The sequence below is a fragment of the Martes martes genome (genome assembly GCF_963455335.1).
Source record: "Martes martes genome assembly, chromosome: 17".
Classification (NCBI taxonomy): domain Eukaryota; kingdom Metazoa; phylum Chordata; class Mammalia; order Carnivora; family Mustelidae; genus Martes; species Martes martes.
The window spans coordinates 59,113,376-59,185,186 of NC_137905.1; the positions used below are offsets into that span (position 1 = coordinate 59,113,376).

The following is a 71,811-nucleotide window of genomic DNA, read 5'->3' on the forward strand; positions in this document are numbered from 1 at the left end:
TGTCGTGGGGAGCCCTCCCAGGGTGCTGCAACCGCTCTGACTCCGTGTTAATCGTGCTTTGTTCCTGTGTCTATTATAGCCCCCACCTGGCTCCTGTAGGTCTTCCCGCCAGTGACTCCTACCTACTGAATTCTGAACTCAGACTTCTTGCCAGGTACCAGAGGCCAGACTCCTCTTAATAGTGCCTGGGGATATGAAACATTCCATGGGGACAAGGGACCAAACTCACTCTGCTCTCAGATGCACTGGAGGTTGTCACAACCCCCTTCCTACAGTTACTTAGGGACTCACGAATTAAAGGCTGCCATGACAGGTCTCCCAAAGCTCCTAAAGCTTTCCTAGAAGACTTTGGGTGGCAACACAAATTAGGCCAAACCTGGCGTGACAGCTTTTCTCTGCCATCATCATGTCCCGAGACATGGAAAACTGGGGCCTCCCATAAACTTTATCCTTTCATGTTGGTAGAACACAGGTGTGTCCTCAACACACTCCACACAATGAGCAGAACCCTCCAGATTAAAAGCAGCTCAAAGGGGGGCACCTGGACGGCTCAGTCAGTTAAGTGTCTGCCTTCAGCTCAAGTCATGATCCCAGGATCCTGGGATCGAGCCCCATGTTGGGCTCCCTGCTCGGCAGGAAGCCTGCTTCTCCCTCTCGCTCTGCCCCCCACCACCCCACTCAGACTCTCTCCTCTAATAAATAAATAAACTCTTGAAAAAAATAAAAGTAGCTCAAGAATAAGCCCTTTATTATTGCACTCACACACGAGTGATGTGAGGTATGTGCTTCCGGGGCTGAAGGCCGTGAGACCGCACACATCCACAGCGAGCATCACACGAGATGAGAAAGTCCATGAGGATAAATCTTTGCAAGCTACCTGGAAAACCCATCTTGTGTGCTGATTTTTTCCATGCCTAACCCAGACAAAAGTAAGGAAATGAGCCCCCCCATGGACCATGGAGGCCAATCGTGACTCCTTCTAGGGACTGTGGAGACAGCGCAGTCCGCCTGCCTAAGCATGCTGGAGTGACCGACACGCACCACAGGACTCGGGCAGATGGTAGTAGTGAGATGGCTTTTAGCACTGACAAAGGACCTTGGCAATTTACAATGCGTGCACACTGGTCCTGATATCACTGATGTACCAGGCACTCACGAGGAGCCTCCCCAGCGCAGGGGTTCATACGTGTGAGGTACCACTTCTGAACGATGGCTCCCTCACAAAGCCTACTCTCGCAGCTCCTCTCTGGTGAGAGCTGTTACACTGAGCAAGGAGATGGCACATTCCCTGTACCGCTGAGGCCTTTGTCTGGTGTGGATTCTCCAGGGCTGCATAAAGTTTGGTCCTTGGTAAAGGCTGTCCGAGGTCTGCTGCCAGGAATTCGCAAATGGATAATAAGTTGGGGTAATGACTAAAGGATTTCCCACAATTGCTGTGGTATTAAGGCTCTTCTCCAGTATGAATCTTCTGATGGAGAACAAGTGTGTGTTTGCGGTTAAACTCTTTCCCGCATTTGCTGCACACGTAGGGCCGTTCTCCGGTATGAACTTTCCAGTGCCGAATGAGATTTGGCCTTTGGGTAAAGGCTTTCCCACATCTGCTGCATTCGTAAGGATTCTCTCCAGAGTGAACCTTCTGGTGCTGAATGAGTTTAGAGATGCAGCTAAAGGCTTTCCCACATCGGCTGCACTCATAATCACTGCTGTGAATTCTCCAGTGTACATTAAGGTGGGAACTTTGGCTAAAGGCCTTCCCACATTCGCTGCACTCATAAGGCCTTTCTCCAGTGTGAGTCCTCTGGTGCAGAACAAGTGTGTGTTTGCGGCTGAACTCTTTCCCACATGTACTGCATACATAAGGCCTTGCCCCTGTGTGCACTTCTTGGTGTCTAATGAGGTTGGACTTACTACTAAAGAATTTTCCGCAATTACTGCACTGGTCGAGCCTTTCACCAGTGTGAACTCGCCTGTGTTCAATCAGGCCAGAGACCTGTCTAAAGAATTTCCCACATTCGCTGCACTCATAAGGCCTTTCTCCAGTGTGTATGGTCTCATGTTTAAAAAGGTCACAGCTTTGGCTAAAGAATTTCCCACATTTGCTGCACTCATAAGGTCTTTCTCCAGTATGGATTCTCTGGTGCCGAGTAAGCGTGTCTTTGCGGGTGAACAATTTCCCACATTCGAAGCACCTGTGATGCTGCTGTCCAGGGTGAAGGGCTCCCCCAGACCTCGTCCTCTTGTGGGGCCTCGTTCTAATATGGGAGACCTGGTGCTGAAGAAGGTCTGAGGAGGCTGGAAAGTCCCTTCTACCCTCACTGTGTGTACAGGTCTTCTCTGGCACATAGAATCTGCAGCTTTTCGCAGAGGCACTGGCCTCGTCTCTTCTGAAGGGTTTCTCTGCAGTGTGGTGCTGATGGACGTTTGCCCTGAGCCCAAGAGGCTTCCAACAGGCCCCACCACTGTGTGGTTCCAGCCTGGCTTCCTCCCCCTCGTATTCAGTCAGGTGTAAGATTTTTTTCAATATTGAGCCAGATACGTCCCAGGGCTGGAGCTTCAGACCTGCCACCGAAGTCCTGACCGGTGACACTCCTTCTAAAGAAACACTCTGCTCAGAGGACGTGGCCTCACCCTCCACCGCAGACCAACCATCTGGAAGCAGAGAAGTACCGCTGACATGCATGTCACACTTACCGGGAGGGGCGACCCCATTGTTAATGTGTGTGCGACACACCCGGGAGTACCTCAGTGGGACTGTTTACAGGACAAGAGAGGTGGGGAAGGTTGAGGAAGGGGTTGCAATGCAGAACTGGGTCTCCAAAGGTCACTGAATGAAGGGAGCCTTCTGAGGGCAAGGATATGTGGACAGAGAACAGCAAGTGGCTTCCAGTAGGTCTCTGGCTGTGGAGACGGGGAGTGCTACGCAGAAGGGCACGTGCAAGCCCAGAAGACCCACTAACAAGTGTGTAGCTGGGGCTCAAGGGTTATTTAAGGGGGTGTGCACATCTCATGACATGTGGAGTGCTGGACAATGTTGCAGAACAATGCAGACCCAGGGTGGGTGGGGGTGGCCTGGATGCCGGGCAGATGGAACACGGCAGGGGCCTAGAAGCAGACAGGAGACAAGCTGCAGTGTCAAGAATGGGGAAGGGTGGGTAGAAATACGGTGTGGCCAGCAGCCTTGAAGCCAAACGCTGGTATGGAAAGTTAGTACTGCTAGTTTTTGGTTTTTTTTTTTTAAAGATTTTATTTATTCATTTGACAGAGATCACAAGTAGGCAGAGAGGGAGGTGGAGAGAGAGGAGGTAGCAGACTCCCCGCCAAGCAGAGAGCCCGATGCGGGGCTCGATCCCAGGACCCCGGGATCATGACCTGAGCCGAAGGCAGAGGCTTAACCCACTGAGCCACCCAGGCGTCCCAGTACTGCTAGTTTTGAACCCAACCTTGATATCATGCCCTTCCCTCGCATCCACTCACCAGGTCCAGGTCCCTTCCGAGTCTTCCTTTCTGTGGCTGGAGCCATATCCACCTGGTCTGCTATCCGGGGATCTGCCCTTTGCTCCACTGGGGTGACTAAGTGAGATCTGGAGGATGTAATTCCTAAGAGAGACAAATGACAGGTGAGCAGCCACTACTGGCCAGAGCAAGGCATCCTATGACACTCTGTAAGTTAAAAAAAATTATTACCAAAACAAAACAAAACACAACCTTGGCAGTGGGGCGGGGGAAGGCGCCTGGGTGGCTCAGTTGGTTGAGTGTCTGACTCGGTTTCAGCTCAGGTCATTATCTCGGGGTCATGGTATCAAGCCCCATGTTGGGCTCCACACTCAGCGTGGAGTCTGCTTGGGATTCTCTCCCTTTCCTTCTGCCCCTTGCCCCACTCATGCTCTCTCTGTCTAAAATGAATAAATAAAATCTTTACAAAAGATTTTTAAACCTCTTTAAACCTTGAAGGAGGTTTTGGAGGAACTGCACAAAGATACCCATAAGTAGTGACTACGTGAGTGCCTGTAACTCCTGGTACAATTAAGCTCCAGAAAATGTCCCCTAGAGAAAGGGAGCAGAACCTTAGGCATAGCAGTGCCATCAATCTGGACAGATTCACCAAGCCCCAAAAGGAGCACGACTATGGGATCCATTGAACAAACCACACCTCATGCCTTTCAACCCTTCACTGCAAGGCTTCAGGACTGGCTCGCTAGAAGATGAGAACACTCCATACAGCACAAACCGGGCACCCACAGCCGCTACTCCAGGAAACCTGGCAAGGAAGAAGCGCCTATGACCTGCCCATGGGAAGGACAGAGCAGACCCTGGAGAAAAAGAAAAAGCAGATGGGACTGGCATGCAGACCTTACCCAGCGAGGCTAAAAGTGCAAAGTTCTCCAGCATCACATCCTGATATAAAAGTCTCTGAGAATCATCAAGGAGCATCCATTCTTCCCGGGAGAAGGACACAAAAACGTCCTCAGAGATCACACAGACCTGCAATGACATGGCCAGCACGGTCCAGGAAGTCTCTTGACTGAGTATCCCCACTCTGTCTACCCACAACAACGTCATGCTCACCCTCTTCCCCACGTGCCAGCCAATCCCCCGGGGGGGACCCTAAATCATGCAGGACATAAGCCCGGCTCCCTGTTCTCACGGAAGCCCCCGGGAACGGGGCTGCAGGACCATCAGTTCCCACTCACTCCTATCGTGTACATCACTTCGCAGACCACACCTCTCACGCAGCTTCTGTTACCCACCACAATTCTTCTCCCCCATACCACAGACAGCACACCAGACTCCTCACACGTCGCTCTGCACACAGCGTGGAGAGAATGCTTGGCAATACCAAGCATTTAACTGGGATTCCATCCTGCCCCAAACCTCCAGTGGTCCCAACTGCCAAAGTAAAGCCCCCAGTCCTGCTTGAAGACCTCCTGATCTGGACCTTCTCTTCAGTCTCAGGCACCCATATACACGCATATTTCAGGCACCCTCAGCCTTCTTCCAGTTCTCCATTGCACACTGTTATAGTTTCTTGTAGCTGCTGTGACAAATCATTACCAGCTCTGCAGCTTACGTCAACACAAATTTTTCTTCTTACAGTTGTAAAGATTATAAATCCAAAATGGGCATAACCAGGATAAGATCAAGATGTCATCAGGATCGTGTTCCTTCTGGCAGTTCTACAAAAAAATCTTTCTTTATCTTTCCCAATTTCTCAAGACCTTCTGCATTCCTTGACCTCCTGCCCCTTCTTCGACTTCAAAGCCAGCAATTACTATCACTCTGACCTGTTTACTTCCTGAAACCTTCTCTGACTCTATCCTCCTGCGAATACACTGGGCCCAGTGGTAATCTCTCCATGTTAATATACTTAATTTAATTACACACATAAAATCCCTTTTGCCACATGAGGTAACACAGCCAGAGGTTCAAGGGATTAGACCATGGATGGCTGGGGCGCCTGGGTGGCTCAGTGGGTTAAAGCCTCTGCCTTCCGCCCAGGTCATGATATCAGGGTCCTGAGATCGAGTCCCACATTGGGCTCTCTGCTCAGCAGGGAGCCTGCTTCCCCCCTCCCTCTGTCTGACTCTCTGCCTACTTGTGATCTCTCTTTCTCTGTCAAATACATAAATAAAATCTTTAAAAAAGATGTAGACTAATGTTAAAAAAAAAAAACACCATGGATGGTGTGGGAAGCCATTATTTTATCTATTATACACATGCTGTGCCCTCACAGTCTGACCTTTCTATCCCCACCTAATCCTCTGAACATCCATTTGACAACTGATGTCACCCGTTCAGTTGACAGCCGCGGCATGTTCACAACTTTGAGTCTTCTCTGCCTCCCCCCACCTGCCACAACGCACTTTGGTAAACAAAACAGGACCGAGTAAAGTAACAGAAAACACAACCTGTTCTGCTCCCTTCGTAGCAATCACTCTGACACAGCTCATCAATACTCACTGGAACTACATGCCTAGTCTCCTCATTGGATCTCCTGTGGTGTGACCACATATAAATATAGCATTCTTCCAGTTATAAAATAAGCCATTGTGATCTGTCACTTTTTAAAAAATTCTACATATGACTGAAATTATATGGTATTTGTTTCTCTGATCAGTATCACTTAGCAGTGGACCTAACCACATTATCCCATGTGGCAAAGTTTCATTCTTTTTTATAGCTGAATAATGTATCCTTTGGGGATATATATATCACCTTCCAGCTTGCATTCCCACCAACAGTGCAGAAGGGATCCTTTTCTTCCAGAGCCTTACCAACAGCCGTTGTGTTTTTGAATTTGGCCATTCTGACAGGTGTAATAGCTCACTGTGGTTTTGATTTTCATTTCCCTGACAATTAGTGATCTTGAGATGGGTCTGTTGGCCATCTGGATGTCTTTGGAGAAATGTCTGTTCATGTCTTCTGCCCATTTTTTAACTAAATTATCTGGGTTTTGGTGTTGAGTTGTGCAACTTCTTTATATATTTTAGGTATTAACCCTTTACTGGACATATCATTTTAAAATATTTTCTTCCATTCAGTAGGTGTTCTTTTTGTTTGGTTCATTGTTTTCTTTGCTCTGCAAAGACATTTTATTTGGATGTAGTCCCAGTATTTTATTTTTGTTTGTCTCCCTTGCATTAGGAGACATATCTAGAAAAATGTTGCTATGGTCGGTCAGAGAAATTACTACCTGCGCTCTCTTTCAGGATTTTTATGGCTTTAGGTCTTCCATTTAGGCCTTTCAACCATTTTGAGTTTATTTCTGTGTATGGTGTAAGAAAGTGATCCAGTTTCATTGTTTTCCATACTGCTGTCCAGTTTTCCCAACACCATTTATTGAAGAGACTCGCTTTGGGTATTTGTGCTTCCTTTGCTGAAGGCTAATTGACCAGATAATGGTGGGTTTATTTCTGAGCTCTCTGTTCTGTTCTACTGACCTATGTGTCTATTTTTCTGCCAGTACCATGTTTTGATTACTAGAGCTTTGTAATAGATCTTGAAATCTGGGATTGTGATACCTCTAGTTCTTTTCTTCTTTTTCAAGATTGCTTTGGCTACTCAGGTCTTTTGTAGTTCCACACAAATTTTAGGATTATTTGTTCTAGTTCTGTCAAAATGCTGTTTTTAATTTTAATAGGGATTGCATTAAATGCGTAGACTGCTTTGGCAACAGGGACATTTTAACAATATTTGCTCTCCCAATTCATGAGCACAGAGTATCTATTTGTTTTGTCATCTTCACTTTCTTTCATCAGTGTTTTATACTTTTCATAGTGCAGGTCTTTCACCTCCTCGGGTAAGTATATCCCTAGTAATTTTGTTATTTTTGGTGCAATTATAATTGGGAATGTTTTCCTAATTTCTCTTTATGCCACTTCATTATTATTGTATAAAAGTTTAATGGATATGTATCCTGTCACCTTACTGAATTCATTTATCAATTCTAGCAGTTCTTTGGAGGAGTCTTTTGGGTTTTCTATATAAAGTGTCATGTCCTCTGCAAATAGGGCACGTTTTACTTCTTCCTTAAGCAATTCGGCTGCCTTTTATTTTTGTTGTCTGATTGCTTTGGGTAGGACTTCCAGTACAATGGTGAATAAAAGTGGCGACACTGGATATCCCTGTCTTGCTCCTGATCTTAGGGGGAAGGCTCCCAGTTTTTCACCACTGAGTATTAGCTGTGGGTTTTCCATATATGGCCTTTTATCATGTTGAGGTATATTTCCTCTAAAACTACTCTGTTGAGGATTTTTATCAAGAGTGGATGTTTATTTTGTCAAGTACTTTTTCTACATCTATTCAAAGGATTGTGTGGTTTTTATCCTATTTCTTGTTGATATGATGTATCATACTGATTGATTTGTGAATAAAGAACCACCTTGCATCCCAGGAATAAATTCCATTTGATCACAGTGAATGATACTTCTAATGTTTGGTTGGATTCAGTTTGCTAGCATTTTCTTGAGAATTTTTGCATCTATGTTCAGAAATATTGGCCTGTAGTTCTCTTTTTCTGTAGTGTCTTTATCTGGTCTGAGTACCAGAGTAATACCAGCCTTGTAAAATGAATGTGGAAGCTTTCCTTTCTCTCCTATTTTTTTTTAATAGTTTAAGAAGAGTAAGTATTAACTCTTCTTTTAGTGTTTGGTAGAACTCACCTGAGAAGCCATCTGGCCCTAGACTTATGTTTGTTGAGAGGTGCTTTATTTTTTCTTTTTAAAGATTTTATTTATTTATTTGACAGAGAAAGAGCACAAGCAGGGGGAGCGGCTGGCAGAGGAAGAGGGAGAAGCAGGCTTCCCAGCTGAGCAAGGAACTTGACATGGGGCCTGATCCTGGGACCTGGGAACATGACCAGAGCCACCCAGGCGCCCCGTTGCGAGATTTGTGATTAATGATTCAATTTCATTGCTGGTAATCAGTGTGTTCAAATTTTCTATTTCTTCCTGGTTCAGTTTTGGGAGGTTATATGGTTCTAGTAATTTATCCATATCCTCTAGATTGTCCAATTTGTTGATATATGTTTCATAATATTCCTACAATTCTTTGTATTTCTGTGGTGTTGGTTGTTATTTCTCCTTTTCCAATTTTGATTCTGTTTGAGTCCTCTTTTTAATTTTATTAATTTTTTTAAAGATTTATTTATTTATTTATTTATTTGACAGACAGAGATCACAAGTAGGCAGAGAGGCAGGCAGAGAGAGAGAGAGGAGAAAGCAGGCTCCCCGCTGAGCAGAGAGCCCGACTCGGGGCTCGATCCCAGGACCCTAAGATCTTTTCCTGAGCCAAAGGCAGAGGCTTTAACCCACTGAGCCACCCAGGCGCCCCTTAATTTTATTTTTGATGAGGGTGGCTAAAGGTTTGTCAGTTCTGTTTATCTTTTCGAAGTAGCTGCTCCTGGTTTCATTGATTGTTCTGTTCTTAATTTCTATTGTATTCCTGCTCTAATTGTTATCGTTTCTTTCTTTCTGCTGGTTTGGGGTTCCTTTTGCTCTTTTCCTAGCTCCTTTAGGTGTTAAGGTTAGGTTTGAGATTTTTCATGCTGCTTGAGGTAGGCCTGTATTGCTATAAAATTCCCAATTAGGACAGATTTGCCGCATCTCAAAGATTTGAGACTGTTGTGTTTTCATTTTCATTTGTCTCAACGTATTTTGTTATTTCTTCTTTGATTTCTTGGTTGACTGATTCATTGTTTAGTAGGATGTTCTTTAACCTTCATGTATTCATGTTCTTTTTTTTTTTAAGATTTTATTTATTCATCTGACAGAGACAGAGCACAAGCAGGGGGAGAAGCAGAGGGAGAGGGAGAAGCCGACTCCCTGCTGAGCTGGGAGCCCATCATGTGGCTCCATCCCAGGATCTTGAGATCATGACCTTAGCTGAAGGCAGACACTCAACCATCTGAGCCACCCATTTCTGGCTTTACAGCCTTTTTCTGTATTTGTGTTCCTGTATTTGTGATCTTTACAGGTTCTTTCTTGTGGTTTATTTCTAGTTTAATAGCATTGTGGTCAGAAAAGATGCATGGTATGACTTTAATCTTTTGGAATTTGTTGAGACTTGTTTGGTGGCCCACCTTGATCTATTCTGGATGACATTCCACATGCAATTGAGAAGAATGTATATTCTGTTGTTTCAGGATGAAATGTTCTGAATATATGTTAGTTACATCTGGTCCAAAGCATCATTCAATGTCACTGTTTCCTTGACTTTGTTCAGGTTATCTGTCCATTGATGTAATTAGGGTGTTAAAGTCCCCTACTGTTATTGTATTACGATTAGTTACTCCTTTATGTTTAACTGCTTTATGTATTTGGGTGTTCACAAGTTGGGTTCATAAATAATTAAAATTACTATATCTTGTTGTTGGATTGTTCTAATTATACAGTTCCCTGCTTTGTCTCATTACAATCTTTGTTTTAAAGCCTATTTTTTCTGACGCAAGTATTGGTACCTTAGTTTTCTTTTCATTTCCATTTATATGATGAATGCATTCCCGTCCCTTCCCTTTCAACCTGCATGTATTTGGAGTCATAACTGAGCCTCTTGCAGGCAGTGTATACATGGGTCTTACTTTTCAATTAGCAATAATCGCGCCTCGGATAAACCTCATTGGCTACGATACTGCCACTGCGCAAAGCTTGGGTCTTACTTTTTTACCCAATCCATCACCTTATTTCTTTTGAAGCATTTGGTCCATTTACATTCACAGTAATTGTTGATAGTTACTGCCATTTTGTTACTTATTTTGAAATTATTTTTGCAGTCCTTCTCTGTTCCTTTCTTCCCTTGCTTTCCACTCTCATTGTTTTCTGGCTTTTAGTGATACACTCAGATTTCTCTCCCTTCCCTTTTTTGCATATCTATTACTGTTTTGTTTTTTTTTTTAAGATTTTATTTATTTATTTGACAGAGATCACAAGTAGGCAGAGAGGCAGGCAGAGGGGGAGGAGGAAACAGGCTCTCTGCTGAGCAGAGAGCCCCATGCGGGGCTCGATCCCAGGACCCTGGGATCATGACCTGAGCCGAAGGCAAAGGCTCAACCCACTGAGCCACCCAGGCGCCCCTATTACTGGTTTTTGATTTGTGGTTTCCATTAGGTTTGTATATAATATTTTATCCATATAACACTATATTAAGCTGATAGTCACAAGTCTGAACCCATTCTTTTTTTTTTTTTTTAAGATTTATTTATTTATTTGACAGAGAGAGAGAGCGAGCGAGCGAGCAAGCTAGAGAGGGAACAAAAGCAGGGGGAGTAGGAGAGGGAGAAGCTGGCTTCCCACAGAGCAGGGAGCCTGATGTGGGGCTTGATCCCAGAACCCTGGGATCATGACCTGAGCCAAGGGCAGATGCTTAACAACTGAGCCACCCAGGCGCCCCTTCCTCCACCCCACATTTTAAGTCTATGGTGCTGTACTTTATATCCTATTGTGAATCTCTTTACTGATTTTTATAGCTATATTTAATTGTACTGCTGTTGATCTTCCTACTTTTCTTACTCCTTTTCATAGTTTTTCCTTTCCACTTAGAGTCCCCTTCAACATTTTTTCTAGGGCTGTTTTACCGCTCGTGTATTCCTTATGAAGAAAAGTTTCTGTCGTGCCCTGCAGTGCGATGTCACCTTTTCACCAGAACCTGGTGCTTCGGTAGCATCCCCTACGTGTAGTTATGTGCACCCTACTGTTGTGGCTGAGCCACTTTTGCCTTCAATTCAGCCACCTGCAATGGCTCTCTCCCCGCTGCGGGCAGGGTTTGGTCCCTGTACTGTTAAAAGGGCAGTGTGGGGCCACCCTGGGTTTGAGTTGAGTCAGACCAGGCATCTGAGTCAGATTCAGGCACTAAACGGCAGGACACTCTGTGTTGTCCTGAGAGGCTTTCACTGGTGGGTGTAGCCTGCAATCAGCCCAAATGCCTGCCCCCAACTGCTGGGGCCGCAGTCAAACTCTTGTGTGCTTATCTTCCCTTCTCCCCGGGACAGAAGTCACTTTGCAGTGGTACTGGCCCCTGTCCAGACCACCTGCACACTGCCACGCTTGATGCACCTCTTCTGATAGAGTCCTGCAGAAAGCGTGTTGGAGGGGAAGGGATGGGACTGCTGGAGAATGCAAGCATGTTAGCAAGGTCTGTGCTGTTCCGCTTGTGGGAGAGGACCCAAAGTCACTTTGAAGAACTGCAGAGCAGGGTCCACAGGAGAACCTGGCACACATGGTACTAGCAGGGTTTTCACTGGTCTGCTGTGGCAGGGGACCTGCAGCCACTCTGGATGGACTCCGTAAGGCTGGATTACAGAAGGTGGGGCATGCCAATGCCAAGCGAGGTGAAGAGGGTTCATTCTGCAGTGGTCCTGCAAGTGTCATGTATCTAGACTAGCGGTGGAGGTGAAGGAAATGGCACCTGACAACTCTTATTCTTTGAGAAGTCTCCCAAAAATCCCTGCCCCTCCAGCACGTGTTCTGAAACCAGAAAATAAATCTCCTTTCAGTATACATCCGGCATTTTTCCAACTGCTACGTCTATGCTGTATCTCAGTGGAGCTGTTTTTATGCATTTCTTCAAGGGCAGGGACTCCATTTCCTATCACCCTCCAAAGCCACCAATTTTTTAAAGGCCCAGGTGTTAAGCACCCTGATTTTAAGAACTCAAGAAGTTAAGCCCTTCTGGTTTTCAAAGCCGAATATGATGGGTATTAAGTCTCCCAGTGTGTCTCTGCCTACTTGTGATCTCTATCTGTCAAATAAACAAATAAATAAATAAATAAAAAGTTTCCCAGTGTGAGTTCCTGGTGCCCTGGGTACCTGGTGTGGGGTCTGCTCCTCTCCCTTCTCTGTGCCTGCAGTGTCCCTCCCGTCCACAGATAGGCTTGTGGGTCAGTTTGGTTCCCTGCCCTTCCTACCCTTTTTGATGTGGCCTCTTCTCTACATTTACCTGTGGGGAGTCTGTTCTCCCAGTCTTTGGGTTGTTTTCTGGTTTATTTACACTAAGGTATATATTACCTAGGTATCCACGGGACAAGGTGAACTCAGGATCCTCCTACTCTGCCATCCTCCCCAGAAGAAAAACCTCTTTCAGTCTCTCTTAACTCTAAATTTTGGCTGTCATGAGCTTTATGAAATAGAAGTCTTCAATTCTAATAGCAATGTTTATCCATTTTCCATATGTTTTATCTTTTTAGCTCTATATTCAAATCACCCTTGCCTATTTTACAAAACTATGCTCCCAGTTTATTCTCTACTGCTTTCCCTTATGTCTTTACTTTTTGGTAACTTAAGTGTTCTGTAAAATTTCAACATCTGTGGTTTTGCTGTTACAGAGAATATATTCTGTATAATTCAATTTTAAACTTACTGAAATTTATTTTATGCCCAGCATTTAGTTTATCCTTGTGAATATTCCATGTGTAGGTGAGAAGAATGTGCATTCTGCTGCAATATGGAGCAATGTTTTATGCATATCTATTGAATCAAGTTAGCTGATGATATTGGTGGTGTCTTCTATATCCTTACTGTTTTGGGGTCTATTCTATTAATTATTAAAATAATTTGGGGGACTGCTGGCTGGCTCCATTGGTAGACCATGCACCCCTTGATCTCGGGGTTTTGAGTTCAAGCCCCACTTTGGGCATGGAGATTACTTAAAAAAAATAATAAAATTAAGGGGCACCTGGGTGGCTCAGTCAGTTAAGCCTCTGACTCTTGGTTTCCACTCAGGTCGTGATCTCAGGATCAAGGAATCAAGCCCCAAGTCAGGCTCTGAGCTCAGCCGAGGCTACCGGAGATTCTCTCTCCCTTTCCCTCTGCCCCTCCCACTCGTGTGTGCTTTCTGTCTCCTTTAGGAAAAAATAAAAATGGAAAAAAATATTTTAAAAGAATTTTTGAAGGCTTATTCTTATGTACAAATACATTTAGCATTCTTACATTTTCTTGATTAAATTTTATCTAATATTTTAAATGTCCTTATGATATCTTTGGTAATATTACTTTCCCTAAAGTTAACAATTTCTTATATTAATATAATCACTCCAACCCTCTTAGTATTTGTGTCTTACTTCATTCCATTCCTTTTAGCTTTTCTCTATTTTTGTAATGAAGGATCATTTATTACAGACTGCATAGAGTTTGCCTATGCATTTAATACAGTATAACAATCTCTTTATAATTCAAATATATAAAATATTTAAAGCAAAAAACTGAAAAGAATTGTGGGTACAAATGTATAAGTTACTTGCTCTTGCCTATTCTCTCAGAGAGAAATTGGAGAATAACCCTATAGGTGATATTAAGGATATAATACTCAGGGGCACCTGGGTGGCTCAGTGGGTTAAAGCCTCTGCCTTCGGCTCAGGTCATGATCCCAGGGTCCTGAGATCGAGCCCCGCGTTGGGCTCTCTGTTCAGCAGGGGAGCCTGCTTCCTCCACTCCCTCTCTCCGCCTCCTTGTGATCTCTGTCAAATAAATAAATAAACATTTATTTAAAAAAAAAAGAATATAATATTCAGGGGCACCTGGGTGGCTCAGTGGGTTAAGTTTCTGCTTTCGGCTCAGGTCATGATCTCAAGGTCCTGGGATCAAGCCCTGCATCGGGCTCTCCACTGAGTGAGGAACCTGCTTCCCCCTCTCCCTCTGCCTCCCTGCTTGTGATTTCTCTCTCCGTCAAATAAATAAAAAGTTAAAAAAAAAATAGAATATAAGTGACGCCTGGGTGGCTCATTTTGTTAAGTAGCTGCCTTCGGCTCAAGTCATGATCTCAGGGTGCTGGGATCGAGTCCCACATCTGGCTCCTGGCTCCGCAGAGAGCTTGCTTCTCCCCCCAACTCTGCCTGCTGCTCTCCCTGCTTCTACTCTCCCTCTCTGTTAAATGAATAAATAAAACCTTTAAAAAAAATTATTTAAAAAAAAATAGAATATAATGTTCAAAAAAAGAATGTAACATTCACAAGATAATCATCTTGGTTTTTCATCACTGAGCATTTAAACACATTCACTAAGGCAAAAATAAAGCCACAATACAGATTAAAAGTTTTCTGAATTCTCTATGAACATAGGTGTATTTACCAGGTCAGTGTGATACTGTGATTCACAAGAAATATATATTTGATCTTTGTCCCTATTTCTGGCACAGAGCTTCTAAAACCATTGGAATTTCCTAAATGATGAGAGAAAAGATGTCTTTTCTTTTGTTCATGAGGTGACTTTTGGAAAGCATCTAAGTAAGGATGAGGGTTGGTTGCCAAGAGAACCAACCATATGATTGGAGTTGGAAGTTTTAGTCCTACCCCTGACCTCTGGAGCTCTGAATGATTGGAGACTGAGTTCAATCAATCATTAACTGCTGAGGATTTAATCAATCACGCCCATATAATGAAACCTCCATAAAACCTCAAAAAGACAGGGTTCGGAGAGTTTCCGGGTTGGTGAACAAGTGGAGATTCAGGGAGAGCAGTGTATCAGGAAAGAGCACAGACGCTCTGTGCCTTTCCACATACCTTGCCCTTCATATGGCTATTTCTGAATTATATCCTTTTATAATAAATCATTAATCTATTAAGTAAAATGCTTCCCTGAGTTCTGTGAGCCACTCTAGTAAATTAATCAGACCCGAGAAGGCTGGGGGTCATTGGAACCTCCAGACTATAGCCAGTTGGTCAGAAACAAGAGGTGAGAACATGGATGTGTGACTGGTGCCTGAAGGGGGAAGTGCAGACAGTCTTAGAGGGCTAAACCCTTAACCTGCGAGATCTGACAGTATTTCCTGGTAAATAGTGTCAGATTTCAATTGAACTGTAGGATACCAAGGTGGGTCAGAGAATTGGGACTTGGTTTGGGTAAACCCACCCCAACACACTAGAATTGGTGTGGTCATAACCTTTTTATTTTTTTTAAGATTGTATTTATTTATTTGATAGGGAGAGCACACTAGCAGGGGGAACAGCAGAACGAGGGGAGAAGCAGGTTCTCCGTTGAGCAGGGAGCCTGATGTGACACTCAATCTGAGGACCCTGGGATCATGACCTGAGCCCAAGGCAGATGCTTAACCAACTGAGCCACCCAGGTGCTCCTGGTGTGGCCATAATCTTAAGCAGACTTTCACAAATAGGGTTCCATAAGAGAACTGATTTTGGTGAATATTGTCTTAAAAACCCCATGGAAGGGGGACGCATGAATAGCTCAGTCAGTTAAGCGTCTGCCTTGGGCTCAGGTAATGATGGACTGAGTCCCACACTGGGCTGCCCTTGGAAGTCTAACATTACTTTTCTTCCTGTCATTTCTCAACAGATTTATTGTTCTTTGTTGAAAATGCTACATCAGGGGCACCTGGGTGGCTCAGTGGGTTAAGCCTCTCTGCTCGGTGGGGAGCCTGCTTCCCACCCCCTGCCTCTGCCTACTTGTGATATCTCTCTCTCTCTCTGTCAAATAAATAAATAAATAAATCTTTTAAAGAAAAAAAAAAAAAAAAAAAAAGAAAATGCTACAGCAACTGGAATCCTGAGCCACCATTCTGAGTTACTTTTGATTTAGGTTTCTCCCATCTGTTTTGCATACATCAATAAATTATTTTTCTGTTGTTAATGTGCTTCTTGAGTCCCAGCCAATAATGTATAAACCTGACTTGTATGCTGAAACTAACGCAATTCTGTGTCAACTATATTTCAATTTTTTAAAAAGGGGGGGGCACCTGGGTGGCTCAGTGGCTTTGGCCTCTGCCTTCGGCTTGGGTGGTGATCTCAGGGTCTGGGATCGAGTCCCACATCGGGCTCTCTGCTCAGCGGGGAGCCTGCTTCCTCCTCTCTCTCTCTCTCTGCCTGCCGCTCTGCCTACTTGTGATCTCTCTCTGTCAAGTAAATAAATAAAATCTTTAAAAGAAAGAAAAAAAAGAGTCCAAGCTAAGATGGTTTCAGGTGGAGTTGTGCCTCCACTACACTCAAAAATCACATCTAGGGCATGTGAACAGAAACATCTCGGGTTGGAACAACTTGTATTAGAGGAACGCTTTGGGGTTTTTTTGGTTTTAATTTTTTTATTGTGTTACATTGGTCACCACACAGTACATCATTAGTTTGATGCAGTGTTCCATGATTCATTGTTTGCATATAACATCTAGTGCTCCATGCAATACCTGCCCTCCTTAATATCCCCAGCAAGAGGCTAACCCATTCCCCCGCCCCCCTCCCCTCTAAAACCCTCGGTTTGTTTCCCAGTGTCCATAGTCTCTCATGATTCGTCTCCCCCTCTTACTGCCCCCCCCCTTAGAGGAATGCTTTGGTAGGACTCTCCTGTGAGGCAAGATCCCCCCAATGATGTTTGTCCATGGAAAATTTTAGTGAAAAACATAAAGAGGCTAAGACAATCTATCATACGGTATTTGAGGTATTTTAAGTCCTTGGCAAGACTGAGTGAAGTAGAATCACTGCTAGCACTGGAGGAACTTTTCAATGTGTGTTTCTCTTAGGACAGGTTGTTCAAAAGTAAAGGTGAGGTCATCAGACTGTAGCGATTTTGCAGCACCCCAGCCTTGGTGGGTCACTATCCCATGCCAGGATCTGAGCGCCCCACAGCCTTCTCTTCACACAGCCCACAGAACCCTCTCAAATGCCAGGACTCCTCCTTTCTGGTGGAAAGTGTCAGGAATGCGCGTGCTTCTTCCCCTACTCCCCGTCGCCCCAAGGGACAGTTCCTCCGTTTCACACCAGGGACCATTTAAAATAACATACTAAACGGGCACCAGGCTAGCTCAGTTGGTGGAGCTCAGGACTCTTGATCCTGAGGTCCAGGCTTGATCCAAGCTCCAGCCCTATGCTGGGTGTACAGATTACTTAAAAATCTTTAAAAACAAAAACAAAAATAAATAAAATAACATACCTAAGACTGCTACCCCTAAATCTGATCTCCAGGCCCTGGCCTAGTCCAGACCACTATTCTCACCCTGTGGCTATCTCCAACCCAGCCGGTTCTCCAGGAACCCTACACCTTCCATCCCAGGTCTAGGACACGTCTACCCCAAGACATCTCAGAATCAACCAGGTCCAAAATTCAACTTATGATCCCTCTGAAACCTCCCTACCTTGCCCTCCTGATTTCCATTTTCAAGACGTTCATGAAAAACAACAGAACAGCAGAAATTAAAGACTTGGTTTTTCACTCCTCACTATCAATCACACCCACATCTGATGCAGTAACTGCCGTTGGTTCTATCTTTAAAATCTATCCGGATTCTGACCACTTCCTCCCTCTCTTCTGGCACTACTCTGGTTCACCCACCCTCAGAACATTCGTGGGAGTTCGCTGCACCAGCCCACTCACCGGTCTCCAAGAATCCACATTCACGGCCCAACCTAATCTGCTTTGCTCTGCGGGAAAACGTGGCTACTTTTTTAGTCCCCACTGACATCAAGTCCTTCTTCTACTCACAACCCCTACAGCTACCTCACAATGAGAATACAACTTCTCATGAAAGGCGTGCCGCCGCCTCACGCTCCGTCCCCTGAGGGCAGAATCCTCCCGCCTCAGGCCTCCTGCAGCCCCCGCCCCGGCGGCCCCTCAGCCCGGAGCCCGCTCCCGCACGCAGCCCGCCGGCGCTCCCACCCGCGCCCCCGCCCACCCCCGACTCCCTGTCCCGGACACCGGGGCCGGGGCCGCAGGGCCGCGAGCAGGCGCCCCGCGCTCGGGCCTTCGGGGTCTGGGTCGGGGGGGCGGCGGGGAGGGCCCGGGGGACGAGCGTTTACCTCAGCCGAGTCCCTGGGCGCGGCTGCCGCCATCGGACCCGGTGGACGAAGCGGAGCCCGGAGCGGCCCGGGTCTAGGTCGGGGACGCAAACAAGTCTCGCCCCAGCCGCGGGGCCACGGTGGGTGGACGTCGCCAACCCCGAGCCTCCGACTAGTCTCTGTGAAACGGCGACGACCGTTCCACCTCCGGCCTGAACAAGAAATCAAAACCCCCGGCTTGAGTAGATCCTGACAAAAAGCGGCCAAACGTCCAAGGCGGGGAGGATGCCGGAAGTCCCGCCCAGCCGCCTTTCGCACTTCCAGAAACGCCCCTCTCCGGGGCCATCATTGGACTGCGGCGCTTAGGCTTTTGGGTAATGTAGTTCTCTATGAGCCAAAGCTCCAGGTTCGTGGCTCTGGGAGGAGGTTCCTGGGAAAGGCGAGGGACCACTGCGAAGGGCGTGGTCAGTGGTATGCCCTACTGCTCCAGGATGTGGTGGGACTTCTCTGCTCGGCCGGGACCCGCATCCGCATTTCGTGAAGTATGCTCTGGACCAATAACAGACATGCTTGTAGACACATTATTTCACGTGTTCCCCAGAGCCACAAAATCAAACGGACACACACCACCACTAAGTCTCTCTCTGTCCAGTCATATCTGAGGGCTATTAACTATTACCTTGCTGGTTTTTAAATACATACAGAACGGAGCTTTAAGATCAGTTTTGCGAAATTTAGTTTTGGTTAGGGACGCCTAATTCAAGAGCCCAGCAGCGCCAGAGGACACTGGGAAACAGATGTTCTAGGTCCCAAGGGGGACTTAGCTCCTTCCGAAAGAGGCTGCACTTAGGTTTCTGGAGGGTCTGGCTGCAACTGAGCACCTATTTGGAGACATGTTTTTCTAGAGTCCAGGAAGCTCAGCGTGCTCTCAGAAGCTAAACATATTCTTTCGGATGCTCCCAAAGGCTACAGATCCAAATGCACAAAGTTTTCCAATTAGTCACAAAATGTGTCCACTGATAGAGGACATGAATAAAAATTACCGTATTGTAATTCAAATGCATGCGCTCTGAAGAATTAGAGCCGGTACTAGGAAACGACCCGTGTATGTACAGCGACAAGAGGGAAAGTACTCCAGGTAGAGGCATGACAAGGAAGATGGAGGAAGATGTGTTACGCTGAAGCAAGAGTACAAATATGGATCGGTGTAACCTACGATGTCCAGTGTGGTGAGCTTTTATCCACATCTCTTATTCACTGTCCTTACATTCACTTCCTTTAAGATCTGACATTGATCTCAAAGGCAGAACAATGAAAGAAACACTATTTTGATACGGACAATGTCTGCAGTGTTCCCGGGTGGAGTGTGCATGTGAAGTGTGCTCTGAATCCCAAAATGTAGGGGTATCGTAAACCCATGATCTCATCTCATTCCCGAAAAGTGGTTATCATTTCTTCTGTGATTACAGGCAGTATTCTGCATGAGGCACTGATATCTCAGAAAAAGTTGTAAAATGCAAATTATAGAAAGCTATTAACTTTTGTAACTGTGTAAGGTGATGGATATTAACTAGAGTTGTACTCACTTCACATTGTATACAAATATGGAATCATTTTGATGTACACCTGAAACTAATATAATGTTTTATGTCAGTTATACCTCAATTTATAAAAAGATTTTATATATTTGTCAGAGAGAGAAAGAGAACACAAGCAGAGGGAGCTGCAGGCGGGGGAAGAAATTCAGCAGGGCTCCCGCTGCGCAACAAGCCCAGTGAAGAACTGGATCTTGATCCAAGTCAAAGGCAGATGCCCAACAGGCTGAGCCACCCAGGGGCCCCTGCTGTCCCCTGGGCCACCTGCCCCACACATAACTCCTTCCTGGCTGTGCCACCAAAGCCGGTGCAAACTGTTGGCTGAATGATTCTTTGGACCATCCCAGTTCCTAATATATAGGGCACTATTCCTTTGTCATGTTGTCTATTACAATTTTTGTTGTTATAATTTTTTTATTTTATGAAAGATGGAAACTGAAAGGAAGAGTCAGGAAGCCTGGGTCTGGCTTCAGTTCACCCTCAAACTAAACAAAATCTTTTTTTTTTAACAGTTTGTTTGAGATCTATTTCACATACCACAACATTTACTCTTTTAAAGAGTACAATCCAAGTGTGGTGTTTTGTTGTTGTTGTTGTTTTTTAGTATATTCACCAGGTTGTACAACCATCACAACTATCTAATTTTTAAACATTTTCCTTACCCCAAAAAGAAACCCCACACCCGGGGCGCCTGGGTGGCTCAGTGGGTTAAAGCCTCTGCCTTCGGCTCAGGTCATGATCCCGGGGTCCTGGGATCGAGCCCCACATTGGGCTCTCTGCTCAGTGAGGAGCCTGCTTCCTCCTCTCTCTCTGCCTGCCTCTCTGCCTACTTGTGATCTCTGTCAAATAAATAAATAAAATCTTAAAAAAAAAAAAAAGAAACCCCACACCCATCAGCAGTCCTTCCCTTTTCTCCCCTCACCCAGTTCCTGGAACCACTTATCTACTTTCTGCCTCTATGGATTTGATTATTTTGGGCATTTTGGATAAATGAAATCAGAAAATGTGTGACCTCTGTGTCTAACATACTTCATTTAGCATAATGTTTTCAAGGTTTTTCTATGTTGTAGATGTATTGGTATTTCTATCTTTCCTATAGCTGAAAAATATTCTGTTATATGGATAGACCCCCCACTTTGTCTTTTCATCAGTTGATAGATTTCTGGGTTGTTTCCACCTTTTTGCTCTCATGAGTAACGCGGCTGTGAACATTTGTGCGCAGGTTTTTCCGCGTATATGTGTTTTCGGTTCTCTCGGACCTAACCCTGAGAGTGGAACTGCTGGGTCATGTCGAGCCTCTCTGCTTCACTTTCTGAGGAACCATCAGACTGTTTCCAAAGCACTGACCTGTTTGGATTCAGTCTTGACTCCTGTATTCCCACAGCTCTCAGCAGCTCCCGGATGACAGCGCCCACCACAACTGGCCGCGCTTGACACCTCCTTACCTGCAGCCCCTTTTTCCTCACCGGATCCCAGGTCCTTAAAAACAGGGATGATGTTAATCCGTTAGCTGCATGCTAGTCTAGTGTCAAGTCTATTTGGATATTCTCAGCTTCCCTGTGAGGAGAATGGGCACAAGGAACTGCAATCGACAGATAATATCCCTGGAAAAGTTGTGTATCGTGAAAGTAGTTCCTTGGCTTGACCTGAGAGACTGCCCAAAGAAATTGTTCGTGTTTCTGGTTAGGAGCAAGAAAAGAAAATCCTAAAAAACATACATAATTTTGAAACAAAGGGAAAAAAATCCTGACAGTCTCTCTTTTGTACTCAGAAGTTGGATTTTCTCTTTTCCAATTATGTTATAATTATTAATGGACTATGAGAGCTAAGAAGCAAGACTCACTGCATATATGGATTTATTTTTGGTTATATACTTTTAGTTTTCTTCTTTAGAGTGCTCTGGACAGAGCTCTCGAGGAGTAAGTCCTGCTCAGGTCCCCAGTCGCGGGTCGTCCCTGCAGCTGTGGGCTCCACGCTGGCTAGCATGTCCTGCATCGCTTTTGTTTGCTCTCATAGATCCTCTGAGAATATACCGGGCATAGAATTCCCCATTTTTGTTCCCGTTAGTAAATTTTGCTCTTTCCTCAATCTCTTGTTTTCCATATGCTTTCTTCTTTTGGATCTAATAACTAAAATACAGATATAATGTTATTGAGGTATTAGTAAATGAGGAATAGACAAACGGTGAAGGGAGAAGTATGGAAAAATAAAGGTACAAAGAGTAGAATTTTCAAGATAAAATGAATGTTTTTCATCTGAAAAGGATGATGAAAACTGAATTTAAAATTATTTAACCCCCAATATAAAGTTATTTTCCCACATCTTATAAATGCTTTATAAATGCTCAGTTAAAAAAAAAGTCAGCTGATGAATGGATAAAGACGTGATGTATATACACAAAGGAATATTACTCAGCTATAAAAAAATGAAATCTTGTCATTTGTAATGACATGGATGGAGCTAGAGAGTGTTATGCTAAGTGAATTAAGTCCGTCAGAGAAAGACAAATATCATATGATTTTACTCATATGTGGAATTCAAGAAACAAATGAGCAAGGGGGGAAAAGAGAGAGGGAGAGAGAAGCAATCCGAGAGAGCATACCGTAGAGAGCAAACCATAGAGAGCAAACCGATGGCTACCAGGAGGAGGTGGGGGGGGCGGTTAAGGAGCGCACTTGCTGTGACGAGCATTAGGTGTCGTATGGAAGTGCCGAATCACTATATGGTACATTTGAAACTAAGAGTGCCCTGTATGTTAACTAACTGGATTTTAAATAAAAACTTAAAAAAAAATACAGAAAAGCTATACTTCAATGTAAGGAAAAGACATTAAAAAAGTATTTCCTAAGGGTAAACAAGGGCATTGGCGTCGGTAAGCATCACTGATCACCGCACTCCTGGCCTTCCGGCCCGTCTCTGACTCCTGTGTCTGGGGTCGTGAGAGAGGAGATCCACACAGCCGAAGAGGCACGGCTGAATCAGACAGGGCACTCGAAATGTTTTGGCTCTAGAATTTTTGTAGGAGGCTATCTCAGAGCTTCTACAAAATCAGGTTTATGTGAGCACATAAGCTGCCTTCTCCTCACAAAGATTTGCGGGCCTGGTGAGCACCTCTCCTACAAGCGTCCGTTCTGGGGTTCTGGAGCCTGTTCGCACATCAGATGGAGGCCGACTGTGCAAGAGGGACATCTGTCTCCCAGTGTTCTAGACTCAGGAACAGTGCCACCCGCGAAGTGTGTTTAAAGGAAGATTTAGTCCGGGGAAGTTTGGTCTCCTGAACTCCGCTCTTGGTCCTTGGAATTGCCCCACAAGAGGAACCGAGCAACCCAAGGCTGTTCTCCCCTCGGTGCAGTTTGATGAGGACACTTCGTTTCCGCGGATGTGGCTGTAAATATTCACCTTCATTACCTCAAACTCCACTAAATCCCTCCTCGCTTCGCCTCAGCAAACCAAACCGTGCGAGTTCGCATCCGACAGGACAAAACGGCCCGGCGTTTACCTGAGTGAATGAACTTCTCCAGCTCCTCCTCGTTCTCCGGAAGCAGGTAGGCGGACTCATCCGGGCTCTCGCTCCCCGAGTCCTCACCGACGCCGGCGGCGTCTCCCGGGAGTGGCACGCTCACGTGGTTGTAAAGCCACACCAGCTGCTGTCTTTCCTCCGCGTGCACCAGCCGGCTGGAGAAGAACGCGGGTGAGCTTCAGAGCGCGGCTTTCACGGGGAATCGTTCTACCGTAATGCTGCGGCTTTTGCCTAAAAAGCCGGCGCTGAACCCGGCGGTAGGCGCGGGGAGGAGGCGGAAAGAGACCATCTGTAGTGTGCGCTGACGGGCGGGCGACGATGTAGCTCAGGGCCAGGACTAGGTGAGGTGATTAAGGAACTCATGTGGAGTACAAGAGAATATAATAATATCTTCTTTTTAAACTAAATGACATCTTAATGCAACATTTTACAAAAGAAAAAGGAATCCATGACGAACAAAATGTCAACATTTTAAATAAAGTCCGGGCAGGTATTACTGATTCCTCCGTTTGCTCGCTCTCCGGTGTGGCTTGGCGCAGCACTATTACTGATCCTGTATTTAAAAGGTTGGCATTTTGTTCATCATGGGTATTTTCTGAAATAATTGTAGATTTTATAAAATATTGCATTAAAACATCATTCATCTTGATGACTGAGTGTTTGGCACCCTCTTAAATTTTGTCTCTGAGGTGAGTGCCTTGCTCCCTCCACCAGGTCCAGCCCGGAAAGTGGATTTTTCAGTAGCTATCTCTGTTTGATGTGAAAAGGGGTAACAGAATGCTTTCCTCTTTCCTAACATACATACCCTCCTAATCGTTTGATGTGTGTAATTAGGAAGAACTGGCCTGATCCTAAACATTCTTAACAGTAATTACCAAATCCTGGCCTCCAATGTCTTGATTACAGTTGCAAAATTTAGGTTGTACCAAAAAAACAGGAATAATGATAAGTATTTTAGCTCAATATTTTAACAAATTGAAATGAGTGGAAAAAATCCATGATAAACCAAATATCAAAATTTCAAATAAACATAGGGCCCAACAGTGCTGTGTGAACCATATGGGAACCTAAGTTAAAAAAAAAAAAAGGTGAATCCCTATGTACATGTTTGTTTGTTTGTTTAAAGATTTTATTTATTTGACAGACAGAGAGCACAAGTAGGCAGAGAGGCAGGCAGAGGTGGGGGGGGGGAGCAGGCTCCCCGCCGAACAGAGAGCCCGATATGGGGCTCGATCCCAGGACCCTGAGATCATGACCTGAGCCAAAGGCAGAGGCATTAATCCACTGAGCCACCCAGGCGCCCCATGTTTTTATGTATTTTTTTTTAAAGATTTATTTATTTAGGGTGCCTCGGTGGCTCAGTCAGTTAACTTTTGCATTGACATGAATGGAACTGGAGGGGATTATGCTGAGTGAAGTTAAGTCAAGCAGAGAAAGACAATTACCATATGGTTTCACTTATATGTGGAACATGAGAAATAGCACAGAGGACATTAGGGGAAGGAAGGGAAAACTGAAGGGGGGAATCAGAGGGGGAGATGAACCATGAGACACTACGGACTCTGGGAAATAATCTGAGGGTTTCAGAGGAGAGAGGGGTGGGCAGGGTTGCCCGCTGATGGGTATCAGGAGGGCATGTGTTGTAATAAGCACTGGGTGTTATGCACAAACAACGGATCATGGAACACTACATCAAAAACTAATGATGTACTACTGTATGGTGACCAAAATAACATAATAAAAAATAAATAAAATTTTTAAAAAATTTTTAAATTTTTGGGGCACCTGGGTGGCTCAGCCAGTTAAGCAGCTGCCTTCGGCTCAGGTCATGATCCCAGGGTCCTGGGATCAAGCCCCGCATTGGGCTCTCTGCTTGGCGGGGAGCCTGCTTCTCCCTCTCCCTCTGCCTGCTGCTCTACCTACTTGTGCTCTCTCTCTGTCAAATAAATAAAAAAAATCTTTAAAAATATTTTTTTTAATTTAAAAAAATCAGCATTTGCATTAAAAAATATAATGCTTTTCAAAAAAAAAATAAAAATAAAAAAATATATATAATGCTTTTCAATATTTTCTATCCTACTAAAATTGTATTCTGTCCTATTTGTTTTTTTCTTCATTTACATTGTGACCCAACATGAGTACATTCCATATTCTGAAAAACACAGGTGTGGAGGTTTAGAATGACAGTAATAATTTAGTGATTGTAAGAATTATCATCATCATTATTAAATAATAACCTGGTTAGTTTGTTATGTCTTACTTGAGGTTGGTAATGTTACTTAGTAAATACTTACTATATCACATAGGAAATAGCGATTCCACATACCAGGGCAATGGTAAAGGCTACACAAGCAATTATAATTACTTGAACAAGAGCAGGTCTGTGCGAAATCAGTGCTAAAAATGGAAAGAATAGTTCACATAAAATTTCATTTCACTTGTGTCTATCAGTTAATATATTTGTTAATCACATTGTTATTTCAAAGGGGGATGGTAGACAAAATCCGAAGTACCATAAAAAATAGTATCCTTAATTTAAAAAAATATGGAGGCTTGGGGCGCCTGGGGGCTCAGTGGGTTAAAGCCGCTGCCTTCCGCTCAGGTCATGCTCTCAGGGTCCTGGGATCAAGTCCCGCATCAGGCTCTCTGCTCAGCGGGGAGCCTGCTTCCCCCTCTCTCTCTGCCTGCCTCTCTGCCTACTTGTGATCTGTCGAATAAATAAACAAAAGCTTTAAAAAATAAATAAATGAATAAATTAAAAGTACGGGGGCTAGATCGCATGGCCCGTGTGAGCAAATGCACTTCGAATTCCCATGGAAAGGAATCCCCAGCTCCATTTGCTCCCCCTGCCTCCGGTCCGTGGTCAAAGCCCGCGTCGGCTCCGGAGAGATGCCGCAGAGACCCAGGGTCCCTGACTCGGTCTAGCAGCACCCGCCGGCTCTGTGGCCGCAAGGAGAGCGGCTCTAGTTTGGCGACTCGGGGGTCGCCCCGATGGTGTCGGGCTGTGCGGGGCCGGGCTGAGAGGGGGTGAGAGACCGCGAACGCCATCCCCCCAACCTGCGTTCCAGGTCTCGGCGCTCGCGGGCGTCGGACGTGCTCCGGGATTCCGGCTGCCCCGGCCGCGGTCCGCTGGACGACTCTCCGCGCCGCCTGACGGAGAGGGGGCACCGCTCGCACGCACTGGCCGGAGCGGCGACCGCGGCGCGAGTCCGCTCCTCGGCCGCTTGCAGAGCCTCTCACGCCGCGGGGACTGCTCGCCGCCCGCGCTCGGCCGGCCCGCCCCGTCCCTCCCGTGGCACGGAAAGTTCAGCCCCGGAACGAAAAGCGCCCTGAGCTCCACGCCTCAGCGAGCGCGCCCCGAGCCCGGCGGAGAGAACGCGGCTGCGAGCCGGCGGGCGGCGCTCGGGTGTCGGGGCGAGACGAGGGCGGCTCCCCGGAGGGCTAAGGGGCCGGGTGGGTTTTGCTTTCCAAGCGGGAGAACGGGCAGCACGTTCAGAGGAGGACGCGACTGATACTTAAACTGCGATATTTGAACTACAGGAAATGAGGAGGGACTCGTCACCTGCGCCTGTGCCAGCCGGTGGAGACGGACGGTGGCGCGCGGGCTGGGGCCGTCCTCGGCCTGGAAAGGAAGGCGGGCAGAGGAGGGTGAGGTTGCAGGTGCACGCCGAGCGGGTGCAGATGCTCGCTTGTGACTGCTTGGGTTTTGCCAGGGATGGGGGAAACAAGGCCACCCCGGAAGGCGAGGCTGAGGTCATCATGCTGGGGGTTTTCTAGAGCAAGAAAAATTGATGTGAAAGTCCCCAGCAGAACAGGAGAGTAGGTGGGTTAGGGAAATGAGAAACATATAAATCTTTAAATATATATATTTGTATATATATTTATTATATATTATTATATATAAGTCTATATATATATTTAACGATTTATTTATTTATTTTAGAAAGAGAAAGAGAGAGTGTGAAGGGGAGGGGCGGAGGGAGAGAGAGACTCTCCAGCAGACTCCCTGCTGAGTGCAGAGCCCAAAATAGGGCTTGGATCTTAAGACCCTGAGATCAAAACCTGAGCTGAAACCAAGAGTCAGATGCTTAACTAACTGTACCACCCAGGTATCTCAAGAAACATATTTTTTAGTAGTTTCCTAGAAATGAAATTTCTGTCTACATTGACTGTATTTTCTTATTTTCTGTATTTTTAAGGCATTTTATTTTTAAGTAATCTCCACCCAACGTGGGGCTCAAACTCACAATCCTGAGACCAAGAGTTGCACACTCCACTGGCTGAGCCAGGCTTTCCTATTTTCTGTATTTTTGATGTTTTCACATCTGAGGTTTTGCTCCTGGACAGACCATCCCTCCCAGGGTTAGCTGTTTCCTAAAGTTCACGGACAACTCCCCTCTGAGCATGCCTTTGATATAAACCAACCAATCCAGAGCCCACAGCCCCAACTACCTCTAACACACCAAGCCAATGTTCCCCCTACCCTAAATATTCCCAGGGCCAGGTGCTGGACAACTAGGAACCACTCCTATAGCCCAGAGCCCACCGAAATCATTCCAACTATCCACTACTCTGTGTCCCTACCCCACTTCACTCATTCTTTCCCATGAAAACACCAATAAGGACTCTGAGCCATGCTCCTCCCTCTTGTCCTGCTTCTAGGAATCTGTGAATATAATGTTCTTCCGTCATGAACAATCATTTCTGTGCCTGTATGTCTTATCATACCTGATTAAAATAAATCCCAGGCATATTTCAGTACTCTGGGCCAAAAAGTAAATACATTCTTTTTGTATTTATAAGGATTGCCAATTGACCTCTGTAGAAGTTGCACTCTTTCCTTGCCTACACACAAGATATGAGATTATATACACTTGAAACTAATAGGATGTTATACATTCATTATACCTCAGTTTTAAAAAATGTGAGATTGGGGCACCTGGGTGGCTCAGTCGCTTAAGAGTCCGACTCTTGATTTTGGCGGTCTTGATCTCAGGGTGTGAACTGAAGCCCTGTGTTGGGCTCCACACTGGGCGTGGAGCCTACTTAAAAAAAAAAAAAAAAAGCAAGAGATTATATTTCCCAACTCTTTCACCAGTTTTCTTTTTTTTTTTTTTAAGATTTTTTTTATTTATTTATTTGTCAGAGAGAAAGAGCGAGTGAGCACAGGCAGAGTGGCAGGCAGAGGCAGAGGGAGAAGCAGGCTCCCGCCAAGCAAGGAGCCCGATGTGGGACTTGATCCCAGGACACTGGGATCATGACCTGAGCTGAGGGCAGCCGCTTAACCAACTGAGCCACCCAGGCGTCCCTTTCGCCAGTTTTCTTAATGAAACATTTGTCCACTCTCAACATGATAGCTGAAAATTGGAATGAGTATTTCCCTTATTATGAGTTAGGCATCTTTTCATATAACCAAGAGCTAAGGGTTACAGAGAAAATTGGGAATCTTTCAATGATCTATCTCTATATTGGAACCTGCACTGGGGACCCAAAGCTCAGACGCACCAGAGGTCTCAGCAGACCTCTAGTGCAAGCTCATAACACCAGTTAGTTTCAAAGTAAAGATTAAAATGCAGGTCTCCTGATACCTTGGCAAGAATTCAATCTCTGGGCTTTGGCAGTAGGGGGATGAACAGGCAAGTGAGGTATTCACAGCTGAGCTTTAGAAAAGTTACTAATGTGTTTGGGAGGGCTGCTGTATTTTTTTTTTTAAGATTTTATTTATTTGACAGAGAGAGATCACAAGTAGGCAGAGAGGCAGGCAGAGAGAGAGAGAGGGAGAGAGAGAGGAGGAAGCAGGCTCCCTGCCCAGCAGAGAGCCCAATGTGGGACTCAATCCCAGGACCCTGAGATCATGACCTGAGCTGGAGGCAGAGGCTTAACCCACTGAGCCACCCAGGCACCCCTGCTATATTGTTTTTAAGATTTTTTGTATTTTGGGCCAGCTGGGTGGCTCAGTCATTAAGCATCTGCCTTCAGCTCAGGTCATGATCCCTAGGTCCTGGGATCAAGCCCAATGTCAGGCTCCCTGCTCAGCAGGAGGCCTACTTCTCCCTCTCCCACTCAGCCTGCTTGTGTTCCCTGTCTCTCTGTCTCTGTCTCTGTCTCTCTCTCTCTCTGTCAATTAAATAAATAAATAAAATTTTAAAAAATAAAAGATCTTCGGGATGCCTGGGGTGGCTCAGTTGGTTAAGCAGCTGCCTTCGGCTCAGGTCATGATCCCAGCATCCTGGGATCGAGTCCCACATCGGGCTCCTTGCTTGGCGGGGAGCCTGCTTCACCCTCTGCCTCTGCCTGTGCTTGCTCTCTCTCTCTCCCTCTCTCTCTCTGACAAATAAATAAATAAAATCTTAAAAAAAAAAAGATCTTCTGTATTTCCTGATGCTTGGACATCTTTGCTATTTTCTAATCTGTTCTGAGTGGCATCATAACTAAACCAACCATCCACAGGGCACTCCTTTTTCTGATTTGCAGAAAGGGCTGTACAGATTAGTGATGACCACTGTGGGGCACCCTCCGGAGCCATATACCACAGCAGCTCTGGGAATGTTCCTGAATCCCAGCCACCATCCCAGATCCCTTGACTTACCATTACGCCCTGGGAATTGCTTGGGCATAATAGGTCTTGGAGCTAGAAGGCCATTCAAAGGGATCAGAGAGAAGAGACAAGTTTAAGACAGATTTAGGAAAATAAAGAAATAACTTGGTATTAGACAAGGGGACCTAATAGCTAAGAAGGTAAATACTGTTAATAAATGTATTACAACGCCTCAAAGAAATATGTGGCTTAATCTGCAATTTGTTCTGTTTGTATCCAGCATTTCCTTTCATGAATATGGGGGGTTAAGGACATAAGGCATTTGGCTTCTGGTCTGTTTTTGTAGTCACATGAGCTGGTTGAGGACCTGACAGATTTGAAGGGGTCTGTGCTGTCATCATAAGGCCAGAGAGCCAGGGCCAGGGAGGGCCCGATGACAATATCCTTTTCTCCTGCAGAATTACAAGCTATTATGTTGTGCAGATAGCATTTCCCTTGTACAGAATAGAGGTTGTTTATAAGTACCGTGTCTCTTCACAAAGAGTTACTGCCTGGTTCACCAATTGTCAGGGTCAGTTTCTCTGTTTTGAGATAAACAGAGTTTTAGGACTTAAAATGCAAAGCATAGAAGACAGATAGTTATAAAGAACATTTTATGCTTGCTGTATCTGGATTCCTACGGTCCACCACCAGAATGTGCCCCACATTACAGTTAAAGCCATACAGACACATTCAAATGATCCTGAGGCAGGCAACGTTTATGTGTGTGCTGAGTGAAATGAAAGAGAGGCACAGTAATCCCTGAAACGAAAGCACAGCTTACCAAGAGAGAATAATATCGGACTAATTTTCAAGCAATGTTTATCTAATTATATTACTGTATGGCGCATGCTCCTAGCAAATACGCAAGACAAGACACATTCATACGGGGAATAGGATGACTCCAGACTATGGTTCCCATGTCACTGAATGAGTAATACAATGACTTACCTCTGAGTCTTGAGAAAACACCTTCCTGCTTAGTGACATTTGTGGATGTTTGTGACTGTTTGTAGCCTTGAAAAGAAAACTTGTAGCAGTGAAATGTAATTACCCCTTCTTATTTCCCCTGAAACAAGTAAAAACAATGGTTGAAGTTACCCATTAAGTCTGTTACTAGATCAACTGGTTGGAACTCACCTCCATAAGGCAAGCATAGAAGAAGTGGGCATTCCATCAAAAACAAAACTAGAAGCGTGAAAGAACTTTGAACCTTGTCCATCACTCCAAAACTGTTAGTCTTTCAGCATACGGACGAAAGGATATACTTAGCTATAGCGTAGTATCTGCCCTGTATTTATGAGGAACTAAGAAACTCTGCTCCCTACAGAATGTTTGGGTTCTGACCTGGAGCCACCAGTGTGAGGTCAGCTCACGTTGCCACAGGGACTTCCTCCACGGAACCAAGACAACCAATGGGGATACTAACAGGATGGGGCATGGGAAGAGGCTCATCTGTGGGTATAGAGAACAGAACCAGGGCCCCGCCCTGGGGGAGTGTACAGACCAGTGAGGAGGCAGCAAAGATCATTTAAAATTCAATGGGACACACAAGAAGCCAACAGAGAACACAGTAGGGCTGTGTAGTCAAAAGCCTGAATTCTAGCCTTGGGTTTCAGCTTCCTCATCTGTAAAAACAGGAGAAAAAAACAGCACCTACCTCACAGGACTATAGCAATGTCTGAATAACGTAATCCATGCAAAGCTCAAAAAGTGTTGGCACTGTTAGTTCTTGCTGGAAAATGGGAGAGCATCTGCAAAAAAGCAATTCAGTACACCTCCACCCTCTGGGTACTGTTCAGAACCATAGACCCCTTTGGCTGCCTCCAGAAATTTCTTTAAAGGAGATTAATTGAATCATCTCACAATGTGGAAATGGAATTGAAAATAGCATAGAAGATGGTCCCTTGTACATGTCCTTTGTCAATCCAGTAGTTCTCAAAATACCCAAGGCAAGTTTTGATTCACCTCTACCAATAACAGTAGCAGACCAGATCTTCGGATGCTTGGGAGGCCCCCGGGATTAGAAACTGGTTCCACATGCACTGTACCTAAAGGCCACCTACCCTTTCTTTCTTTCTTTTTTCAGATTTATTTATTTATTTTAGAGAGGAGGGGAAGGGGCAGAGGAAGAGGGAGAAAGAGTCTTAAGCAGACGCTGTGCTGAGCACATAGCCCAACTTGGGCTCAATCTCATGACCCTGAAATCACAACTTGAGAGGAAACCAAGAGTCAGATGCTTAACTGACTGTGCCACCCAGGTGCCCTGCAGCTATCCTATCTGAATGTTTGTGAGATGACAACCCTAAAACCCTCTAGATAGCTATACCCATACAGTGGACTATCGCCAGCTTCTTGCTTTATTCTTACAACACCCTAATTCCCATTCCTGTCCATAGCCTGATTCATATACAATACCCTAATTCTCGTTCCTGTCTTCCTTCCATCCAGCTATACCTGGGGGATGATCCATATAAGAACTTGGCTCCCATTCTCTTTCTATGTTCTGAAATCTCAGAATTGCCATTCGGATCCATCTGGACAAGTTCATCTGCTGTGTCTCTGGAGTTTTTGTTGTTGTTGTTGTTAAGGAGGTTCCATGCCCAGCACGGAGCCCAAACAGGGTCTGATCTCCTGACCCTGAGATCAAGACCTGAGCCAAGAACAACAGTCAGAGGCTGAAGTGAGCCACCAAGGTGCCCCTTTGGACTTGTTTTTGGACTGTTAATTACCCTATGGGCACTGCTCCTGCTAGACTTGACTTTGGACCGTCAGGATCCCCATGAACACTGCTTTCTCTGGAGCTGGTTTTAGGATATCAACTTCCCAATGGTTAGTACTGCTTTGCCCAGTCCTTTCCCTTAGGTCTCTGGACACCCGGCTCTTCAAGACCTGTTCCTGAATTGGCTCATATATTCCATGCACCCCGCCCAGCTGGATGAATTGTGCCAATCCACCAGAATACCACTGTGGGTTGGGTTAATGATACCGACAGATGTGCAGATCAGATCAAGCTATGAAGATTAGGCCAAGAGATAAAAGTCTTCCATAACATAACCCAAACCTTCTAACAGATTCCCTTAAATCCAGCGTGCCCAACCTGTTCTCTTGGCTTTCTCCCACGAAGTGGGGTGCCTGGTTTAGAACTGGGTCCCAGACCCTTGGCATATGCCTAATAGGAGTCTTCCTAGTTTTTCCCTTTATCAAAGTTTGCCGATCCCAATCACCTTTAACCTGGGTGGCAAGCGTTATCCATCCCAGTTAGTATTTTTAATGATATTGAGATACCGCAAAGTATATTATAATTTTTAAAGTTCTAATTGACATAATGTTGTATTAGTTTCAGGTGTACAATGATTTGATATTTGTAGATACTGAAAAATGATCACCACAATAAGTCTAACATCTATTACCATACAGTTAACAAAATTTTTTTCTTGTGATGAGAACTTTTAAGATCCGCTTTCTTAGCAACTATAGCATTAAATATGCAATATAATATTAACTTCAGTCACTATGCTGTACATTACATCCCAATGATGTATTCATTTTATAACTAGAAGTTTGTACCTTTTTACCCTTCACCCATTTCACCATATTGTAAATTTTTAAACTTTATATTTTTCTGCTCCCTAAATACCCACACAAATAGGCCGTGAGCACCCCACTCAGATGACCAGGTTCCCTAAGACTGGTCCCAGCCACAAGTGTCCCCTTTGCCCTCCCTGAATATGTCCTATCAACATTCAAATGTATCAACGACATCCTCTCCCACCTATTCTTGTGTTCTCCATTCTGACCCCAAATAAAAGTACTTTCCCATGGATACTCACTTTCTGTGCCTACCTTCTTGGCTGAGCTCGCTCTCTAGGTGCCTGCGCTGAGCAGCCCCTCATGGGGTACAGTTGACTCCTGGTGTTATAATCCTATGGGTTTTGACAAATGTATCATGATATGTATCCAACCTTTTAGTAGTACACAGCATAATTTTTGAGCCGTGCTGCTCCAAAACTCCTTCGTACCGCACCTCATCTCTCCCTCCACCCTCTCCCGGGCATCACCAATCTTCTTACTGTTTCTGTAATTTTGCCTTTTACAAAATCTCATATAGTTGGACTCATATAATTTGAAGTCTCTTCAGATTGGCTTCTTTCACTTAGTAATATGTATTTGAAGTCCTCCCATGTCTTTTTTCATAGCTCATTTCTTTTTAAAAGCTATTATTTTGTGGTTTTTTAAAAAAGATTTTATTTACTTATTTGACAGAGAGATAGAGTGCACAGGTAGGCAGAGTGGCAGCCAGAGGGAGAGGGAGAAGCAGGCTCTCCGCTGAGCAGGGAGCCTGATTCCAGGCTCTATCCCAAGACCCTGAGACCATGACCTGAGCCGAAGGCAGAGGCTTACTTAACCCACTGAGCCACCCAGGTGCCCCTAAAAGCTATTATTCTGGATAATTAGTTTGGATGTTCTTTTTTTTTTTTTTAATTTTTTTAAAAAAGAGTTTTATTTATTTATTTATTTGACAGAGAGATCACAAGTAGGCAGAGAGGCAGGCAGAGAGAGAGAGGAGGAAGCAGGCTCCCTGCCGAGCAGAGAGCCCGATGCGGGGCTCGATCCCAGGACCCTGAGATCATGACCCGAGCCGAAGGCAGAGGCCCCAACCCACTGAGCCACCCAGGCGCCCCTAGTTTGGATGTTCTTAAATTTGCAGTTTAATTTAATGAAAACTCATATTTCTACATTATTGGGTCCACTCATGCAAGAAGCACTTGTATCTCTTAATCATTCACATTTCATTTATAGCTTGTGAAAATGTATGTAAATATATTGCCATAGGTTTTTCTTTTCATTCTCCCCTCAACATTAAAACGTTTGTGTGTTTGCAAAACGGAATTTCCCCTTTATACAGCCCACCTGCGGCTGGCAGATAAGCCGACCTGCTCCAGTATTTGCGAACTGCCCCGTGGCTAGTCCTCGCAGGGACATCGAGGGGCCCACCAGCCCTCGAACTTCCACGCCCGCACCTGGAGATCTGAGCACCCACCAGGCCAGCCCGCGATCACTCCCGCAGTCCTGGAGCGACCACCTGCGGACGAAGGGGAGGAGAGGACCCCAGACCCAGGGCAGCGCACTTCCAACGGGGGAAGCGGGGCCCCGGGCCTTCCGCGCGTCGGCGCCCGAGCCTCGGGAGCCGGAGCTGGTGGACTACAAGCCCCAGAAGGCCGCGCGGCCCGACGGCGTCTCCTAGGTCACCGAGCTGCGCGGGCCGCGAACCGCGCCCACCCCGCTGCGGGGCGGGTGCACTGACCGCGGCCCCCGCGCGCCCCGGCTGCCGGGCGGCCTGTGGGCACCTGCCCCCGCGCCCTGGCGCGAGGTGAACCGGGGTCGGGGCCGGCGCCCGAATCCGTCCCGCGACAGAGACGGCGGGACGAGCGGGCGCGACGTCGAGGCGGGAAGGGCGGGCGGGTCCGGGAGGCGCGAGGAGGCCGCGCAGGGCCTGCGGGAGACCAGGCGGTGACGCGGGCGGTGCGGCAGGTCCGGCCGGAGGCTCCGCTCCAGGGTGAGGTCGCGCGCGCGGACTGTCGGGTTGTCTGGTCGGGGGCTCCCTGGGGGCGTTCCCCGCCGTCCGCGCCCTCGGGGCCGTGCCCGGAGGCCGAACTAGCCGGGAGGAGCCCCAGCACGCGCGAAGCTCCCCGGGCCCTTCTGGCAAGGACAGGGGCCCCGCGGCTTCCGCTGGCCGTGGTCCTCCGGTTGCCTTGGCCGCTCCCTCAGTGGAAGGTTCAAGCTGTTAGGCCGGTCACGTAAGCCGGGCCCAAGCTTCTCGGCCAGGGCCGGGGTCTTCGGCCGCCTTTGCGCCTCTCTTGGCTTTCGGTACCTCCGCGCCGACGGTCTCGCTTTGGGGGCCTTGTCTGCAGGCGCAGGTGGAGTGTTCCGTGGCTGCTCTCCACAGCCTCGGCCCCGCGCTGGGGGGGGGGGGGCGCCGGCAGGCCCCTCGCGCGTCTTCCTGTCCCCGCTGTCTCCGTCAGCCCTTCCCCCAGGCGGTAGCCGCAAGGGACTTTGTAAACACAGAATCATTCTGTCCTTCCTGATCAAAGCTGCTTGGGGGTTCCCAGAGCCCCGAAAGTATCATTCCAATGGTATGCTGCAAGGGAAACACGGCTTTCACACGTGGGTTTGGAAATGAAGATGTCCAGAACTAGGGTGTTTGTAATTGGGCTGTTTGTAGCATGACCTTACAAGACTCGCTTACATGCACTTACAGTGCATGTGAAAGAGCTCCTCGCCGCCCTGGGTTTGGGGTCGTTGCACCCCGACAGTGTTAAGGCACTGGGAGATCCGCTGAGCCATATGGCGGTCCCTGCCCAGTTCATCCCAAGTTCCAAAGGACTAAGCTCACAGCCTCCCAGTCCAGCTGGTTTATTCACTGGGCAATTATAACATCCAGTAAATAAACCAGGGCAAGTTCAGCACCAGGAAGTTCTTGAGCCTTGAGGTTTATTTTTCCAATTATTCAAAATCCAGATCAATCTCACCCATTATTCCCTCTACATGCTCTAATAAATCCACACCCCCAAGTTCTTCCCTTTGGCTTGGGTTGTCTTCTCTGGACTCTGTTAGGACCCTTCTATTGTCCTAATAACATGGGAGGGTGTTTAGACACTGAATCTGGGGATAACCCTAATGCTGGTTTGGCCTTTCATTCAACAGACATTTATTGAGACCTTGCTGTGTGCCAGACACTGCTCCAGGTCCTGGCGCTAGAACACTGAACAAGTGAAAAGCCTTGGCCTATCGAGCTTGTATCTTGTAAGAGTGATACAGGCAATGAAAAGAAACATAACAAGTTGGTTATATTGCAAGCTTGAAGTTGACAGATGTTAAGAGTATTTAGACTAGGGGCGCCTGGGTGGCTCAGTGGGTTAAAGCCTCTGCCTTCAGCTCAGGTCATGATCTCAGGGTCCTGGAGTCGAGCCCCACATGGGGCTCTCTGCTCAGCAGGGAGCCTGCTTCCCTTCCTCTCTCTCTGCCTGCCTCTCTCCTTATTTGTGATCTCTGTCTGTCAAATAAATAAATTAAAAAAAAAGAGTATTTAGACTAGAAGAGTAGAGCAGGTAAAGCAATCAAGAATGGAGGGAGGCTCTGCCATTTTATTTTTTTTTAAAGAGTTTATTTATTTGACAGACAGAGATCACAAGTAGGCAGAGAGAGAGGAGGAAGCAGGCTCCCTGCTGAGCAGAGAGCCCAATGCAGGGCTTGATCCCAGGACCCTGGGATCACGGCCCAAGACGAAGGCAGAGGCTTTAACCCACTGAGCCACCCAGGCACCATGGCTCTGCCATTTTATTTTATTTTTTAAGATTTTATTTATTTATTTGACAGAGAGAGAGAGATTACAAGTAGGCAGAGAAGCAGGTAGAGAGAGAGGAGGAGGAGGAAGCAGGTTCCCCGCTGAGCAGAGAGGCTGATGCGGGGCTCGATCCCAGGATCCTGAGATCATGACCTGAGCCGAAGGCAGAGGCTTAACCCACTGAGCCATCCAGGCGCCCCTGGCTCTGTCATTTTAAATAGAACCTCTTGGACTTGGACTTGCCTGTGCTGTGCTGTGTACTGCTCCTATGCAGAAGTTGAGAGAATGAGGGAAGGTATAACGTGATGTGGTCTCCAGTGTCTTTCCACAGACCTCATGTTGGGACAATCCGTTGACAACTGAGATTGCAGTTCTCGTTCCTATGTGCCCAACGGGCACCTACCTGAGATAAACCCAGGTATAACTTAAGAGGCAAAAGATCAGAAATACCAGAAACTGCTAGAAAGACCTGGATTGACACCTGATTTGAACTAGTATGCTGGACTGGGTGGCTAGAGCAGGAGAGAGAGCTGAGCTGTGAGAATAACACAAGGGACTTCTGGAGTTTGCTCTCGCTTCTTCCCTGCCTTTGCCTTGTAGCAGCGTCCGCGTGCCCGGCTGCAGCTACTGTCTCTGGTCCAGGCTTCCGGAAGAGTGGGTCAAGGCAAGGCCGTGGTCTGTGCTGCTGCATAGCTGAGGAACAAAGACCACACTACCTCGGGCAAGCGCTTGTCGGACCCGCCCCCTCAAAGCTTGGGGATGGCAAATCACGTTCCAAGGACTCTTACCTCAGGAGGTGAGGAGTCATCGACCATCAGTTTTCTGATGCCTTGACCTCCCCTTCCAGGATCCATTCTCCCCACCCCTGAACTATTTATAGGGACCAGAATCTGATCCCATCACAGGTATGCATAACAACTGATGGAGTAACCACTGGCCCCAGAGGAAATGCACTTACACTTACACAAATACACTTACTGTAAAGTAAGTACAGTAATAAGCAGTTTTCTGAGCATTAACCATTTCAGGAAAAAAACACACACTGCAATACAGATTTCATCAGAAGCAGACATATTAGAACAGATGGACCAAAATTTTAAATTAGTCTATTAAATACATTTAAAGAGATAAGGCATGGTATTAGCAACAGGAAATGAGAATATTAACACACATACATATATATAAATACATACCAAATACAAATATTAGGTATGTAAAACAATTATTGAAATGAAGACACAGTAGAAAAAATAAATAGCAAAGTGGACAGCTGATAAGGAAATTAGCAAACTGGAAGAGCAAACTGAGGAAATGTCCAGAAAAAAGGAAAAAAGGAAAAGGAATTAGAGAACATAAAAGAAAGGCCAAGAAATATAGACAATAGACATAAGTGTGCCAACATGTAACAGGAGTCCTAAAAGAGAAACAGTTTAAATCAAAAGGGTGAAATATGAAAAAATAAAGACATAAATTTCCATAAAGTGTTTAACACATGTCCCAGAATATGTCACTCAAAATTCTTTTACTGTTCTATTACATTTATAAAAATGTATAATGTTTGTATATTGGTCTATGCTAATAATAACCATTACAATTACTATTGTGGTTTACCTTGTTTTTACTACAGACATAACACCATTTATACACAAGGTTACTCAGGATAAAGTCAGAAACATAGGAATTTGACTTTGGAAAGAAGTAAAAGATTTGCCAAATTTAACTATCTGTGGGATGATTTATTGTCTCCTAGTTCTTCTTCTTTTAGTCATAAATGAGAAGGGAGGCAGTTACTCCCTGGTAAACAAGGAAAATTAAAAAGAGGGAAATAAAGAAATATTAAAACCTTAGAAAGGAAATACCGAGGCGTAGACTCAGAAGATGGTCTTGTCTGGAAGCACTTGCTTGCTTCCCAGAGAAGCGGGCTAGAGCTGGTGAGCAGAGCACACTGGCGGATTAGCGCCATGAGCGGGTATAAGTGGCTGTGCCTGCACATAACCGTCAAGGACGGATAAAAGACATAGAAAAAGAACAGTGGAAGTTCAGAAAAACAAAGCCCACTATGTGCTATAAGAGTTTTTTTAAATACGATTTTTTAAAGATTTTTTTATTTATCTGAGAGAGGTAACAGGAGTGGGGTGAGAGGCAGAGGAGAAGCCGACTCCCCACTGAGCAGGGAGTCAGACACGGGGCTCGATCCCATGACTCCTGGATCATGACCTGAGCTGAAGGCAGATGCTTAACCAACCCAACTGAGCCACCCAGGCGCCCCATAAGATTTTTAAAAATTTTTATTTATTTGAGAGAGAGAACAAGAAAGCAAGCACAAGTGGGGAAAGGAAGAAGCAGACTCTCTGCTGAGTGGGGAGCCCGACATGGTGCTCAATCCCAGGACCCTGAGATCATGACCTGAGGCAAACGCAGATGCTTAACCAATTGAGCCACCCAGGTAAGATGGCTTAAGACCCCCAGAAGGGTCTTAATCAAGGAGGTTTAACAGAAATCCAGGCAGAAAGAGCCCGAATGCTGTAGACTGGCCTGGCTCATTCCGTTTTCTGTATATACCAGTCCTTGCGCAAGCCTCCCTATCATCATTCTGCTTCTTTCATTTCTGTTACCATTTGTCACTCAAACAAAAGTAAGGCTTTATTCATTGGTCTCAGATTTAAGCATATCACAGGCTTTTAAAAAATGACCTCTTCATCTCTTGTGATGGTCTTTGAAATCCCTATTTTCTTCTCCCTATGCTTATATCCTCATGCAAAAATGTTTTGTTGTTCCTGTTCTTAAAAAAAAAAAAGAATCATAAAAAGACAAATTTCTCAGAATGTAAAAACATTAAAGACATCAGGTTAAAAGTCCCACAGACAGTGTCTTATTAACTTAAAAATATGCTTGACACAAAACTCGGCTATTCCACTACTAGGTGTTTACCCCAAATAAATGAAAACTTGCATATACAAAAGCCTTGTAGAAGAATGTCTATAGCAGCTAGATTTACAATAGCCGAGAACTGGAAACAACCTAATGTTCATCAACAGGTGAATAGGTTAAGTAATGGTAGCACAACCACATAATGGTATGCTATCAGCAAAAAAAAAAAAAAAAAAAAAAAAGAGTAAACCACCAGTACATGCTACATTATGGATGAGACTCCAAAAACCCCATGATGTTGAGCAAAAAATCCGGACACAAAGGTAAATATATGACTAGTATACCGGGTGATTCCATTTATACGAAAGTCTAAAAGACAATTCTAATATGTAGTGACAGAGCAGACAGGTGGTTGCCCAGGGCTTGGGGGAGTGAGGTCGGGGAGAGATGAACTGCAGAGACATAAAGGAATTTTCTGGACAACTGAAAATACCGTTTTGATTGTAGTAGTGGTTACAAGAGTGTGTATGTGTATGTGTGTGTGTGTATATATATATATATATAAAGGATTTTATTTATGTGTTTGACAGATCACAAGGAGGCAGAGAGGCAGGCAGAGAGAGAAGGGGAAGCAGGCTCCCTGCTGAGCAGAGAGCCCGACCCAGGGCTCGATCCCAGGACCCCGAGACCATGACCCGAGCTGAAGAAAGAGGCTCAACCCACTGAGCCACCCAGGCACCCCAAGAGTGTATATATTTTCAACACTCATCAAACTGTAGCCCCAAAAGTAAAGTCCTTAGCATACCAGTGGTGTTTGAAGCCTGGAGACCAAATGAGACTATCAGAGGTGTAAACAGGTAGGAATCAGGGTGCCCTGACAATAACGGGTAAGAGAAGTGGGAAGTAAACATCCGAGGGGGCCCAAATTGAAGGCTAGAATCAGGAGGGAAGTCCGGAAAGCCAGCTGAAAAACATGTTTTAAGGAGGAAATGATCCATTATCTATAATGCTATTTCAAGGAAAAAACAGAATTGACCACTAGGTTTAGCACTGTGGAGGACATCTGGCAGTGAGGTAGCTTTGGAGAGGGTTCAAGAAAGAATGGAAAAGAAGCAGGGACAGTAGGAAAACACAACTCTTAAAAAATTTGCTTTCTACAACAAAGCAGATTATGCAAGACCTACAAGGGAAAGTGGTACTGGGAGGTTTTCCTTTCCCCCCCCCCCCAAAGCATGTTTGCATGTTGGTGGGAATAATCCAGTACACAGGGAAAACCGGATGATATATGAGACGGGGGAAGCTGCTGGAACAATGCCCTTAAGTAGTAGGGAGGAGAGCCGGCCCAGTGAGTTTGTACACAGGTGTCTCTGGGAAAGCGTGGACACTGTGGAAGGTAGGTAGATGTCGTGGCAGGCTTCTGCGGATTGCTTCTGTTCTCTCAGCAAAATAGGAAGCAAAGTCGTCTGCTGGCAGTGAGCATGAGGGAAGGTTAAGTCAAGGGACTTTGGAAGCTTGATACCAATTAGCCAACCCGCTTAGGTAGCAGAGGGTGGAGGTATTCCAGGCACTAGTAATGAACAGTCCTACTGGTTGACAAAACCATGTGCAGAGGGGCCAAAGACCTGAGGTCAGGACATGGGAAGATCATCTAGATGGTTGATGGAACCAGGAAGTGTTATGGTGGAGGTGGCTCTGGATGCAGTGAGACAGGTGCTAAAATCTTGGCTATGTGGATGAGTGACCCATTAGATGACTGCAATGAAGGAAAGTAGGAGTGATGGTCTCTTGTTCCAAGAAAACAGAGGTTAAGTTTTAGAGAGAAGGGAGGAACAATCTAGAAGGAACAAATGAGAGAAGTGGGAGGGAAAGGAGCCACACCTGGAGCCATCGTAAGAGATACTGCATAGGTGAGACCCCAGCTTCAATCACAGCAGGAAGGTGAAAGGGGAGAACTCATGGCTGCGTAAGAGTTCCAGGTGGGCCCAACACAGAGTTGATGAGGAGTTGAAGATAGGGTCAAGAGGGCAACGAACTGAGCTATACACGGGTTAGAATAAGGGAGGCGAGGGGGCCTGGGAGTCCTGACATCCAAGCCACACTGTGCACATAAGGCTGTGTGATAGGTGGTAGAAATGTGGGGATCCTTCCAGGAGGAAGCAAAAGTCTGACACTTTCTCTTGATTTGTGATATGGGCTGGGCCACAAGAGGTACTTTTAGAAAAAATTTTTTTAAAGAATATTAAGCTGTGTAATAGAGAATAATTTGTCAAGACGTTTGTATAATATTGGATATGAATTATGAGATCCTTTGGAGTCCCTAAATCAGAGAAGCTGGATTTGCTCAAAGTGTATTACATCGAGTATTAAAATACTATACCCATAGGGTGATAATATGACTTGATACATACTGCTTTCTCCTACAGAGATGTTGCTAATTCTTTTCTCTCTAAAGGTCTTTGCACAAATCACGTGAGAAATCCATTCAGTTAATTTCCTCCTGTAACATTTATTGGGTGACCACTCCGCATTAAGCCCTGAGAGGTAGGGAAACAGGTGGGACATACCTAGGTGAGTTCCAGCTACAGATGGTGAACACAGCCTCCCCACACCAGTAGGCCACTTTCTCAACCAACGGGAGGGTCATGGGCCCTGCAAGAACTAGATGAACCTTTTGCATCCTAGATTTCCAACCCATAACCTTGACACCTATCCAAGAATTGTTGGCCTCTAATGATAGCCCTACTTTAGGGACATACAGGAAATATTTGTGAACTGGAGAGAAGGGACCTAAATCTTAACATTTTGCCTTCTTTCCATTAGGAGCCACTCTTCACACTGATGAACTGGTGAGCTTCCTTCCCTTTGAAGCCCCCCTACTATCAAGCAGTCTTCTCAGTTAGAAAAGAAAGCATGAACACGGCATTTGAGGGAGACCTTGAGAAACAGCGCTCCCATGTGCAGTAGTGTCTCTTGCTGTGTGTGCCGTGAGGGCCACTTTAAACCCATCAAGGGGCATTCCTCAGCACTGCTCAAACCTCCAGTGAGTCTCCCAGCCCCTGCTGTGCTGTAATCCTCAGGGTTGTGGGTAGTGAAATCCTAGGGAACCCAGGTCCCAGAAAATGCACTGATTCTGAATGTCCGACCCAGATTTCATATTCCAAAGGGAGTTTAGCTCTCATGTTACCAGAAATCATTCAGGACAGAGAGCAAGGTAACTTTCTCATTGTTTCACAATTTCTGGATTTTTATTATTAAATATCTACCATAGAAAACTGAACAAAAGAAAAAAATAGGAGAAAAAGATCACTGGAGAGGCAGCATAACATAGTAGTTAAAAACATGACTCTGGAGCCAAAAATCTCAATTCCATTTCTTAATAGCTGTGTGTCCTTAAGCAGGTTTCTCAATATCTCTGCCCCAATTTCTCCATTTATAAAATTGGGATAAAAAGGTACCTATCTCATAGAATTAAGGAGACTGAACAAGTTAATATTTGAAAAGCATTTAAAACAAAGCCTGGCACATGATAAGTGCTGTATGTGTTTGTAAAACTTTTTAAAAAAATCTTAAATTAACAAGGTTAATTTCTCCATGGGTCCTTCCAGTCTCTATCCAGATGGTATACATTTTTTTAAGATGTTATGATATGTACAATTTTGCGTTCTTTCATTCCTTAACATTGTGTATATTGATGCAGTGTCCACAATTGTAACCTTTAGTGATTGCCTAAAACAAATTACAAACGAATTGTCCAACGATGCAATCATGAGTGAACCATGGACACTGACACACTGGGTCATGAACTGTCACCTCTTGTTCCACCATCAGTCTCACACTTCTATGGAATAATCTTTCCACCATTAGTAATCTCATTTACTAATCTTTTCTAAGGTTAATCTTGATCAATAGTAAATATCCCGTTCAATACTATTTTTTCTTAAAATCAAATTTAGTATTTCATATTCTGTTCCTTAAAGGACACCCACATCCTCCCTTTACAACAGCAAAATCTGTACTTCCACAATTATGCACAAAATGTTACTATAAACTTCCCATCCATCCTTCTTCCAGCTTGATGCAAAACAGTGTATTTTCGTTGAAAAACTTTTCCCAGAATAAGGTTTTCCCCTTAACAATGCACTCAGATCCACAAATAGTTGAGATCTCTTGCGAAAAGAAGTCTCATTCCCTATATTCATGTTCCTTAAGTAGGATTCCTGGTGGACCATTAGGGGAGTTTGGAGTTTTCTTCACTGTAATTATCTGATATTAAATAAAGGCTACATAACTGCTGAGAGCTTTTTCCAGTCTTTTCATTCATAGGTTTCTTCTAAGAAGATATGTTCTATTGAGTAGTAAGTCTTCCTGGATTCTTATTAAAAAATTTCCCCTCTTAGTTTATAGGGTTTTTTTTTTCTTTTTCAATGTGTTACCAAATGTACAATAAAAGAAAGATCTATCGACTCAATTCACAGTTTCTCTTCACTATGATTTCTCTGATGCTGAAGTAGGGCCGAGTGACCACTAAAGGCTTTTCCACAGTCATTGCATATAAAGCGTTTCTCTCCACTATGCATTCTTTGATGAATAATAAGAGAAGAATTCTTACAGAAAGCTTTCTCACAATGATTACATTTGTAGGGTTTTTCTCCAGTATGGTTTCTAAGATGTACAATCAGGGAAGAACTCTCATTAAATGCTTTCCCACATTCATTACATCTGTATGGTTTCTCTCCAGTATGAGTTCTCCGATGTGCAATAAGGTGAGAGCTACAGTTAAAGGATCTTTCACATTGATTACATTTATAGGGTTTCTCACCAGTGTGAATTCTCCGATGAGCAACAAGGTGACAGCTCTGGCTGAAGGATTTCCCACATTTATTACACTCATAGGGCTTTTCTCCAGTATGAGTCCTTTGATGTCTAACAAGGTGAGCCATCTGGCTGCAGGACTTTCCACATTTATTACATTCATAAGGCTTGATTCCAGAATGAATTATTTCATGTTTAGTGAGGGCTGAGCGTTCTCTGAATGCTTTGCCACATTCCTGACAGTTATAGGGTTTCTCTCCTGTGTGAGTTCTCTGATGGGCAATAAGATGGGAGCTCCAGCTGAAGGATTTTCCACATTCCGTACATTTGTATGGTTTTGCTCCAGAGTGAGTTCTTTCATGTTTACTAAGGGCAGAGTAATCCCTGAAAGCTTTTTCACATTCATCACATTTAAAGGGCTTCTCTCCAGTATGCATTCTCATATGGGCAATAAGATGGGAGCTCCAGCTGAAAGACTTCCCACATTCAGTACATTCAAAAGGTTTTTCTCCGGTATGAGTTCTCTGATGTCCAATAAGATGGGAGTTCCAGTTGAAAGATTTCCCACATTCGTTACATACATAAGGTTTCTCTCCTGTATGAATTCTTTTATGTACAATTAGATGAGAATTCCAGCTGAAGGCTTTTCCACATTTATTACATTCGTAGGGCTTTATTCCAGTGTGAGTCCGCTCATGTTTAGTAAGGGCTGAACGATTCCTGAACACTTTTCCACATTTATCACATTCATAGGGTTTCTCTCCAGTATGCGTTTTCTTATGCTGGATAAGGTAAGAGCTCCAGATAAAAGATGTCCCACATTCATTATATTCATAGGGTTTCTCTGAGGTGTAAGTGCTTGTATGTTGAGTGAGGAATGAGTCATACCCGAAGACTTTCTCCCATTCATTGTATTTATATGCTTTCTCTACAGTACCAATTTTCTGATGTTCCATAAATGATGAGAAATAAAAGATATTCTCATATTCTTTGTAATCATACTGGTTTTCTCCAATATGAAGTTGCGGATGTTCATTATATGATGGGCTCTGGTTAAAGATTTGATGGCATTCCTTATATTCATAGAGTTTTTCTCCTGTATGCATTCCCTTATGATCACCAAAATGTAGTATATGATTGAAAGATTTAACGGCATCAGTACATTTGAGAAGATTATCTCCAGTTTGTATCTTTTCAGGCTGAATAGGCTGTAGGGACTGGTGGCAGGCTTTGTCATAATCATTATTTCCACAGGTAATCTTATCTGCATACATTATGGCTGAGTTGCATCGCCAGCTTTCAGCATTTGTACCAGGCTTATAGAAATGTTCTATTTGAGAAACTCTCTGAGATGGAACAAAGTTTAAGTTCTGGCTGTACTCTGCTCCAAGTTCACAGAATTCAGAACCTCTCTGAGACAGTACTTGCTTTTGCATGAAGACCATTTGCCTCATAGCTGTACTCTGGTTCATGTGATACATTTCTAATTGGTCTTTACATCCTAAGACTTCTAACCGGGAGAACCAAGGATCATCCCATATGTATCTTTCCAACTTCATGCTATGGGATTGTTCTTCCTCAAAAATGCTTTGTGTTGGGATCAATGCTTTGCTTTCAAGATTTCTCATCCACTCTGAAAAAATGGGGGAAAAAAAAAAGCCATGAGGGCACAGAGAAAAAACTTCAAGAATACAATGGAAAAAGTGAGATTTACTGTCCATATTATTGAAAAGGCAAATGCGGACTTATTTTCAAACAGATGTGTAACACAAAGAAAGACTGTAATAGGGAAGAGGAGGATAGTGAAAAGTGAACAACAAAGAGAATGTTAACCAGAGTTAACTGGTTACTGGATACTAGTAAAAACCATTTAAAGGGTATTTTCCCATGGAAAGGAAGACGAGAATAAGGGTGTGTGGTAAAGAGTTAACCTCATGAGGTGCCTGGATGACTAGGTCGGTTAAGTGTCTGCCCTCAGCACAGGTCATGATCTCAGAGTTCTGGGACCAAGCCCCGCGTTGGGCACTCTGGTCAGTGGGGAGCCTGCTTCTCCCTCTCATTCTCACTTCTGCTCTCTATCTCTGTCTCTCTCTCAAATAAATAAATCTTAAAAAAAAAAAAAAAGTTAACTGCATACCTGAGTTGGTCAAACTTTGCACATTTCCACAAAGGCCTGTTTCATGACTAGCCTTTGGCCAGCTATAGAAACTGAGGTCTTAGAATGGTTTAGGAGTGTTCTACACGCTTGAGGTCTTGAAGCACGCTGTCTCAGTATCACTAAATAGTTCGTACAAATGTCATTCGCTTTCCTTCTGGGAAACACCTGCTTTTGTTTTGGGGATCTGGAGCTTCCGTGTCTGCCATCAGTCCTGCAGGCGCTGTGTACCCAAATGTCCGATCCCCAGGAAACACCCTGGACTCCTAGGCTCAGGCAAGCTTCCCAAGTAGATGACACTTCATTCATGTTATCACAACTCACTGCTGAAGGAATTAAATGTGTCCTTTGCAACTCCACTGGAAAAGGACTATTACGAGCTTGCACTTGGTCTCCTCCGGACTTGGTTCTTGTGTTTTTTCCCTTTGCTGACATTGCTTTGTATCCTTTCACCATAATAAACCATTACTCTGAATATAATGACTTTTGAGTTCTCTGAGTCCTTCTAGGGAATCACTGAACCTAAAGGTGATCTGGGGGATCCCTGACAAAGGACAAAGTGAGTACTATTAAGGTGAAAAAATACATAAGTAACCACACCTTTAACTACTGTCTATTTTTATTTTTTTAAAGGTTTTATTAATTTATTTTATTCATTTGACAGAGAGAGAGAGAGAGATCACAAGTAGGCAGAGAGGCAGGCAGAGAGAGAAGGGGAAGCAGGCTCCCTGCTGAGCAGGGAGCCTGATGTGGGACTCGATCCCAGGACCCTGAGACCATGACCTGAGCCAAAGGCAGAGACTTAACCCACTGAGCCACCCAGGCGCCCCTTAACTAATGTTTAAATGATTAAAGTGTCCTAATTCACTTCTGTGTTATAATATCCTGACTCCCCTCCCACCCTCCCACATTATGACACCTGCCTCCCCAGAAGGAGGGGGTGGGGTTAAGAGAAAGTATCACCAACAGAAGTGAGGGGTCTGTAGTAGTTTCCTGTTGCTGCTGTAACAAATTATCACACATGTGGCAGCCTAAAATAACACAACCTTATTACTTCACAGCTTTGGCAGTCAGAAGTCCAAAATGGCTTTTAATGGGCTAAAATCAGGGTAGCTTCCCTCTAGAAGTTCTAGGGGAGAATCCATATCCTTGCCTTTTCCTGCTTTTAGAAGCTTCCTCCATTCTTTGGCTTACAGCTCCTTCCTCCATCTTCAAAGCCTATCATTCTGTCCTGTTTCCACCATCACATCTCCTTTCTGTGTCTCTCACACTCCTACCCCACTCTCATAAGGACCTTATGATTACCATGGGCCCACTCAGATAACACAAGATAATCCCTCCATCTCCAAAGGTTCTCACATCTGGGAAGCCCCTTTGCCATGTGAAGTACCATATTCATACGTTTAAGATGTGGACATCTTGGGGCGCCTGGGTGGCTCAGTGGATTAAAGCCTCTGCCTTCGGCTCAGGTCATGATCCCAGGGTCCTGGAATTGAGCCCCACATCTGGCTCTCTGCTCAGCAGGGAGCCTGCTTCCCTTCCTCTCTCTGCCTGCCTCTCTGCCTACTTATGATCTCTGTCAAATAAATAAATAAAATCTTTAAAAAAAAAAAAAAAGATGTGGACATCTTTTGGGGGGTAAGGATGGCGGGGCTTGTCATTATTCATCCTACCACAGGGTCTAAAGCTACAGACACCCGACAGGCCCTACATCCACGTCCTCCTTCTCTAGGTTTTTCTTCTCTCTTCCCTACAAACCATTTCCTTTGTTTTACTATCCAAGTCTGTTACAAAAGGAGTTCTACTCTGCTTGAGAACTTGCATTTATTACCAATTTCAAGCTTAGTTCCTAGAAGTTAGGGAATGATCACCATACAGCTTTTGAATCCTTCCAAAAGGAACTTGAAGAAATAGTAGCTGACCAAATGAACAATTCTTGTCCAACTCTATATTCGATACTTGTGGCTTGAGTATCCAGAACCAGAGACAAGACAACAAAGTAGAGTCTAAACTGCAAGTCAGAATCTACGTGAGGAGAGGACTTCTGAGCAGTTATGGACAAAACACACAGTGTATCACTGAGACACTGTAGAGATGTACATGGTGGGTGGGTGGGAGGCTGGAAAAGGAGATCAGCACTGACAGAAACAACCCAGGAAGGTTTCACACAAGAGAAATGACATAAGCTCGGCCTTCAAGCCTCGCCTGACTACAGATAGACTGCTCTTAAATGGCATGAGCTAGTCAGAAAATGAGAAAAATAAGAGAAAAAACTGAAGATCTTGAAATCTAGTCAGAGTTATTGAAAAGGCTACCCTCATCACTACAGATTTACTGACAGAGACCTCATAATGGAAGATACCACCTAAGGTAACTGATAATAAGAACTTCCTCATTAACTTGAGCTGGAATTTTGTAAGGAACCTGAGAATTGGTGGGAGCTGAATGATAAAGCTGACATTTCAGAGGCAGAAACTTTAGAGGTAGAAAAGAGATTACTTCTTGGAGAGGAAAGAGTGGGAAGTCTAGCTTAGGAGACTCACAGAAGGCTGGTGCCAGGGATATGCATCCAGAAGCGGGGGAAACCATCTAGAAGGAAGAGATGAGACTCCTGATTTGTCGAGACTAAGGAGATATTTGAGACGGTCTGCAAGATGGTAGAGGCGTGAGGATGGAGGCTCAGGACGGTGGCTCCGATGGTAACCGAGAATGGTCAGCAGCAAAAGTTGCAGAGTGAAAGCTTCCAGAATTCATGAACCCTTGATGGAAGGTTTCAGATCTCAAGGGGGGGAACTGATGAGACTCCAAACCAGCCCAGTTCATTAGAATGGATGGGAGGACACCTACCTTCGGGGCTAAGAGCAGGCTACAGCACAGTGTTCAACTGAAAATAGCAAGATACAGAACAGTGTCTATCACCATCTACTTTCAGAAAGGTGAAAATAATCATACCCCATATGCTTGCAGTTGTATAAAGAAACTGGAAAAATACAGGAAATTAAGACTGATTATCTGGGGCAAGAGGTCAGTAAAAATGGCAAAATAAGGGCCTTTGAAATTTCCCCATCCCCTAAGGGCAACCACAACATGTAACTGTCAGAATTAATTTCCTCAGAATTCTATAAATTAACCAAAGTCTTGAAGCAGCTGAGGGAGGAGTTTATTCAAGAAAAATAGCTGCGTTTTCTAACAGTGAGCTCTGTGGCACTGCAAGTTTCCCTTGTCCCATCTCTGGCTCCCCAGCTCCGCAGCAGCCTTGGAAAATTACAGTCCCTATTTCTGGTACCAGAGAGAACAGAATGAAGCTGGAGGTTTCCCAAAGCCTCATTCCCAAAGAACAGTCATTGTTTGACCTATTTCGTGGTTCCCTGGGAGACCTCCCTTGAAAGGTTGTCACGGGCTAGGACACTCTAGAGAGCTGGTATTTGTTAAACATTTACAGGCAATGGATTTAAAAAGTCACTACTGCCTGAGATGCTGGAAAACAGCTGAAGCAAACAATACCCAGAACCAGGAAGATCTGTAAAAAGCTGCGGGTTAAGATGTTCGCAGTGCTTTGAAAAGTTCTAATATATTCCCCGGATTCTAGAAGACCCATAATCATTAAACTATTACAGGTCAAAGAGAGAATCCTGAAAGCAGCTAGAGAGAAGAAAATCATCACATACAAGGGATCCTCATATGATTAACAGTTCATTCCTCTTCAGAAACCACAGAGGCTAGAAAGAAAATACTGTCAACCAAGAGTTCTGTATCTGGCAAAATCTTCCTTCCAAAATGAAGAGGAAAGGAAAGCACTCCCGATAAGCATCATCTGAGAGTGTGCTGCTAGCAAACCTGGCCTAAAAGAAATGGGAGTCCTTGACGTTGAAACGAAAGGACACTAGACAGTTAAGTCAAAATACAGGGCACCGCAGGGCGCCTGGGTGGCTCAGTCGTTAAGCCTCTGTCTTTGGCTCAGGTCATGATCCCACGTTCCTGGGATCCAGCCCCGCATCACATCGGGTTCCCTGCTCGGCGGGGAGCCTGCTTCTCCCTCTCCCTCTGCCGCTCCCTGCTTGTGTTCCCTCTCTTGCTGGGTCTCTCTCTGTCAAATAAATAAGTAAATTCTTTAAAAAAAAAAAATACAGGGCATTGATAAAGGTAACTACATAAGTAAATGTAACATGACATTACAAATCCATTTTTTGTTTGTAACTTTTTCCCCTATCTTATCTAAAAGACAAAAGCAAAGCAATAATTTTAAGTCTATGTTGAATATACGATGTGTGTCATTTGTGACAATAACAGCATAAATGGGGGAGAATAGAGATATACAGAAGGAAAGTTTTTAGACACTATAAAATTAATGTTATTAATCCAAACTAGAGTTATAAATTCAGATGTTAATTATAATCGCCAGGACAACCACTAAGAAAATAGCTCAAAAATTTATAGGAAAAAAAGTGGTTACCTTTGTGTGTGCCCTGTGTGTATAGGGGGTGTGGGAAGAATAATGTAGGTAACAGCAGCAAAAGTAAATGAAACTTTTCAGCTTATTCCGTTGATGTAGCTCGGGGTTTTCTGAGCCACGTGAATACATTACCCTTACAAAAACCTTAAAAAAAAAAAAAAAAGAATAAGAGTCTGTGGCTCCTTGCTACAAGTTTGGCAATAAAGGAAGTAAGAAATTAAAAAGCAAGCAAGTGAATGAGGAATCATCGAGAAAGGGGCAGCAGAGAATATGAGAGGTACCAGGAGAGTGGATGGCAAGGAAAGAAAATGCAGCTCATTAAAACTGCTACCTTGTTAATAAGGCGGCCATCTCTGCTCTGTATCAACAGCTGCAAAAAAGTCAATACATGGGATAAAGCTCCCTGGAGAGACTCGGGACTGCCTGAGGAAGGTGACTCCTCGCGGCCTCAGCCTACTTCTCAAACAAGGAAGGCTCAGAGGAGAGTCCCTTGCTCCCACCTGGGGCCTGCCCTCACCTGGACAAGTGCTTTGAGGATATGCCTGTTCCACGGACCATGGCTCCTCTCCTTGCTCCAACAGAGAGATGACCTCTGGCTTGGCAATCTGATTCCCTATGCATGGAGGGAAAACACAGCTTTGTAAACTGCCCTTGCCTAGGGCTCCGCGTTCTCACTCAGGCACAGTAAGCAAGCAGTCTCACTCATTTTATGCTTTATAAGCCTAAGAAGTTAGTCCCTGAACATCAGGGCTCAAGATCATCTCAGCCATTCTGAGATGCCCAGGAGGCCTTTCTCTTTTTTTTAAGATTTACCAAAGAGTGTTAGTGGTTGGTGGTGGTGGTAACCATTGCTATTTTTTTTTGATTGAGATACAAATGACCTATCACGTAACCTCAGTTTCAGGTATACACGATTCAATATTTGTATACATTGTGAAATGGTAATAATAAATCTAGTTAAAATTCATCAGCACAGTTGCATCCGGTGAGCTTTTAAAGACAGAGGAGCAGAAAGTACTGTGATGGAAATCGCTTCATCTACTCAGGCAGCTCTGCCTTACCCACAGACAGCAGATGCCCGTAGGTCTCCAGCATCACATCGCGGTACAGGGTCCTCTGAACAGGGTCCAGCTGCCCCCACTCCTCCCGGGTGAAGTCCACAGCCACATCCTTGAAGGTCACTGGTTCCTAGAAGAGCACACAGGTTCCTCCTCAGCCCGCTGCCACACCCTCCCACATTCTCTGGGGGTGGAGTGAGGCTGACTGTACTGGGAAGAGACAGGACAAAGAGGAAGTGTCCCGGATGTGCTCAGTACTGTGACTGAAGTGGGTCAGGTCCCACTGGGAGCCACCCGAGGGCCCTGTATTTGGGATGTACTCTCAGGGAATTAGCTATGCGGGCCCATACTAACTACAGTGAAGATGAGCACGTCTCTCCTAAGGCTCTTAGCCCATTCCAGTAGTACCGGCTAGTGAGGATGGGATTAGCACCAGGGCAGTGCCCACCTTCCTCTCTAGAGATAAAGGTACTTCAGCGCGGGACCAAGACGAAAGCAGACCACAAGCCCTGGGCTGGAGTCTGCCCAACATATGGATTTCGGACTGGGATGACTGATCTAAATATTTACAGGCTGTCGTCCTGGCCACTATCGGGAGGTTTCCATTTCCAGATCTTTTCTGTCCCAAGGACTGGAGCTGGGAGTGAGACAGGTTTGAGCAGAGCAGCCCAGGTCAAAGAGAATCAGCTACAGTTGCTGTTCCAAAAGCACTTGAGTTCTGGTGCGCCTGGGTGGCTCAGTGGGTTAAGCCTCTGCCTTGGACTCCGGTCATGATCCCAGGGGCCTAGGATTGAGCCCCACATCGGGCTCCCCACTCAGCGGGGAGTCTGCTTCTCTCCCTTCCTCTGCCACTCCCCCTGGTTGTATTCTCTGTCAAATACATAAAATCTTAAAAAAAAAAAAAAAAGCACTTGAATTTTTAAAATGTTTCAGCTGAGCTCTTTAGGAAAAACAGAAGCAGGAGTTCTCACTAGAAAACTAGAGGGGAAGATGAATTACAACCTAAGTCTGACTTTTGCAATGAACACATCTCTCCCAGTGCTCTCTCTTTTTAAGATTTGATTTATTTGAGGGACGCCTGGGTGGCTCAGTTGGTTAAGCGGCTGCCTTCGGCTCAGGTCATGATTCCAGCGTCCTGGGATCGAGTCCCACATCCGGCTCTCTGCTCGGCGGGGAGCCTGCTTCTCCCTCTGTTTCTGCCTGCCACTCTGTCTGCCTGTGCGCGCGCTCTCTCTCTCTCTCTCTCTAACCAATAAATAAATAAAATCTTTAAAAAAAAAAAAGATTTGATTTATTTGAGAGCGAGCGAGCATGCACACCTGCAAGTGAGGGAGCACGAAGGTTGAGGGGAGAAGGGGGACAGGGAGAAGCAGACTCCCCACTGAGTGGGAAGCCTGATGCGGGGCCCGATCCCAGGACCCCAGGACATGACCTGAGCTAAAGGCAGACACTTACAGACTGAGCCACCCAGGCGCCCCTTTCACAGTGCTCTTAAGCACTCTGTTATCTCGACGAGTCCGGGGTGGAGTGCAGTATGCTCTCGCTTGTGGGGGTGGGACTGAGCCGTGCATCATGGGTAGTAGGTTAGAATCCCTATAGGACCTGACAACTTCTAGGTCCTCCCCTCCATCCGCAAACTGGCTCTCTGGTCTCCCTCTGGGTCAGTGACTTTCCACCCTGAGTGTCCTCTGTGAGCCGCTACCCATGCCTGCTATGTCACTGTCTTTCCCACGGCCTTCCTTCCTGCGCCCCACCCCCAGCCAAGGCTCCCAAACTGGGCTCATCTCTGTCAGGGTCAGCTGTCGTGACTGGGTCTTCAGTGCGTCAACTTGTACCGTCAGTCTCAACCGCTTCACACAACGCTTGGCTTAAATCACAGAGCGGATTCCGCCGCAGTGATTCCATGACGGCAAACCGCACTTAGAACTCCGCGCACAACCTCTCTTACGGAAACTCCCGCGCACAACCTCTCTTACGGAAACTACGCCTCACCTTGGACTCATCAAGGCCAATACCTTGGTTTTCTTCTACAGACCTGCCTAGGTCTCAGTTTCCTCAATGGGTGATGCGTCTATGTTTTACATAACACACACGTTTTAACTTAAATGTAACATTTGGACGGAGAAGTGCACAAAGCCTAAAGGAGCTGAAACCACACGCTGTGTCCTTTCACAGAGCAGTCACACCCGGGCAGGGCCGGGAACCACGCTGTTGGACCGGATGCGCCTGCTGTGCTCACGCTAACCGGCTCATCTCCCCAGGGGGGCGGCATCTACTCGACAGCTCCCACGTTCACCCATGCTTAACAAGGTTCAAGGCCACAGCCTGGCAGCCAGGGAGCTCGTGAACTGGGCCTCAGGTCAACCATCAGGAGAACCACCCCTCCCAAGACCCCAGTGGAATCCCCGTGCACAAATTTAAAAAGGAACAGATGAACTACATCTAAGAGACACTGAAGGACTGAAATCATGAGGGAGTGATTCCACAACCTTTAATCGAACAGTGGACACGGGCAGTGATCATCAGTGACTGCTACATCACACATGGAAAGCAGACAGGGAACACGCCTAAATAACACGAAGACTAGGGGGGAGGCAGCTACTGTTAGCCCGATACGTCACATCATCCGAAAACAGGATCCTAGACATCCTGTGCCCCCTGGTGCCACACGTTAGGAAGGACTCAGCACCACCACTGATGTACTCTTGCCCAAAATATGGGACCCGAATCTACTCAGCCCTCCAGTCCAGTGATCAGTTACAGGAGACAAAGGGAAGAGGAACTCACCCAATGGCATCAAGATAGCAAAATCAGGCAAACCAACAAGACAAGTGACCTAATTTCTTCAGTATGTGACGCACACATAGCATGTGTGGCCCTTTTTTGGATCCTCATTTGAATCAACCAACCATAAAAGGTATTTTGGGGACAAGTGGGAAAACTGAACAGTGCTTGAGTGTTAGCTAATAATAAGGAATCACTGTTAATTTTACTGGGTGTGTAAAGGTAGTGAGAAAGGTATTATTTTCTAAAAATTATGTGTCTTTTAGAAAGACACACGTAAGTGTTTATAAGCAAAATAACAGAATAGCGAAGATCTGCTTTAAGATACTCCAGTTTCCGAAAAGTGTCAGGATAGATGAAAAGAAAGGCAGAAAGCTGAAAGCTGATGGTTGTCGTTACTGAACAGGGTGTCTGTAATAATGCCGCCCGACCAAGAGATTTTCACATCCTAAATCTCAGAACCTATGACTGTTATCTTACTACGACAAAGGGACTTTGCAGAGATGGGATTATGTTAAGGATGTTGATTTGGGGAGCTTATCTTGGATCAACCAGGTGGGCTCAGTGTAATCACAAAGGTCCCTGCAAGTGAAGGAGGGAGGAGGGTCGAAGTCAAAGCAGGAGATGAGACACCGGAAGCAGAGGGGGGAGTGATGTACGCGGAAGATGGAGGTGGGGGACCAGGAGCCAAGAAATGCAGGTAACCCCCAGAAGCTGGAAAACGCAAGGAAACAGATTCTCCTCGAGCTTCCAAAGGGAACACAGCCCTACAGAGCTCCCCTGCCACTGCTTCTGTCTGTGAAAAATGTTATCATTTATTACATCTGAAGGGGAGAAGACATAATATACGCCGAAGAGGTATCAGCGGGAAGACAGAGCTGGCCAACTGCCAAAAGCCTACAGACCCATTTTAGACTTCTGAGTTCTAGAACAAGAGCGTAATCTGTATTTTTCTAAACCACTAAGTTTACAGTGATTTGTTGCAACGGTAACAGGAATAACATAAGGTTCAGACTCCACTCATGGTTGGAAAATCTCCCAAAGTTTTGTAAGAATGGGAACCACCCCGAAGAGGCCACTGGCACGCGGTGCTCCGCACACTGCTGCATGACGGGGAACAGAGGAGAGTGTGGCAGACCAAGGAAACAGCGGAGCGGATCTCAGCCTCACAGTTCAGAAGGGGCTACGCTGGAAGAGGCTCCCAGGTGAGGCTTCGGGCCCGGAGCTGAAATGATAACGGTGAAGGCAGGAGGGAGAGGGAGGCTGGAAACAGGGGGGGTCTGTATCCAGGAGAGCTCTGCCCAGTGTCCCACCTCCCGACTGGCCACTCCACCTTGTGGGCAATATGCCCACCTGCCGCCCTGCACTTGCACTTGGGCAACACGGCCCACGCCCTTCTCACACACAAGAATGTGGGAGGTTCTAAGGCTGCTCAGGTGACCAGCAACCCCAGAGCTGAAATCTCTTCCACAGGGCATGGGGTAGGGAGGTCTGTGGCCTGAGAGCCAACGCACACCCGGGAAACCTGAAGCACAGCCAGCCTGAGGGTCCGGGCCCAACCAGGTCCACGGAGCTTAGAGTGAGACCTGTCGGGAGGCAGATCCACAGACACACACACGTGAAGGGAGGCTAATCGGGAACCAGAGTGGCTCAGCCACAGCAAAGCAGGGTGCTCCGAGACGGCCTCGCGGCGCTTTCCTTCCAGACACAGAGACCGGAGGAGCCCTGGCTACGTGAGGAACAAGTGCAGAGAGCTGGAAAGACCAAACTCAGGGACCAAAACAAAAACAGAACAGAGGCAGCGGCTACCTCCAACTTTCAATGACCTGCAACTCCATTTCCCCGACTGGAGACGTCGGTTATAAAGCAGGCCAGGATGATACGAGCGCGGCTCGGAAGGAACGAGAATCCCCTGGACGCGACGACGCAGCCCTTGCCTCAGGAGGCCCGCCACCCACCAGCAGGCCTCAGAAACGGAACGAGCACAAAGGAACAGGACAGGTTTGTTTAAATACAAGAGTTCTTAAAACAAGACAAAAAATACTAGCCACAAGCAAAGACGTACATGTTTGATAAAAATATCCTGGAAAACATTTGACCGATAAGACACCACAGAGTTAAGACAAGCTACAGACTGCGAAAAGACAATTCACATAAGGCACAGATTCAGGATCCAGAATGCATGTAAAATGCCCGCATATCATCAGGTCAGAGACCACACACATCTAGGAACGAAAGCAGAGAGACGGACGGTCAGTGACGACACGGAAAGACAATCTCACCAGCAGTCAAGCAAGCACGAAGGAACACGCTGTACCTTTGCAGTCTTGAGATAAGCAAAAATTAAAAGACCCGACACTGCAAAGTGGCAGCAAAGATGCAGGGAAAATAGGTGCTCTTCCGCAGCGGCCGCAAGAGGCTTGGTACCTTCCAAGAGCCACGCGGCAGCACTGGTCCTACTGAAAACACACACGCCCTGACACTAAGCGTCATTCTGCTTCTAGGGCTACGGCTACATTAACAAGTGTGTGTGCGCGCCAGGTGAAATGACAGGAATGTTCACACCGCTTCTCCTGGAATAGCAAAACTGGTGGGGGCAGGGAACTTCTGAGCCCATCCATGAAAGGATGAACAGAGGGCGAAAGGAATGAACTTCTCTCTCACACGGATGGACCTTAAAGGTAGCCCTGAATAAGCAAATAAAGGTGTAGAAAAGCAGGTAGGAAAAGCACTGCCTTAAAAAAAAAAACAATGGGGCGCCTGGCTGACTCAGTCAATAGTGCATGAGACTCCTGGTCTCAGGGCTCTGAGTTCGAGCCCCACACTGGATACAGAGATGACTTAAAAAAATCTTTCAAAATAGGGGCGCCTGGGTGGCTCAGTGGGTTGGGCCTCTGCCTTCAGCTCGGGTTATGATCCCAGGGTCCTGGGATAGAGCCCTGCATCAGGCTCTCTGCTCAGCGGGGGGCCTGCTTCCCCCTCTCTCTCTGTCAAATAAATAGGTGAAATCTTTAAAAATAACAAAAAACCTAGAATATTAGGGGCACCTGGGTGGCTCAGTCGTTAAGCATCTGTCTTCAGCTCAGGTCACGATCCCAGAGTCCTGGGACCAAGCCCCAAGTCAGGCTCCCTGCTTGGCAGGAAGCCTGCTTCTCCCTCTCCTACTCCCCCAGCTTGTATTCCTTCTCTCACTATCTCTTTCTCTCTGCCAGATAAATAAAAATCTTTAAAAAAAATATTACTATCTATGTGATATTTGTAAGAACAGATTATCTACATATGAGCATGAGCAGTCACCCTGCGTAAGCGCGGCGAGAGAATCTAGCTGGAAGGAAAACGAAGCAAATACAACAAAACATTAACTGTTCATTCAGAGTACTGGAGACCAGGTTGGATTACTTTTCATACTTTTCTGTAATTATGGATTTGTCCAAACAAAAGTTTCGACCAAGTATTTCCAGATTTGTAGATGTTATCAAAATGGAAGTGATCATGGCCTGCCAAACAGGAAGGAAAAAAACACCCCCAGCTGAATGTTGGGGCCCACAGCTCATGGAGGCCTTGAAGATACAGAAAATGCAAAATCGGGGCACCTGGGTGGCTCAGTGGGTTAAAGCCTCTGCCTTCGGCTCAGGTCATGATCCCAGGGTCCTGGGATCGAGCCCCGAATCGGGCTCTCTGCTCAGCAGGGAGCCTGCTTCCCCCTCTCTCCCTGCCTGCCTCTCTGCCTACTTGTGATCTCTCTCTGTCAAATAAATAAAAAATATCTTAAAAAAAAAAAGAAAATGCAAAATCAAGACTGGACATGAAACAGAAAGAAGGGGGAAGTCAAGGACCCAGTCTCAGCAGCTGTGGGGACAAGAGGGACCCCAGCAGCTAGGAGTGAGCTGCTCCACTCCCAGGTAACCCTTACCTGAACTTGCACTTTACAGTAAACATCTGCAAGGATGACTCCAAAACGTCTCACCCAAATTTCCTGTAATCATGCTTGCGCACTGCATCTGGTACATACGTCTGAGCATGTACCGGGGCTCTCCACAGCACTTTATGGGATCTGCTAACCAGTCGCACATCTAAACCACGGGAGGGCTTGAGGGAAGGTGCACAGGGTGCTGAGATGGGGCTCAGGTCCTGCATTATCTGAAGCCACGGACGGTTGGCCCATTCATGGGATCTGGGGAAATTCGGATGGGTTCTTTGGCATCTTCAGAATTTCATTAACATTTAGGGCAGCTCTTTGCAGGGAAGGCAAGCAACTCTGAGGAGTACTAGCTCACTGTCTCGGGCATGTTTACCATGCGGAAGCACCGGGGGACTGTTACACAGGGTGTGAGAGTCTCCGTACTTGAGGAAGCTGGAGGTCTTTCAGACGGGATATTATTTTCCCTATTCTTCACAATAATGGAATCTGAGCTCCCACTAGTTGAAACTTTCACTAACCAACATGTTCCTCAAAAGGGACTATTCAGATAACAAGGGATGACAGCATTTGACGTTTTCACCAGGTGAGTGCTTTATTTCAGTATTTAATTTGGAGGAACAATAGAGGGATATGGAGCTCTTGTCAGTGTTCCTGAAGACCTCGCTTAATACAAAACTCACATGATTCAAGTCTTGAGTTTCCCACAGGGAAAAGTCCGGAGTAAGTGTGGGGAGGGGGCCGGGAGCATGTTCTCAGAAATCACAACTCTTCAGACACTGGAGGGTGTTGTCATTTTACTTCTCCATTTTATTTTCTCAGCATTAACGCTAATAATTATTCTCAGAAACCCTCGCATAAATTAACAGCAGAGTGCAGCCCAGGGGTTATTAAGGCTTCTTCACAATATTTCATTACAGCTAACTCTGTTCCCACGGGACTGATTCAGGGCCCACCTTTCAGCCTAGCCTCACTGCTGATTCTGTTACAGAATCGAAACAGGACTGTATTATCACAGCGGCAGTGAACATCACGGTCACCCAAGTTCTGACGCCAGACAACCACCACTCCGCATCACGTGCTTCAGGCCCAGCTGCCTCCCTGGGATGGCAGTGCTGCCCCGTGGGAGCAGCGTGCTTGTGATGCGCTCCGCCAATCAGCTTTGAAACTGTGGGAGATTCCATTACATTTCTTTTTGATTTGGGGGGAGGCATAAAGTTGAAGTTTTATTAATATTTTTATATCTCAGTATCTTATATTTGCTTGATTCATTATTTTAACTTAGAAAAGAAAAACCTAAATATAGTAATGAAATTATTTTTCTTCATCTTTCATAGTAGGGAGTCAAAAAGGTAAATGGGAATTTCATGAATCAGGATGAAAATCTCTCTTTTAGAAATATGGAGGTAACCCAAAGGAACCAAAAAACGTAAGTTAAAAATGGCAGCCTCTGAATCACACACAAAAAAAGTGTTGATATGTACAACATAAATGATCCTTAAAAACAGAAACCAGACATGAAAGGCCATATATTGTATGATTCCCTTCACATGAAATGTCCAGAAAACAAAAATGAAGAAAGTAAATTAGTAGGTGCCAGGGGTTGAGGGCAGTGGGAACAGGGAGTGACCACTAATAGGTACAGGATTTCTCTTTGGGTTGATATTGGGTTGATAAGTAGATATTGGTTCGTAACAGTTATCCAATTCTGTGAATATATGAAAAGTCACAGAACTAAGGGTGAACCTATGGTATGTGAATAGTATTTTAATAAAGTTGTTATAAAAAAAGTTTTGTTAGGTGCCTGGGTGGCTCAGTGGGTTAAGTCTCTGCCTTCAGCTCAGGTTGTGATCTCAGGGTCCTGGGATCGAGCCCCCTATCGGGCTCTTGCTCAGCGGGGAGCCTGCTTCCTCCTCTCTCTGCCTGCCTCTCTGCCTACTTGTGATCTCTCTCTGTCAAATGAATAAATAAAATCTTAAAAAAAAAAGTTTTGTTTAGGGCATCTGGGTGGCTTAGCTGGTTAAGCAACTGCCTTCAGCTCAGGTCTTGAACCGGAGTCCTGGGATCAAGTCACTCACGCATCGGGCTCCCAGCTCCATAGGGAGTCTGCTTCTCCCTCTGACCTTCTCCACTCTCATGCTCTCTCTCTCACTGTTTCTCTCTCAAACAAATAAATTAAAAAGTTTTGTTTGTTATATGCTGCCTCTAAAGAAGAAGCTGGGCAGGAGAAAAGGGAGATGTCACCTGTCCAATACCATCTACTCTGCTATCCTATTTTCTGCCTCCTTTCCTATATCAACTCTGCTGTCCTGTTTCTCTCAGGAGCCATCCCTATGCCCCTACAGTCACAAAGTTCCCCTGCTGTCACTCCCTTACACCTCTAAGGTCTTCTCCTACTTCTCCTAGGCCCTGGTCACACTGACACCTGAAATGCAAGCCTGCTTCCCACAGCCCCCTTCTCCCCACACTCCGGCCAGGGACACCCTTCCAGCCATGTTTTAGACACTCGCACCACCTGCTCCCAACACTTATGAGGCTCTTTATTACCACCAGGACGGCCCTGGCTCTGCAGCAGGCATTCAGGGCGCGGCAGGCCTCATCCTAGCCTCTCCACCCGAAATTCTGACTGGGGTCAGCCTTCACCCAGATGCTGGTCATGCAACACCCCCGCCCCCGCCACACACCAGTGGTGCTACACAAGGCTAGACCCCGGCTTACCAGGCCGATGAATCCCTTTTACCTCTTGGTGCAAGTGTGTCATGTCTCCCGGGCAGCCTCTCTCCCCACAATGGAAGGATTCCAGCTGCTCTGAGTCCCAGAGACTCTATGCAAACCCATCCACGCGCCAAGGCATTAGTTGGGCTCCGCTTCGCCAAGGCTTGGGGCCTCCCTCAACATCTCAGGCTCATGTCCTGAACCCCATGTACGGCACCAGCAGGCCCTGAGTCTCAGTAGCCAAGTGAACCATCTTGGAAAAGGAACTGAGAATTCCTCGGGACCAGGGCTTGCCCATGTTCCCGTCCCAGCAAGCCCAGAGCTCACAGGACAGCATCAAACTGAATGAGGCACCGAATGCATGAGGTAAGGTGGGAGGAGGAAGGGGGGCAGCCGGCCAAAGGGGTAGCCCCTCCGCCCCCAGAACAACACAGAGCAGAGCTGGGGCCCGGGAATGGGAAGAGGCTGGCTGATAACGCGGCTCCAAGTCACAGAAAACTGTTAAATTCTTACGGAATGCTCAGAAAGCCATAAACTTCTGGCCGATTCCTTCTCTGCCCAAACTCCAGCTGTTATAAAGTGACGAACACAGACTAGGATGGCAGGGGACAACCCGGACACCTTAGGGAAGAGCACAGCCCTTCAGGAAAAAGTAGAAGCCCCACCTCACCTGGACTTGGGCTGTCGGGAGCCCAGCGGCCCTCCTCTCCTCCTCGGCGTTCTCTTCCCCGTGGCAGTCCTGAGGACACAGAGCTGGGGAGGAAAACGAAGTCACAGAGGCAGCTCTCTCTGCAAGAACTATGCCCACACAAGGCCTTCCTCCGGGGAGGGGCGGGGCTGCTCAGGGAGAGCCACTTCCTGGTCTTCTCTGCCGGGCAAAGGAGAAGACTCACCTCCTCATTTTATAGATGGAGGACATGGGGCTCGGGGAAGATAAGGGCTGTGCCTAAACATGAGCCCTGCACTGTCCCCGTTCGCTCTGAGGCACTGTCCCTGAGACGCAATGCCATTCACTTCTGGGCCTGAGCCATAAATGACCACACATTTATTCTCATGCACCCTGTCCTGGAGGTGTCACCATCACTTTATCTCCCAGTGGCATGTTCTGATCCTTTCCTGTTCCAGTGCTGCACAGAGACAGATCTGGACCAGAGTCCCTCCCCTCCCACCCCTGCTCTAAACCCCTGCCTCTGATTCCTGGCCAAGGAAGGACAGTGCTGGGAGAAGCCAGGACATAGAAGCCAACATGGCCAATGGGGACACAGGGTCTTGACTCACCCCAGGAGGCCCATGGATCAACAGCTGTGATTCCCCAGGACTGGTCCGTAAGGACACCTGCACCAGATCAGGGTAGGACAAGTAAAGACAAGGCACTCTGACAATAATCCTAGCGACTAAAGGCAACAAAATGGAAAATGAGGTCTGTCTCACTAATGGGTGTAACAAAATTCCATAAACACAGCCCAAGGGCATGTGACAAAACCCAACATAATAAGCTAGATTTATACCAGAAATTCATAGATAAGTCATTATCAGAAAATCTGCTGTGATGTAGCCACAGAACAGTTAAGAACAGAACCCCTTAAACGACCAAAGAGATATCTAATAAAATGTTTAACATTACCTAATTTTTAAAATAGTCTTAGTAAGGCACTCCCTTGATGTCTTAATGGATAGAGAAGTGAAACCTCACTTAAACATAGTATAACGCTGACATCACACTACTTAACACAGTTTTGTTTTTGTTTTTTAAGATTTTATTTATTTTATTTGACAGAGATCACAAGTAGACAGAGAGGCAGGCAGAGAGAGAGGAGGAAGCAGGCTCCCACTGAGCAGAGAGCCTGATGCCTGGGCTCGACAATCCCAGTACCCTGGGATCACGACCTGAGCCGAAGGCAGAGGCTTTAACCTACTGAGCCACCCAGTCGCCCCTTAACACTTTTCTTAAATTACATGCCAATACTGTAAAACCAGAAACAAAAATAAAGCTAAAATATGGCAGTGGTAGAGAAATTCTGATTGAATGTATGACTGTCTAAGAAATCCCACAAATCACTAGAAAATCTCTTAGAACTAATGAGACATCTTAGGACTATAAAATATACAAAAATTACATGGTATTTTACAACAAGTTTCCCTTTTCACCAACAACCAAATTGTTTTTCTTTAAACGTCACTCAGTTCTAATTCTATACCAAGACCAAGAGACCCCCTTCAGCCCCCCCAAACACTTGGCCCGTGCCCAGCTTTGACCCCTGGCTGCAGCAGGTTGCTGCTGAGAAGGCCCAGAAGAAACAGAATTTGGACTCACCCCAGGAGGCCCACGGGTTGATGGCTGCCATCTCACAGGATCAATGGACCAGGTGCCTGCCCAGGTGCACAGGGCTAGGGACTCTGGTAACTGATGGAATACAACTGCGGTACCAACCTAATGACAAAATGGAAAACACAAAAGTGGTCCTTTCTCTGGAGAAGATCCAGAGGGAACAAAGACAGCTTACAGGCAGAAGGAAGAGCAGACTTCTGTAAGCATTGTAAGAAAACAGAATTTACATGTTTGAATGAATGAACAGAATGAAGAGTGAGATGATTAAGCTGAAAAAAGAGCACAATCCGGGATGAGAGGGTGGAAATTTGTCAATGGCTTCCAAGAGAAAGCCAATGACACTTCGAGGTAACTTTTTGGTGATTCACAAAAATTACTGTAATATCTACCTGCACCGCCCCCAAACTCAGTGGCTGCCTAGAGCTGGGGGGAGGGAGGAATGCGGACAGACCGCTTAACGGGTGCAGGGGTTTCTTTTGGGAGGTGATGAAAATGTTCCGGGATTAGATGATAGTTTTTTTACTTCAATTCTCTAAATGCACGATAAAACCACTGAGTCGTAGTCTAGAACGGTTAATTTTATGTTCTGCGAATTTTATCTAAAAGGAAAGGAGAGAGAGAAGCAAGAAATCAACCTGCAAAACCTACCAGGCCCAAGGCTGTCGTGTTTCCTGGAGCCCAGACCACAAACTCCGGAGGTTCCAAGTCTTTGTGCAAGCCCCAAGACCTCTCTGAGGGCTCCAGGGCCAACTGGCAGAGCTCTGCGGATTCCTGGGAGCGCGCTTAAAGCACCAGGACGCCTACTGGGCCCCAGGAACACCGGGAACTGCTCCAAAACTCAAAGTAGGCAAACTATCCTGCACCGCTGTCTGCAACTTAACGAAGTCGCCGTCACTGCAAGCGTCAAGGAAGCGAGGCCTGCTCCCCCCCGCGTTCGACGCCGTCCTTCAGCGCCTCCGGCGAACCCGCGAGGACGAGAAAACACCCGCTGGGGAAAGAAAGGTGTTCGTTCCCACTAACGGTCTCAGAGGCGGCCTCGTCACCTGCTGCCCCGCCTCCCGCCCGCCCTTCCTCTGCAAGCCCCGGGGCGGACGGGATGCTCAGGAGCCCGTACAGGGCGGCCGGCCTCACCTGGTTCGCGGCTCCCAGCCTCCCCGCCCCGAGAGCCGGTCCCCGCCGCTCTGGACAAGCGACTTAGCAAGCTCGGGGGCGCTCGGCTGGGGGCGTCCGGCTTTTGTTCCGCTCCAGGGTTCGGCCCGGCGGTGCACCTGGGACCCTCGCGCGCGGCCGCGGAGACAAAGGCGGGCCGGGTTGGCCGCTGAGCCCCGGCGCCAGGCCCGACGTGCAGGGCTCCCCCGGGCGCGGCCAGGCGGCGGAGCGCGGCCGCGAGCCCGCAGGCGGGAGAACCAAGGGAAACGGGGGCGCGGAGCCAGCGCGGAGAGGGCAGACGCGGAACCTGCCCTCGCGCCGCGCCGACCCCGCGGGCAGGCGCCGCGCCTTTCCGCTCGTTCTCCCGACCCTCCTAGCCCTCAGTGGCTGCAGCGGCTGCAGCCCCACCGCCTCGGCGACCGCCTCACCTCGGCGGCGGACAATGGCGGCCGCTCCCCCGGCGTCTAACAGGACGCACCGCGCGGGCTCCTGGGAGTTGTAGTTCCGGGCGGTACGCTTCCGGCTCGCCCGGAAGCGTCGCCACCACAGGTACCAGGAGCATTTCCGCCTGGCGTCCCGCCTCCGCGGCTTCGGGGACTTACCTGGTGGTCTAGTATCCCGGCTCCTGGCCAGCGGCACGGTGCTGTCCCGGGCGCAGACCACCCTCCCCGCCGCCGCTACCCGACTCCGGAAGGCCTGGGTAGGTCGCGAGCCCATGAGCCTTAGTTTGCCCGTCTGTGAAATGGGAGTTCCCGGCAGCTGCCCTTAGCAATGCGAAACTAAGTCTGATCATTTTCTGTGTTTCGTGCGCGGTTCTGGAAGCTTCCAAGGGGTCCTTCCATTTAACATTTACAATACCGTGAGGAAGTGGCTGCTCTGATCTCCCTTTCCAGATGAAGAGGCTGGTCTGAAGCTTCTCCCTGCGAATGAAGCCCCAGTGTTTAGAACCCAAGGGATTGTGCCCAGATGTCTTTCTAGATGGCGAAGCTTTATGGGAACCTAAATTGCCATCGACCTATGTTGCGATGCGTCCTGGAGTGAGCGCTCTTGCGAGGCGCTGAAGACGAGAGCGGGGAACGTGGTTAACGAAATCTGCCTGGCGGCTGTTACTCAAACCGCTATTGAAGAGCGTGGGCCAGAACGACGAAAGGGCTCCTCACACTGCACGGGGACGATTCCTGGGCCACCACCCCCAGCCTCCAGCACTAGCTGAACCGAGAATCCCCAAGCCCACGGACAGCCCTTTGGGACCCTGTTGGAACCTCTTTCTCACCAGAGTTTGAGGTGACCGAGCTTCCCTGGCTCCCCACCTTTTCCTCCTTGTTCCGGATTTATCTTGCCTGTGCATTTGTCCACTCTAGTTTAGACTACTCAGTTGGGGGAACAGCACGATAGTCAGAGAGGGTCAGTGAGGGGGCCTGGTTGCGGACAGACTTAGGGGCATGGTGACGCCTCCGACTCGGGCTTTGGGTGATATGGGAAGCCATCGCATGGTTCCGAGCAGAGCACTGACGAACTCTGACCACTCCAAAAGGTCCCTTTGGTTTCTGTGTGGAGAACAGACTAAGAGGGTAAGGAAAGGAGCAGGATGACCCGAAACCAATGCAGTAATCGAGGTGGGAAGCGATGGCAGCTAAGATCTGAGTGATCAGCGTCCAGTTGTGGAGGTTAGTATTTTAAAGGTAGAGACAATAGGTAGTAGGTTCAAGGTTTTGCTTCATGAGCTGCAGCCCAGCCTATAACACCCAGAGCACGGCAGGCTCCTTAAGGAACAGCTATTCACCAAGGGCCTTTTTGGGTTGGGAATGGGTTACAGGGGTGTGAGGATACTGCTTCCTCTGACCCACTCCATTTACCCCAGTGTGCTGCGTGGCACTCCATTCTGTCCATGCTACGAGGTGGCAAAGGCTGGGCCGCACAGCCATCTTGGATGCCCCTATTCTGGGGGTCTGAACGATTTCTGAGCTGCCACGGGTTTCTGAATGGGAAGAGATCAGAGCAGTAGGAGAATCTTCGTACTCCTGGGGCATGCCTTTCCTCTGAGAGATGCCGAAAGAGTGGTCACCCTCTGCCGCCTGAAGGGCCCTGGCTGGTTCCATTTCCTCACTGCCAGATGGGGAGAATGAAAGGTAAAGGAAGGGGGAATCCAGGGCACACTCCTTGGGACAAATAAGACCTTTTTTTTTTTTTTTTTTTTTTTTTTTTAAATATTTCATTTATTTATTTGTCAGAGAGAAGGGGGGAGAGAGAGAGAGAGAGAGAGAGCACACAAGCAGGCAGAGGCAGAGAGAAGCAGGTTCCCTGCTGAGCAAGGAGCCCATGTGGGACTCGATCCCAGGACCCTGGGATCATGACCTGAGCCGAAGGCAGCTGCCCAACTCACTGAGCCACCCAGACGTCCCCAAATAAGACCTTTTATGAGAGTAAACTGTAGGGTCACCAGTAGTAAAATAACTAGTACAAATAAGTTAGACTTGAAGTATGTATGCTCTCAAATCCTAGGACTAACTCGTCCTCACCAGCTAGGAGCCCAGGAGTCATTAAGTTCAGCATTCTGTGGGATCATGAGTCCTCCCCAGGGAAGTCAGCATGCCTCCGCTGTCAGTGGCCACGCAGAAGCTTCCCCGCGCACAGCTCTCCTCGCTGCCTCTGCTGCCAGCTCAGCATTCAGCCTGCAATTTTCTCATCCCAAGGATTTAATGGTAGAGGTCTGCTCATTTTCCTTTTAAGAAAAACATGTAAAATATAATAAAGTTGTAAGGAATTAAGGGAAACCCTGTGAAAACACTCTTAAACTTGGAAAAAACAAACCAAAAACAAACAAACAACAAATATTATCCATGTGGCTGAAACTCCACATTCCCCTCTTCAATAGAAACCGCCTTTCAGAGATAGCCACTATCCTGAATGAGATGTGGATGGCTCTGCGGTTTTCAAACTTTACATGTATCCCAGAGCAATACAAAACATTTACTTTGCATATTTTGCATTCATATAAATGTATCAATATAAGATTTTATCTGTGGGGCACCTAGGTGGCTCGGTGGGTTAAGCGTCTGCCTTTGGCTCAGGTCATGATCTCAGGGTCCTGGGATAGAGCCCCCCATCGGGCTCTCTGCTCAGCGGGGAGCCTGCTTCCCCCTCTCTCTCTGCCTGCCTCTCTGCCTACTTGTGATCTGTCAAATAAATAAAATCTTCAAGAAAAAAAGATTTTATCTGTAACTTGCATATTTTGCTCCATGTAATTTGTCACTGCAATATTTACCCTATTTGATATGTGAAGGTCTTTTTATTTTCACGGCTGTCGAGTTTCCAGTAAAATTAGTACAACAGAACTTGGTTCTCCCGTCTACTTTCAATGGCCACTTAGGTTCCTTCGTAAATATTAATTAAAGGACCTACTATGCAGGGTGCCTGGGTGGCTTAGTGAGTTAAGTGAGTTAAGTATCCAACTCTTGATTTCAGTTCAGGTCATGATGTCAGGGTCCTGAGACTGAGGGCTCCCCCGCCACAATCAGGCTCCAGGCTCAGCAGGGAGTCTGCTGGAGATTCTGTCTGTCCCTCCACCCACCTCTCTCACATGCTCTGTCACTCTCTCAAATGAGTAAATCTTTAAAAAAAATAAGAACCTATTATGCAAGGATCCGGGAATAAAGTTGTGAATGAAAATAACAAAAGCACTGCCCTCAAGGAGCTCACATTCTGGAGGAGGGTGCACAATAGAAAAATAAGTAAATAGAAAAATAGAAAAATAAGTAAAAAATAAGTAAGTAAAAGTAAGTAAGTAAAGTAAAAAAAAAAAGTAAAAAAGTAAGTAAGTAAAAATAAGTAAAGGGTGGCTCAGTGGGTTAAGCCTCTGCCTTCAGCTCAGGTTGTGATCTCAGGGTCATGGGATCAAGTCCCACATGGGGCTCCTTGCTCAGCGGGGAGCCTGCTTCCCGTTGGTGCGCGCTCTCTGACAAATAAAACCTTAAAAAAAAAAAAAAGATAATATATAACAGATCAGGTGGGGTTAAAGGCCAAGTAAGGAGAGGGGGTGCTGGAGGAGGTGGTTGTGATTTTAAGTTGGTGGCTAGGGACGGCCCCACTCAGAAGGCAATACGCAAGCAAAGACCTAAAGGCAGGGAGGAAGCCAGCCACGCGGGCACCTGAGCACTGCAAGCAGAAGGCTTCCAGCTCCTATAAATGATGTTGCTGTGAAAATAAATATGCAGGTCTCCATATGGACAGACGCAGGGTTTCTCGGGGGTAGGCCCTCAGTGGTACTGATGGGCCATAGCGAATGAATACTTATGTCCAGCACTGATAGATATTTCTAGAAGGATCGCACCTTTTCATACGCCCCAGCCACGGTCAGGAGTTCCACTTGCTTCACATCCTCACCAGTGCTTGGTAGTGTCAGCTTTTTCAATTTTTGCCAGATTCATGGGTAGAAAATGGTATTTCATCGTGAATTGTTTGCTCTTCTCTTTCTGGAGAGATTCACCATCTTTTCAGAGTTAGCCATTCGTGTGTTCTCTCCTTGAATTAACATCTCAGTTCATGCGTTTTTCTCCCAGGTTGTCTTTTTCTTACTGGTTTGTAGAAGTTCTTCACCGAAACTTAACATTAATCATTTATTAGGAATGTATCCTTTCCAAGCTGTGACTGACCTTTTACTTTGTTTATGAAGTAACAATCCTCCTTTGGAAGTGAAGAAGGATCTTTAAAGATGCCTTTTCTGGGGGCGCCTGGGTGGCTCAGTGGGTTAAAGCCTTTGCCTTCGGCTCAGGTCATGATCTCAGGTTCCTGGGATGGAGCCCCGCATCGGGCTCTCTGCTCAGCAGGGAGCCTGCTTCCTCCACTCTTTCTCTCTCTGCCTGTGTGTCTGCCTACTTGTGATCTCTGTCTGTCAAATAAATAAATAAATAAATCTTAAAAAAAAAAAAAAAGATGCCTTTTCTGGAACAACTAGATGGCTCAGTCAATTGAGCATCTGACTTGAGTTCTGCTCAGGTCGTGATCTCGGGATGCTGGGACGGACCCCCTCCCCCCGGCAGGCTCCATGCTCAGCGTGGGGCTGGCTTGAGATTCTCCCTCCCCTTCTCCCCCAAATCGTTCTCTCTTGCTCTCCAGTGAATAATTCTTAAAAAATAAAAGTAATAATCTCACAAAACAAACTGAGGGTTGCCAGGGGGAGGGGGTGGGGGGGGTGATGGGCACTGGGGAGGGTGTGTGCTATGGTGAGTGCTGTGAAGTGTGTAAACTGGGCGATTCACAGACCTGTACCCCTGGGGCTAATAATACACTATATGTTTATAAAATTTTTAAAAAATTATTAAATAAATAAATAAATAAAAGTAAAATGTCTCTCCCAATCTAGATTCCTTTTATTCCATTTTCTTGCCAATTGCCTTAGCCAGAACCTCCATTACAATGTTGAACAGAAGTGGTGAGATCAGACATCCTTGTCTTGTTCTAACCTTAGGGGTAAAGCATTCAGGTTTTTTTGGTTTGTTTGTTTTTTGTTCTTTTTTTAAAAGATTTTTTTTTATTTATTTGACAGACAGAGATCACAAGCAGGCAAAGAGGCAGGCAGAGAGAGAGAGGAGAAAGCAGGCTCCCTGCTCAGCAGAGAACCGATGCGGGGCTCGATCCCAGGACCCTGGGATCATGACCCGAGCCGAAGGCAGAGGCTTTAACCCACTGAGCCACCCAGGTACCCAAGCATTCAGTTTTTTACCAGTAAGTATGATACTACCCGTGGATGTAGATGTCCTTTGTCAGGTTGAGGACATTGCTTTCTATTCCAACTTTGGTGAGAGTTGTTTGTTTTTTAAATGAGGAATGACTATTGAATTTTTGTCAATTTTTCCCTGCATGTATTGAGATAATCATATACTTTTTTTTAGCTTGTTAATACAGAGAAGTACATTCACTGATTTTGGTTAAACCAACACTGCATTTTTTAGATAATCCCACCTAGTCATGATTCCTTAAAATTTGTTATTTTTTTTCCCTCAGTTCAAGTTTAATAGAAAAAAAACAAAAGATCAAAAGTGATGCCCTACTACTGTACATAACAGTTGGCCTGCCCCGTAACACAGCTCAGGCCGCTTCCATTATTTTCTTATTCTATTATTGGATTCAATTTGCTAAAATTTTGTTTATAAAATATTTGCAACATATACACTTAAAAGACTTGTATCCAGAATATATACACAACTCCTACAACTCAATAATAAAGACAAACAACCTAACAAAATATGAGTGAGAGGCTCGAATAAGGAAGCCAAGAAGCCAAGAAGCCAAGAAGCACCTGGAAAGGTATTAACCGCCATTAGT

The 71,811-nt window shown here is 46.1% G+C and overlaps 2 protein-coding genes across 2 annotated transcripts; both read right to left on the bottom strand.

The window, feature by feature from the left end:
- Positions 1 to 722: 722 nt before the first annotated feature.
- Positions 723 to 3,591, bottom strand: ZNF671 (zinc finger protein 671). The gene is made up of 2 exons (XM_080829369.1): positions 3,475 to 3,591; positions 723 to 2,649 (listed from the first exon to the last, which is right to left on the bottom strand). The coding sequence occupies exons 1-2, from the start codon at positions 3,518 to 3,520 to the stop codon at positions 1,442 to 1,444; spliced, it is 1,254 nt and encodes a 417-aa protein (XP_080685495.1). The 5' UTR covers positions 3,521 to 3,591; the 3' UTR covers positions 723 to 1,441.
- An 18,216-nt stretch (positions 3,592 to 21,807) lies between these two features.
- LOC308358476 (uncharacterized protein C19orf18) lies at positions 21,808 to 31,116 on the bottom strand (the record flags this gene model as incomplete). The annotated part of the gene is made up of 7 exons (XM_080828655.1): positions 21,808 to 21,926; positions 23,297 to 23,472; positions 25,612 to 25,698; positions 26,375 to 26,467; positions 26,880 to 27,090; positions 30,846 to 30,911; positions 31,035 to 31,116. The coding sequence occupies 7 exons, from the start codon at positions 31,114 to 31,116 to the stop codon at positions 21,808 to 21,810; spliced, it is 834 nt and encodes a 277-aa protein (XP_080684781.1).
- Positions 31,117 to 71,811: the final 40,695 nt, after the last annotated feature.

Coding starts and splice junctions, on each gene's coding strand:
- ZNF671 (XM_080829369.1), bottom strand. CDS start 3,520: ATGGCTCCAGCCACAGAAAGGAAGACTCGGAAGGGACCTGGACCTG. Junction 2,650..3,474: donor TCGGAAGGGACCTGGACCTG/GTGAGTGGATGC, acceptor CTCTGCTTCCAG/ATGGTTGGTCTGCGGTGGAG.